At 36.0% G+C, this 72,089-nt stretch overlaps 6 protein-coding genes and 1 long non-coding RNA gene across 7 annotated transcripts in view; 4 read left to right on the plus strand and 3 right to left on the minus strand.

Moving 5' to 3' along the window:
• Positions 1 to 279, plus strand: part of LOC146915312 (heavy metal-associated isoprenylated plant protein 39-like) — a 1,320-nt gene extending 1,041 nt beyond the window's left edge. Inside the window, exon 3 of the mRNA XM_085717744.1 lies at positions 1 to 279. This exon is cut by the window's left edge and continues 52 nt beyond it. Coding sequence (XP_085573870.1) covers positions 1 to 184 — 184 coding nt within the window. The 3' untranslated portion in view covers positions 185 to 279.
• Positions 280 to 6,582: 6,303 nt separating this feature from the next.
• On the minus strand, positions 6,583 to 7,672 carry LOC146915313 (heavy metal-associated isoprenylated plant protein 39-like). Its single transcript, XM_085717746.1, has 3 exons — positions 7,527 to 7,672; positions 7,362 to 7,437; positions 6,583 to 7,000 (listed from the first exon to the last, which is right to left on the minus strand). The coding sequence occupies exons 1-3, from the start codon at positions 7,527 to 7,529 to the stop codon at positions 6,708 to 6,710; spliced, it is 372 nt and encodes a 123-aa protein (XP_085573872.1). The 5' UTR covers positions 7,530 to 7,672; the 3' UTR covers positions 6,583 to 6,707.
• Positions 7,673 to 16,939: 9,267 nt separating this feature from the next.
• Positions 16,940 to 21,983, plus strand: LOC146915314 (uncharacterized). The gene is made up of 7 exons (XM_085717741.1): positions 16,940 to 17,124; positions 17,252 to 17,265; positions 19,643 to 20,007; positions 20,090 to 20,240; positions 20,357 to 20,632; positions 20,720 to 20,827; positions 21,372 to 21,983. Exons 3-7 carry the CDS (start codon positions 19,643 to 19,645, stop codon positions 21,747 to 21,749), a joined length of 1,278 nt encoding a protein of 425 aa, XP_085573867.1. The 5' UTR covers positions 16,940 to 17,124; positions 17,252 to 17,265; the 3' UTR covers positions 21,750 to 21,983.
• A 501-nt stretch (positions 21,984 to 22,484) lies between these two features.
• Positions 22,485 to 25,103, minus strand: LOC146915315 (uncharacterized). The gene is made up of 2 exons (XM_085721315.1): positions 23,640 to 25,103; positions 22,485 to 23,531 (listed from the first exon to the last, which is right to left on the minus strand). Exons 1-2 carry the CDS (start codon positions 25,101 to 25,103, stop codon positions 22,485 to 22,487), a joined length of 2,511 nt encoding a protein of 836 aa, XP_085577441.1.
• Positions 25,104 to 30,337: 5,234 nt separating this feature from the next.
• On the plus strand, positions 30,338 to 31,723 carry LOC146915316 (heavy metal-associated isoprenylated plant protein 39-like). Its single transcript, XM_085717747.1, has 3 exons — positions 30,338 to 30,385; positions 30,558 to 30,633; positions 31,267 to 31,723. The coding sequence occupies exons 1-3, from the start codon at positions 30,380 to 30,382 to the stop codon at positions 31,515 to 31,517; spliced, it is 333 nt and encodes a 110-aa protein (XP_085573873.1). The 5' UTR covers positions 30,338 to 30,379; the 3' UTR covers positions 31,518 to 31,723.
• Positions 31,724 to 34,833: 3,110 nt separating this feature from the next.
• LOC146915317 (heavy metal-associated isoprenylated plant protein 39-like) lies at positions 34,834 to 35,990 on the minus strand. The gene is made up of 3 exons (XM_085717745.1): positions 35,842 to 35,990; positions 35,676 to 35,751; positions 34,834 to 35,322 (listed from the first exon to the last, which is right to left on the minus strand). Exons 1-3 carry the CDS (start codon positions 35,845 to 35,847, stop codon positions 35,030 to 35,032), a joined length of 375 nt encoding a protein of 124 aa, XP_085573871.1. The 5' UTR covers positions 35,848 to 35,990; the 3' UTR covers positions 34,834 to 35,029.
• Positions 35,991 to 59,526: 23,536 nt separating this feature from the next.
• The window catches only part of LOC146915318 (uncharacterized), a 14,766-nt gene continuing 2,203 nt past the window's right edge, over positions 59,527 to 72,089 (plus strand). Inside the window, exon 1 of the long non-coding RNA XR_015014558.1 lies at positions 59,527 to 60,409. This is a non-coding gene — a long non-coding RNA (uncharacterized LOC146915318). The remainder of the gene's footprint in view (positions 60,410 to 72,089) is intronic.

Below are 72,089 nucleotides of genomic sequence, written 5' to 3' on the forward strand. Positions count from 1 at the left end.
GGATGTTGATCCTGTAAAAGTAGTGTCTAAGCTACGAAAGTTGTGTCAAACAGAAGTAGTTTCAGTTGGACCTCTAAATGAGGAGAAGAAAGAGACCACAAATGCAAATGTACCTTATATTCGGTCATTTGAATCCTATCGAATGACACCATCACCTTATATTCGTGATTACTACTATGTTTGATGTGAATAGGAAGAAAATAATCCTACAAGATAGTATTTCTGATAAACTTTTTCTACTCTAGTACTCCCTCAGTCTCATATTAGGTGTTCTATTTGAGTTTTACACGTGTATTAAAGAAATGATTAATAATGCTGATTTCAATGGTAAAATATGTAACATTTAATAAAACACCCTTATTAATTATAGTTAGTGGAGTAGTTATAGATGATTGAGGTGCACTAAATAAGGATATGTTAGTGGAAACGAATAATAAATGTTGTATTGGTTTGTAATTTTACCTTTTTTATAATCTAGAATTATAATTTTTTTTATTACTAAACCAAAGGATGCATTGATATCACACAAGAAATTGATTGTCCCATATCCCATCTATATTACCACCATCAACCCTTACCTATATAAGTGGGGAACATGAATCAAACCCATACAAAAATTATAAAAACTCAAGCATATTTTACTACCATTTTAAACCATAAATGTTTAGACAATAGAAAGATAATTTATCAACACGACAATTACCTTATTTATAAATATGAGATAGATGGAAACTAACGTGTGTGAAATGATCAAATGAGTCCTTCATTGTTAAACAGAGGGAGTATTAGTAATGGTTGTGGCTAACATATCGTAACACCCCTTACACGCACATTTATTACTTAGATGTGTTTATGAACAAGTGTGCACAAAATTGACTATGTTTTGGGCCTTTAGGACTTGGGAATTAGTGACAAGATGATTAGATTAATGATGGACAAAATTGACATGTGCATCAAATCGTAACAAGTAATTAAGCAGTAAGTTTATCGTTCTTCATAGGGATTGTCTTTCAACTTATCAATTAGTAAAACTTATTCAAAAGAGTGAAATTAAAAAGAGATGAATTGAATTGCTGGGTTTAATTGCTCTGCCCAATGCAAGATTAGGTTTGTGTGATTCAGATGTGTAACGGTGATTAGGGAATGCTTGAATCCCATATTCCTTGTTTGTTGGATTAATTCAAAGTAACTATGAATTAATACCTGAGGATTACATAAACAATGGTTTACTGTAGAAAGAATATTCCGACAGATGTCAGATTACTCCATAACCTCCATAACTCAATTATGAAAGCCATGAACATGTCCTTTGACGGCAACATCTCGTGTGCTCCTAAATTGTCATCTAAAGGAATTACACTTCATGAGATGTCTAACCCTAATACCCAAAGGGTTTCTAATGAATTAAAGACACTTGAGCAAAAGTCATATGTAATGATTTAGTTAAAGCACAAGAATTTCCTAACCTTGTTTGCAAAAGATTGAAACGACAAAACATATGAAAAGTCAATATAATTCAAAGATTGAAATGATAAAACAATGAAAAGCCAATATAACTCGGTGAAACAACAGTTATGTGGTGTGTCTGCTTTTGATTTAAGAAATTAGTTTCTAAACTCCATTGGATCATACGGCAACATGTGCTACAAGTTAACCTAGTTAAATGCGGTGTTCCCAAAAAAAGAGACTAGAAAACCCTAGGTTTCATACTTAAAATTTCAATAACATTAATGAAGGAATAAGCAATTAGTATTGTCATGAACGAGGAAATAACTTTAGGTTATCAATCCTACTAATCTTTTATGGATCAATTTTCAAGATTATCTGTTATACCCTAATTTTGGACCTAAAAATACTTGTTCAAAATTTTCTTTCATCTTTGATATATGTCTATTATTCTTGAAGAATTGCCAATTTGCTATTGTTTGCACTGACATTTTACTCTGCTTTATCTCTCAACTTAGCTTTACAAATCTTTTCAACTGTGTATTTGTCCATGTTTTCTTGCATTTCAAGCCATCCAAAACTTTTTCTTGCATTTCAAGTCATTTGAATTTGTCTCTAATCAATTGCATCTTTCTCTGCATTTTATTTCAATATTGTTTGCAAAATTCATGGAAAAGGGTATTTTAGTCATTTCCCGCATTCGAACTCATTTTAGTCCTTGAAAATTGTTGGGTCTTTTCAATTGATTTGTATAAGTCCATGTTTCAATCTCATATCAAAATCCATTTCAAAAATTGCATTAGAAGTCATTTTAAGTCAGTTTAGCCCCTAGGGGCATTTTAGTCATTTCCTGTGTTAAGATTTCTTTTAATCTTTAAAAATTGTCTCTGAGTCTTTTAGTTTGCTTGTATAAACTCTTGCTTTAGTTCCCTGACAAAAAGCCATTTTAAAATTGCATTTGAGTCATTTTGAGTCGTTTTAGTCCCTAGGGGCATTTTGGTCATTTCACATGAAATTTTGGCAGAGAGGTTACTTTAAAGTACCTCATTTATGTAGTTGGTTCATTTTAGTCCGTTTTGTTATTTTTAATCGTTTCACTTTACGTTATTTTCCATTTACCAATTTTAATTCAATTTTATTTTTAATTTTCATTTTATTCCTAAAATTTCTAAAATTGCAGTTTAGTCCTTTGTTCTTAGTTAATTGCAGATCAGTCCAAAGAGTTAGTTACAAGTCCAGGGACACTTGTCAGCTCAGCATTGGTCCAATCATCACATGTGTCAGCTATAAATTCCAGTCATCACAGTCAAAGGGTCAACACCATTCATTTTTTGCCAAATCATCAAAACACATTCCGTTTCTCTCTCTCCACCAGAAGTGGATCAAAGCTTCAAAATACCAAGAACGTTCAAGAACACTCTTGAGTGTTCAAACCCTAACAAACTTCCACCACTGTAACCACCACCCTAACAAACTTCCTCCGCCACTAAAACCACCGTAACTACCCTCTCAGCTACCACAATCCACCACAGAACCTCATCAATCATCATCACTGATTTACCTGCACAATCAGTCAAAATCCAGATTCACTCGAACTCAAAGGAAACTCAACAATCAATCCTCGATTCAGAGTAACACACGCAGCGCAATTCGCAGCAAGATTCAGCAATAATAGAGAGAAAAAGACGAACAACAACAAATTCACAGAGAAGGAGAAGAGTGAGAAGACCGATTTATTTTCGGTCTTTGAAGCTGCGAATCCACCGGAAGCAAGAAACGAAGTTCTATTGCTAGCTTTTCTGTTCGAATCTCCGTTTTCAACGAGGTAAATCGTTACTTCTTCCTTTTCTTTCATTTTTTCTTTGCAAATCTGAATCTCTAGGCTTCATACGTGTTCGTAACGCGTAGATCGGCGTAGATCGAAGGTTTCAAGAACATTTTCTTGCAAAATTTGTTTTAAAAGTTAAAAGATCGAAGAAACCGTAAGGTTTTTCCTCGATCTATGATGATCTACGTGTTTCTGGTGTTTGTAAGGCTCGGATTCATGTTTAATCGTGAAATCCGAGCATTTTGTTGTGAGTTTGGGTTAAATCGGAGTGGCTTAGGGTTTAGGACCGTTGGAGTTCGTCGGAGACGATGAAGTTTCCGGAGGAACTTTGCAGTTTCCGACCAGGCTTCATCATTTCCGGTGTGAGTTCTTGCAGAGACGGTGAGCTAGAGAGAGAGCGAGTGAGATGAAGAGAGAGAATGGAAAGAGAAGAATGATCTGGACCGGTGTGTTTAGGTTTATGTAGGCAACTGAACCGGACCGGTCCAAAACCGGTCCATTCCCCTGCGTTCTCCACCGTAGGATCTAGGTTTGATCCGCGTGGATCAATCCTACGGTCCCTGAGTGTTCTGAGTTGAGTTTCGGATCTTAGGTTTGGGCCTGGGCTTTGTTTCATTATTTCTTTCGTTTTTCCTGTTTTTTTCTTGCTTTTCACATACTGTATTTTGATTTTGGAACCCCTGATCGTGCTCAATATGCTTTGAAAAATTCTATAAAAAATTTACACATGTTCTTGATATTTTGTGATGTTTTTTGTGCTTTTTGTTTACTGGAAAATTTGATAAAAAAATGTGGATGTATTTTCTTGTTTTATTCCTTAGATTTTATGTGAAAAGCTTGTGAAAATTGCTTGATTCTAATTCCAATTTCTTGATAAATGTTTGTGATCTATACCATATGATTTTGTGAAGTTTTAGCTACTGTCTGTATGTGCTTTTGCTGCATGTGTGTGAATTTTGCTTGATTGCTTGGTTTGCAAGTTATGTTTGTGAATAAATAATGCAAATATGTCTAAATTCACTTTAAAATGTCAAGTTCATCATGTTGCCTTAATCTTCATCCTAAAACCAGAGTTTAGGCCTTTGAAAAATAGGTTGAATTGTGAAGATTATAGGCCATATGATTCTTGCATTTTTTGTGGTTGAATTTTAGCTATACCTTGCATTATTTTGGCTATGTCTTGTGTCAATTCCTATGCCCTTGCTATAATATTGTACTTGCTTTATCTTTACCATATTACACCTCGTACTACTAACCATTTCACTTCATGTTTCATACACTCCATAAGCATTTCATCCTCCATCTTATATTCCTAGTCCTTATTAGCACACACTTTAAAATTCATGCAAAAATTAGAATGTAATACTTAGGAATTCTTGTATTTTACTTTATGCTTTTAAATTCTTGCAAGACCATAGCACGTATCTAGGCCAAAGATGTAAAGGACAATGGACTCTAATGATGTACACCGACACAAGCACCGACACATGCACACACATCACATGGATACTTTAGATGTATGCTTAGGGTATGCATGCCTTAGATGTATGTTTAGGAACCTTGAAACTTAGAAAAATTCTTTTTTCAAAAAAAATATGAACAATGTCACTCAAATCATTTTCTAAATAAACTTTGGGATCAAAATCCCATTGATTTTCCTTTTATTTTCTTAAACAAAATTTTAATGAATTTTAATCATACTTAGACTTTCATTTTGCAAAGTAACTAATTCAACCTCACAATTTCACAATCTTATGCCCTTGAGGCCTCTCTCTCTCATTCTTCAAATTCCAATTTTCAAACTTAAAATCAACCAACAAAAACAAAAACATTTTTGGAAGAGAACTACGGTGGATTTGATCCCTTAAAAGGGTACGTAGGCAAGGAACCAATATTCCTTCAATTCAAATAAAACAAAAAAATCAAACATTCTTCTCCCTCCAATTCTTCACTCAGCAAACTTTAGGTGTAAATATCATTTTTCAAATAGCATTTAAAAATAAAGCGCGCGCGTAGAAAGTAAAGACGGTTCCTATAGGATACTATAGTCGTTATGGGTGCCTAACATCTTCCCGTAGCGAAATACACTCCCGGACCTCGATTCTCAAGGGTTTTTCTTATTTTTCCCTTCCCAAGAAAAAATGAGATATCAAAGGTTAAAAAGGTTCAAACGTAATCAATGTTTGACACCCGAAAACCAAGATAAAACATTATCCATGTTGATTCTCAATTGAAAAAGCATTCAAAACAAACAAGTACAAATTAAATCGGACACAAGAAAAGCAAAACTGAATTAAAACTTTATTAAGAACCTTCTGAGAACCATTGTCCTTGAATTTCTTATACTTTATCCTTCACGTGATGTCTTGATTTGTTGAATTACATGATTTATCACTACAAAACACTCAAAACACGTATGGAGTTGCATAATTTAGGATAAAAGTGAATTACAACAACTCGAGTGAAAATATTACAAAATGTTCCTCAAACCATTGACAAATTCTCTAACTCTTATATTATTTGTCTTCAAATACAAAGATACTAAAAGCATAGCCAAAAATGTCATAGGATGCCCTGTTCTTAAGTAAGACAATAGCAAGAAGTTAGAATTTACATGAATTTAAAGAATGAAACAGACCTTTCCAAAATTTTGCTCATATTTTTATTCCTCCCATCATTAGACTTAACTAGCTTACCTCTTCCACGCAAGCGGAATATGGTTAGAGAACATACTCTTACTTTCAACCACATACAATTCTAATATACACGTATGTACCTCCTAATGTCAGTGGGGCTAGTCAAGAATATACACGTATGAGATTGAAGCAATTCTAAACAGACATTCAAGGCATATGTCATCACACACACACACACACACACACACACACACACACATAAAGGTCTTTTCAAGGTTATAACGTGGCTGAGGTTAAGGTGGGATATATTTGAGAAAGTAGGCTAACAAACACACTGGGGTTTGTTCCTAAGGATTCCCTATTTGAAATACTTTGACACACTTAATCATCCAAACCAGTAACTTCATTCACAAACTTTGTCACAATCATTGTTATGAGGTACTAGTTTTCATTTGTGAACAATTTCAAAGAACATTTGGGAACTAGTAGAACTACTTATTTCCTTCTTTTTTTTTAAAAGACTAAATTTTTGTCTTTTGTCACTTGATTTTCTATTTTTTTGTGTAGACCAGTTCATATAATCATTTACTCTTGTTAAAAATTATGAACTTGCAATTGTTTGTATTTCTTATACTTTCAATGGAATTTGTAGATAAAGAAAACTGCCCTCAGTTTGCACAATTGAACACTATACATTAACTCTCATTGTAAACCACTCAAAAAACTATATAAAAATCATGAGCTAAAAATCCAATAAATAATATGAAAATACAAATCTTTTCATAGTATTAAGAAATTCAGCATATGACACATCCAACAGGATCTTGTTCCACTCCTGAAACAGAAGAATATTGAATATATTGCGGTTGTTGCATGTAATAATAATGGGGATAGGCTTCAAGTAATTGAATTTGGTCCTTCTTCACATCAGGCTTAGATTCTTCTTTCTTCTTTTCATCTTTTGCAGGCCCAACAGAAACTATTTCAGCATGACACCATTTCCTTAGTTTACTTACTACATGTACTGGATCTGTGTCTCCAGTTAAGGTTAATTTCTTGTCTTTCATGTCTACAGAAACTGACTCTACCCCTGCAAATATTATACCAATACAATTTTACCAAAAAACTTAAAGGTATTACAATGTTATATTATGATTTTAATTATTTTTTATTTCAATTTTGAGAACACAAACTTTTATTTTTTATTTTTAAATTTAAAAATGGAGAATTATTTAAAGTGATGCTAAATGATGTTCAAATTATCAGGTTAAAAAGGGAAAATACTTCAAATAATGCATGATTAAAATAATGTGAAGCCAAATAATGCATGATTAAAATATATTTACATTATCTGTACATATCAAATAAATTATGTACATACTTCAAAAAAAATAAAAAATATGTACATAATATTTATTTTCTCAATTTTGAAACTAGACATGTGACATTACCTGAAAGGCCAGAGACTGTCTTCATAGCTTTTTGCTTGGTCCTGTCATCGTGTAAATCCACCTTCAACACTAGTTTCTGTAACAAAACAGAACAAAAAATCTTTAGATTCAAAGAAAAGGAAAGTTAATATTAAAAGAGGGAATTCACAAGGATCTAGTTCTTACCATTAATTTCAATAAAGCTTTTTGATGACCAATAAATCAGAATTGTTGGTTAAAATTTAAAAGAAGAGCTAGGGTATTGGAGCTATAGAATTTGAAGATGAAAAGAGTTATAGGAGATGAAGTTGTGAAGTGAAAATGAGAGGTTTGTATAATGCAATATCTATATATACTAACTAGTCAACTCAAGTCAAGGAAAGTAGTGTGGTCCACTCTACTAAACGCGGTAATAGTATGGTGTGGTGTGGTTCTTTGTATCTTCATCATGGCTCCACACCGTTCCTTCCAAGAAAGTGAGACAATTTATTTATTTTTAAATAAATTATACTATTCATTCAAATTGATAAAATACATTGATATAATACAAATTTGAAGAGGCACTAACTGATCTAGTATTTTTGCATCAAACAAGATAAGTAATTATAAATCGTCTCCTCATGGACTAATGCGATATCAAAGACCGTTCAACACCAAATATCATTCTAAGTATTAAGAGTACTTGTTTGTTTGTTTAACTATGTTATCTATTTTGCAAAAGTAGAAATTGAGAGTAATAAGGTTTTAAAACTTGTTAGGATTAGAGTTCCTTGACCAAGCGTTACATATAACCTAATGATCATATATGGATTCCAGCTTTCCTTTGATATTATCACGTATCCCTCAACAACATCATTCGTGTCCAAACAATATCGTGAGATCTCTTGTATCTTTCAATCATCGATGTCTCAAACTATTGAACGATGCAAGAGTCGTTCTTATCATTTAATCGACGATTTCTCAATCTATTGAATGATAAGTAAGCATTAAGTTTGGATACAAAAAGTGATTATCAAAACATCCATTCCATGTCTAGAATCTATGTTTTGATAGATGTTCATTCTAGATCTAGATTCAAAAGTATTTTTCAATCACTATTAAATCAAACATTAAGATTAAAGTACAAGAATAACATCAATATCAAATCAAATGCTAGAACCATATATTTATAGATCAAAAGATTACATGTTAACTTAGATCAAGTACCTCTAATCCCAACAATGGAGATTTAGCTACTTATTGTCATGGAAGCCTTGCAAGAATGGATTGAAGAGGAAAGATTCATTACAAAGTGTGATGTCTCAACAACAAAGGAAGAATCCACCTTCTAAACACTCCCACTCTATGAGTTCTCACCCTATTCCTCTCTCTCAAATGATAAAATTCTAAACTAAGAGTATAAACTAAGATAACTTCATGAAAGGGCAAGTGGTCTATTTATAGAAATTCTGTGCTGCAGCAACTCGCCTCGCGAGCAACTTCACTCGCCGCTGCGAGTTGATGTTTCTTCACCATTAAGTCTTTGACACGTCACCTCTGGGAGTTGAAAACGGCCTAGCTCGCCGTTGCGATTTGAATTGCTCGCCGTTGCGAGCAAAACCATGCTCCTGCCTCTGCCAGTCCCTTGCTACTCGCCACTGTGAGTTGATGTGCTCGTCGTTGCGAGCTCTTGTGTTCGCCACTGCGAGTAGGATGCGGGCAAATACTGCTTCCTGTTCCAGCTTACTCGCCACTGCGAGTAAATGCTTGCTTCTGCCTCTTGCACTTTTTCTTGGTTTTCTTCTTTTCTTAGTGTATTGAAGTCAATTCCTGCACAATTGGGTCAAGTAAGGCAATTAAAGCGTAATAGGGTAATTATCACTTATCTCTCGGCTTTTCTCTAAATAACTTGCAAAACAAGTAATAAAAGTGCCTTAAACATGAGATTGAAATACTACTTTCTGGCACTTATCAAACTCTCCCCAACTTAACTCTTTGTTTGTCCTCAAACAAAAGATTGAAAATCAAACAAGTTAATTATGACAAGACACAAGTACAAAAGGCTTTGAAAACTTCTTTTCAGATTAATGATTCAAAGTGAATGCATGGGCAAGTCTCAATTTCCAACTGATCTAGAATTCTACTACTAATATGAAATGAGTCCTATGCACAAAGTTCATGTCAACTAGTTCAAGCCAATAATACATTCATTCACGAACCACACCTAACACACTTCTTTGTAAGTAGATAAACAATTGAAATCATATGAGTGAGGGTTATGAACACATATCCGGCAATCAAGTTAACATTCCAATCAAGTTATGTGTCCATCCAACTATCATTTCAAAAGGCACAAAAACATAGATCAAAAGGTCTTTGAGGGTTATAACTCGGCTTAGCTACAAAAGAAAAGACATTTGTGGGAAAATTGAATTCAAAAGGTCAAGCATAAGGGAACATTCCTTCTATTTATATCTAAAAGACAAAATTACAAGAATTCCCTTAATTCTATACAAACCCTTGGTGTTCACACTGGTACACTTTGATCTTGACAACTTATTCTGTTTTTGGATTTTTCTTTCTTTTTCTCTTTTTCTCTTTATCTTATCATGTACACATTTTTTCTTTTTTTCTTTTCTTTTTCTTTTGTATTTACAACATGTTGTCTTGATCAAAAGAAATAAAATTACACCATTTCACTTGACACGTGAGTTACATCTACCTTTTCTCCCCAACTTGAATAAAAACATACCCTATTTGAATGTTCCCCTATTCTTTGGCAAAAGGGACAAATAAACAATAAAGGTTTAGGGTTCAACAAGTAAAAACATCTCAGAGTCCTAAAGTGCGTCAAAAATGAACTGGATTTTGAAAAATGTAAAGGCAAGTTCATCAAGCGTTGTGCTTATGACTTGACAGTTCATAATTGAGGACTCCGATTCATTTGGTTCAAGTGGGTTAGCGAATACTCGCTCTTCTCACTAGGTAGGCTATTTGTGGTCAAGTATGTTTTACTCATTAACAAAAATGTGCCTTAATCATTTCCATGCCTTCACACAATTCAAAACAATTATTGGATTTAACATAAAGCGACCGAGTTAAACAATGAATGCCGATCTCCTTGCATAAAATACAAACAAATTGAAGTTTCCTCACTTTTTGGCTAGAACTAAGTGGTTCACAAATGAATACATTATCGCGGAGAACTAAATGAAATGAAATTTGCACAAAGTACTCGTTTCATATTCAAGTAAAAACCTAGAAAAACTGGAAACTTGTACCTTGGCTTTGCGCTTTAATCACAACTATTTATCATTACCAATCATCTGAGATTTGCTCCATCTTTGGCTATCTTTCAAGCACTTTGAGTTTTGAAGCTTTGAGCAATTACTTTGAAAATCAAGCAAGAGTAGCAATACAAAATGAAATCTCCACATTTTCAAAATAACTTCCAAATGAAGTACTTGACATTAAACTAAAAGTGCTAAACACATTAATTAACTAACACAATACAACATTTAACGATACGAACACAAAGTACTTTACTTAAAAATGATTGTTCAAATCACAACAAAATACAACGAAACACAATACGATTGTACCAACACTTAAAACAAACTGAGTCATTAGTGCCAAATCAAAACACAAAAGAAGTAACATTATTCAAAAGTAGCATAAAAGATAAGGAAGACAGTAAGAATTGACTGAAAGCTTGATAAAATATCACTCAATAAGGATGATCTTTCAAGTATTTTCTTCTTCCTCAAGTCTGCATGTCATCATCCGATCCCTGTTGAGTTGATGTTGCACTCGGCACATTTGCTGGATCGTCAAAATTGTTTCCTCCTTCATTGCCATCACCATCATCTTCAGCCATACCTTCATTTCCTGCATAAAATTCACCCCCTCCATATGGACCTGGCATGTCCTTAGGCCAATTCACATAGGACTGAAACGCCTGCAGTGTCATGAACTGCGCCATCACCTCCGGTGGATACCCTGACTGCTGCTGCATCACGTACTGTGATTGTTGGAAGTATGTGTTTGCACGGTTGGTGGCTGTCAGCATGTTCCATGTGTGCATGTTGCTCTGATGTTGCAACTGAGCATAGCTTGCAAAGTTAAAGGTAGCTGTGGGTTGGAATGACATGCGTTCCTCTTGTGGAGGAGGTGCCCAAGAAGATGAAGCTTGCTTCCCCTTACCCTTGTCTTTCTTAGTTTCACCCATAATGAAGCGGGCGATGAAAGCATCATTGATGGGGTTTTTGATTTTCTCATGGACGGAGGTGGGCATACGCATGCCGGTTCCCTTGATGAGGCCCATGATTAGGCCAGGGAAAAAGAGGCGGCTCTCTCGCTCAGTCTTTCCTTGAAGTACCACCTTCTTCATTTCCCATGAAATAGTGCGAGCAATATCGACCTTGATGCCCTTAAGGATGTAATAAATGAGAGGGTAGACTTCGGTAACACAGTCAGACATGTGGCTGTTGGGCATGACATTATAGAGGATGAATTTTTGGATTAGCTTGGCCGGGTTGGTCATAAACTTATACTGGGCTCGGCGTTCTCTCCCGGCATCACTTATGTCATAGTTAAAGCTCTCTAGTAAGACAAACTGTTTGATTTCCTCATGGACTTTATCCAAAAGAAAGTAACCACTGTTTTGCTTTTTGTGGAAATCATCATACTCATCTGGAGGTGGGGAAATTTGGAAAGGGTTGCCCAAAAAAGCATTAATCGCATCGCGGTCAAAGCAGATTGTTCGACCACGCACAAAGGTTTCATATGTGAAGAAGTTGGTGTGAGGTTGTTCGGGAAGGGCATTGGCGTAAAATTCACGCACTAGTTCAGCATTAAGGTTAGTGATTGGGTTGCAGAAGATGTCCCACCCTTGGTTCCTAAAAAGTTTGGCAAATTCCTTGTACGGTCCCTCGGGGCTAATGTTAAACACCCTCTCACTCCACATGGAATTGTCAAGCAATTCTACATATCTCTCTTGATGGTACCGGGATTTAAATCTATCTCTTTCAAAGTTTTGGTTTCGGGGAGGTTGAGGTACGGGTATAGAGGTTTCACCCTTCTTTCGTTTGCCGGTGTTGGTGGGTTTCTTAGGAGCCATACCTGCAAAACAGCCAGGAAATACCATACAAAAGACAATATGATCATTAAACAACAGTATGGAATCAATTCAAATCAATTAGAACAAATTTGGCCAAATTATGTTGCAGGTGCTGATCAATTCTGGACTTTGGGTGTCTACTCGCAGTGGCGAGTAATGTTGCTCGCCGCTGCGAACAAAGCATTGCTTCTGCCCATAATTGGGTAAAATCAACCCATTTAAAAAAAATTCATTTTCATGCATTCTAACCCTAAAACAGAAATTTGCAACCGTCGTTAGACACAGAGATGATTCTAAATCACAACTTGTTCTCTTTTTCTACATAAACCCTATTTAATTGAAAATTTACAAAAGGGTATTTTTCAAAAAGTTTGTGTTCTGTAAATTGAAACAGGTTTGAAGTGATTCAATCTCATCTCTGTTCTTGGGTGTGAAATTCAAACTAAAAACTCACAAAAATATTCAATCCTCTAACCTAGGGTTTGCATGCATTCAAAATTATATCATAAAGCTTAAGAATAGTGAATAAAATGAGTTACAGACCTGAATTAAGTGAAATGCAAGTGCAGAGAAAATGGAAAGAATGATTTGACTTGCTTTGATTTTGATTGAGACTTTGAAGCTTTGAAGAATTTAGGGTTAGTGTTTGTAGTTGAGAGAAGAGAGAAAATGTTTTGAGATGAGAGAGAATAAAAACCGAAAATGATAAAGGAGGGTTGATAATGAGTGGTTAAGAGAAGTTAATGCTGGAGTTAGTGGCCTTGGGATGCGTAACTGCCCAACCTGTAGTTACTCGCCTCGCGAGCAGAGTTACTCGCAGTGGCGAGTGTTTTGGTAGTCAACATAGTCAATGACAAATTCGCTCGCTATGGCGAGCTGTTTTACTCGCTTCGCGAGTTGCAGCAGTCCAGAATTCTGCTTTCTTTGTGACTTCTGTTTTTGAAGGTTTTTGGGGTATGCACATGACTCTTACACCTATTATGCACTAAAACAGTAAATGTACTTACAAAATTAGGGTGCCTCCCAACAAGCGCTTGTTTATCGTCATTAGCTCGACGCCTGTTTCTTTAGATTCATGGATTGTCAAGTGAAATTGTCGACGTAAGCCGATCAATTTCACCACCAAAATAGGGCTTAAGCCTCTGCCCATTGACTGTCCAGCTAGCTTTTGTAACTGGATCCTCAAGCTCCACTGCACCATATGGTTTAACTTCTTTAACCATGAAAGGTCCAGACCATTTAGACTTCAATTTGCCTGGAAAAAGCCTTAGCCTTGAATTGAATAATAGCACCATTTGTCCAGGCTTGAATTGTCTCTGGATGATCTTCTTATCATGGTATTTCTTGACCCTTTCTTTGTAAAGCTTTGAAGATTCATAAGCTTGGTTTCTCATTTCTTCAAGCTCATGCATTTGAACTTTTCTCTTTTCACCGGCCTTCTCTTGATCAAAGTTTAGAAACTTTAGTGCCCAAAATGCTTTGTGTTCGAGCTCAACCGGTAAATGACATGACTTGCCATAGACCATTTGGAATGGAGTGAGACCTATAGGAGATTTATAAGTTGTCCTATAAGCCCACAAAGCTTCATCAAGCTTCGCCGACCAATCCTTCCGAGATGTAGAGACTGTCTTCTCAAGAATTCTTTTCACCTCACGGTTGGAAACTTCCGCTTGGCCATTCGTTTGAGGGTGATAAGGTGATGCCACCTTATGCTTGACTCCATAATGATCTAAAGCTTTGACAAGTGATGTGTTGCAGAAGTGTGATCCTCCATCACTGATTAGAACTCTTGGTGTACCAAACCGGGTGAATATATTCTTCTTTAAAAACTTCACTACCGTCTTGCTATCGGCTTTAGGCGATGCAACAGCTTCCACCCATTTTGAAACATAATCAACAGATACCAAGATGTATTCATTGGAGTAAGATGAAGGAAAGGGGCCAATAAAGTCTATCCCCCAACAATCAAACACTTCTACCTCTAGAATGCTTTGTAGAGGCATCTCATTTCTCTTTGACATTGATCCGGTTCTTTGACATTCATCACAATACTTGCAATGTGTATTGGCATCTTTGAAAAGTGTTGACCAATAGAACCCAGATTGAAGCACCTTTACGGCGGTTCTTTCCCCATTGAAGTGACCTCCACAGGGTGAATTATGACATTGCCAGAGGATCTTCTGTGCCTCTTCATCGTCAACACATCTTCGCAAGAGGTTATCCGCTCCAATCTTGAATAAGTATGGCTCATCCCATACAAAATGGTTGGCTTCATGAAGGAACTTCTTGCGTTGTTGCCAAGTAAGGTATTCGGGAATGAATTCAGTTGCTTTGTAGTTTGCCATATCGGCAAACCATGGTCTTCCATTGATTGCAAACAACTTCTCATCGGGAAATTCCTCACGAACTTCCAGTTCATTCTTTGTCACTTCTTTGTTCATTAACCTTGATAGGTGATCAGCCACAAGATTTTCTGTACCTTTCTTGTCCTTTATCTCTAAGTCAAACTCTTGTAATAACAACATCCACCGGATGAGCCTTGGTTTTGAATCAGACTTGGTAAAGAGGTACTTAATGGCTGCATGGTCAGTATAAATAACAATCTTGATACCTACAAGGTATGAACGAAACTTTTCCAATGCATACACTATTGCAAGTAGCTCTTTTTCAGTGGTAGCATAGTTGATTTAAGCTTCATTTAAAACTTTGCTCGCATAGTGTATAGCATGGAAGATTTTGTTCTTGCGTTGACCTAATACTGCACCAACAACATAATCACTAGCATCGCACATTAATTCAAAATTTAAATCCCAATTGGGAGCTATGATTATTGGTGCGGAGGTCAACCGCTCCTTCAAAGTTTCAAATGCAATTAGACAATCATTATCAAAATTAAAAGACTTATCTTTGTTGAGCAAGTTGCTCAATGGCTTTGCTATCTTTGAAAAGTCTTTGATGAATCTCCGGTAGAAACCGGCATGGCCAAGAAAGCTTCGTACACCTTTGACATTCACTGGTGGTGGGAGCTTCCTTATCACATCAATCTTTTCCTTGTGAACTTCTATGCCTCTTGATGATATCTAGTGACCAAGTACTATGCCTTCAGTCACCATGAAATGGTATTTTTCCCAGTTAAGCACAAGATTGGTCTCTTTGTAGCGCTTCAGTACGGTGTCCAAGTTATTCAAACACACATCATAGAATGATCCAAAAACAGAGAAATCATCCATGAATACCTCAATACTTTTCTCAATCAAATCGGAGAATATAGCTTGCATGCATCTTTGAAATGTTGCAGGTGCATTGCATAGACCGAACGACATCCTTCTATGTGCAAAGATTCCAAAGGGACAAGTGAATGTTGTCTTCTCATGATCCTCCTGGTTGACTGTGATTTGGTTATAACCCTAATAACCATCAAGGAAACAATAGTATGCTTGCCCGGCTAAACGTTCAACCATTTGATCCATGAAAGGTAATGGAAAATGGTCCTTCCTTGTGGCTTGGTTAAGTCTCCGATAGTCAATACACATCCGACACCCTGTGACGGTTCTTGTTGGTATGAGCCCGTTCTTCTCATTCTTGACTACTGTCATACCACCTTTCTTGGGTACCACTTGTACGGGCTTACCCAAGAACTATCCGAGATTGGATAGATCATGCCGGCCTCAAGTAACTTAACCACTTCCTTGCGGACTACTTCCTTCATTGTAGGATTTAAACGGCGTTGAGGTTGAGCCACCGGTTTGAAGTTCTCTTCCATATTGATCTTATGCATACAATAGGAAGGGCTAATACCTTTGAGGTCAGACAACTTCCAACCTATTGCTTCTTTGTTGCTCTTAAGAACTTCAATCAATCTCTTTTCTTCATTCTTTGACAAAGAGCTACTAACACTACTAGAAAAACGCAAATTAGAGAGGGATTTTAGTGAGGGACAAAATTCCGTAACTAATTGTGACGGATTTAGGGACGGATTTCGATAAAAAACACAAAAGTCGAATTGCCATTTATTAGTGAGGGAATGGTTTAAACATCCCTCACAAAATATCCATCACAAAATATCCGTCACTAAATCCCTCACAAAATTGATGAGTTAAAGGTTAGTCACGGATTTCGACATGGAAATAATCCTTCTCTAATGATTCCCTCACTAAAACCATCACTAATATCAATTATATGGTTGGTGAGGAAATTAATCCCTCACAAACAAAACTGAATCATTCCCCCAAATTATTTCACGTTTTGGCTTTCCCTCCTCTATACTAAAAATTCCCCCTTTTTTTTCACAAACCCTAAAACCAAATTTTCCCCCAAAATTTTCCTCTAAACTCATAACTCCCTTCCTCAAGAGCTTATGAACTCCAAAATGCACTCCAAACAGCTTCCAATCCAGCTTATGAACACATCAAACCAAACAACTTCCAGATCTACACTGATACTTCACCAAATCTAACAAAATCAAAAGTCAATCCGAAACTCTACACTGATTCTTCCTCAAATCCTCAAATCAACCCAAAATCTACACTGATACTTCACCAAATCGAACCTCAAATCGAATTTTAGTCCCAAAATCAAACCTCAAATCGATTCTCAGTCCCAAAATCGAACCTTACTCTGAAAATCGAATCTCCTACCTTCTTCCAAAATCGTTCCCTCAAATCTTTCCTTCTCTCAAAACTCACGGTAATCTCTTTGTAAATATCAAAGTTTATTTATTTATTTATTTTATTTAATATTTTATCCTAATCTGATTTGGGTTTTGTGGGGGTTTACGGTGAACTCACTCACATTTCTGAATCCAAAAGTGAAGTTGCTCTGAAACAGGTAAGGTAAATCGAAGCCCTTCCTTCATTTGCCATTAATTTTTAATTTTTAATTTTGTATTTTGAATGATTGTTGTTGAAGACTGAGATTATTTATCTTTTGATTTTGTTCAATATTGGTTGTACAAGACACTACCAGGTTCATAAATTTTTATTTTTAATGCTTTACAAAAGATAAAGTTAAATTCAACTCTGTCTATAGCTTTAGAAAGTTGATGTAGCAGTTCAGTTTTCCAACTTATTGACTGTGAGGGTACATTAACTTATTTTTCAATTTTATAAGAAACTTGTGGAGTTAAATCCACATTATGGATCTGTTTTGATATGTTTTGTTTTGTCCACTATTGAATAAGAAGCTTATTTTCCATTCCTTAATTTGATCTGTTTTGTCCACTATTGAATAAGAAACTTTTGTCTCATGAAAGGGGTTTGCAAAGTTTGAAACTTTATTCTTCTATTATTCTGCAGAGTTTTAGAAATAAGTGGATTTTGTCCTTGAGAATTATGGGACTTTGTTGCATATATAGTCATGATGCCTTATAAATGTGTATCATTTTTCACTCATAATTAGATAGAATGTCTTTTACAAACGATAACACAATGGTTACTTTCATAGTTCATGTGATGATAGCCTGTTGTCACAAAGTATAAGAAAAAAGAGAGTATTTTTAGCATCATGGTTTTTAGCACTTACTAATTTTTCATATTGATTGATTAAAAGATAATGAACACATATTGGTCATTTTACATTGATTGAATTTGATGTAGAACACGTTGTATGTTTGTGCGTTTATATATGCTAAATGTGTCGCAACTGCAAAATGTGCTGCTGTTATTGTTAGTTTTTGCTGCTATAGGGGCTGCTGTTTATGCTGTTGGTATAGGGGATTGTTCTAGGACATTTTGGGATTATTCAGCTATAATTTGGTACTCAAACATATTTTATCCTGTACAATCTTTTTTTCTTTCTTCTTTTCTGCTGCTTTGGGACTGTTCTGTACATAATTTGGGATTGTTCTGCTGCTTTTGAATGTTTTTAGTGTTTTTTTTCCCTATTTTCTAAATGGAGTCAGTTTTAGCCTTTATGGCTAGGACTCTTATATGCTTAAAGCAAATGTGAAGCAAAATTTATTTACAAAAAGAATTTGATAAAATGGTAGAGTTAACACATGAAGAACATGCCTAAGCCATTGTTTATACATAGATTCTTTTCTGCTGCTTTGGGACTGTTCTCGGATATTTTATTCTGTACATAATTTGGGATTGTTCTGCTGCTTTTGAATGTTGTTAGTGTTTTTTTCCCTATTTTCTAAATGGAGTCAATTTTAGCCTTTATGGCTAGGACTCTTATATGTTTAAAGCCAATGTGAAGCGAAATTTATTTACAAAAAGAATTTGATAAAATGGTAGAGTTAACACATGAAGAACATGCGTAAGCCATTGTTTATACATAGATTCTTATGAAATATATTCATGCACAACCCTTGGAATGACATGTGCAATAAAGATTAAAAGTGGATTTTATTTAACAAGAGTGTGACAAGGTAAATAGAATGTTATGTTTTTTTTTTTTGTTTATATATGAAGGGTGTGTTAGTTTGACAATGCTGTCTAAAATAGAAAGAAAAAAAATGTATTTGGGTAAATCTAGCTACTGGTTTGAGAGAAGATCTTCAAACAGTCCTCAATCTCCTTCTCTATTTCATTTTTCTGATACTTATTTGTTTGTTTTGCATGCTTCCTAGCTCCAAAGTCTTCCAACATTTTGGTAGAGCATATGTTGCCTTTATAATTTCATGTGCTGCACAATTTGACATAAAAGACATTACATTACAAACTTCATAGAAACATATTCATATTTTTCCAGATTGGTATCTCAGATTAATTTGTTTTTCCAGATTGGTATAACACATCTTGGTGATTCACTAATCCGGATTTGTTGTGTTCGGCTTATTGTCATGGAAAATGAGTGATGGCTCCTCCTTGAAGGATGAAAGTTAATTGTTTTCTTCCTTTTTATTATTATTAATTTTATTTTATTTTTACTAAAAGTGAATAAAAATTCACATTTAGACCATTGTTTAGAAAGTCTATCCTAGATAAACCTTTTAATTTAAACACACCTATTTGTTTGATTCATTTTGACATACAATTAATATTATCTTAACATGTTGAAATATATCTTCCAAAGTATGTGTTTCTCTACGATCAATCATACGTTGCAATTTTAAGAGTTAATTCAATAGATATCTTCCAAAGTATGTGTTTGATTCATTGTGCTTCTATTATTTTGATCTGCCATCTGCGTTATATGTTTTTTAGATGTGTCCAAATTTTTTTGTGTTAATCAAATATATGTTTTTTATATGTATATATAGATGGCAGGAAATGATACTCTGACGGGTGGAGGAAGAGGTACTGGTAGAGGTATCAGTAGAGGTAGAGGGGTTAGGGGTACCACACTTTCATCTGGGAGAGGTATGGCTGCCACTACTCCATCACACTCTATTGTTGGGCAAGCAACAAATCCTTCCACATCTCATACAACAACAAATACACAAGTTCCCCACTCTACTCCTAGCCCTCCCATTTCTCAATCAACAAGCTTGCCACAAATTCCATCATCTAATGCATCTGCTGCTGATCCACATGTATCATCAAATGATATAGATTCATCTCCAAACATTGGGAGTGAGGCCCCTCTTGATGAGCGTATTTGGATTCGTCCAGGACCTGAGAGCACGTATGCTTTTATTACTTTTTGTCCTTTAATTTTAAATATATCATACTTGTATCTTACAATTTCTTCAATATTATATTAATAGGTTTGACCCTCCTATTGCGCCTACACGTGCGATAACAAAAATTATGAAGCAAAAGTTTGATGGATGTTGGACAACTTATGGAGAACTAAAGGCTGAAGAAAAAAAAAACGGGAAACATAGTGTGATTGCAATGTGGTTTAGAGAGTTTAATGTATGAAAGTATTCATGAATATTTACATATCTTACTAGTTATATTTTTTTTTTCATGTAGATTATTCTCAATATATTGCTTTATTCTATTATTAACCTATATTTTTTATATTGTAGAGGAAGTTTAAGTGGCTACCTGAACTTGATGGAGAGATTAAGAAGTCATTTGACCATAAAGCCTCTCAGTTATACTCAAGTGCAATGTATAGGGTCAGAAAAGGGGAAGATGATGGTGATTGGATTCCAGTTGAAATGCGTAAGAAATTGGATGCAAAATGGAGTGAGGATGAATGGAAAAGCAAGGCAGAAACTAATAGCAAAAACAGAAAATCTTCTGATGCTCCACTCCACACCGGAGGATCGATTCCAACATTTGAGATTTCTAAGAGAATAGTAAGTAATTGAATATGAGTTTAATTGTATTTGTTAGGTTAAGCATTTTAATTTCAATTAACATTGATTAATCCGTTTTGTTTTTAGAAAACATCTCCAGAAGTTACTCCAACATCTTGGGAAATATTTGAATACACACACAAATTGAAAGGTGATCCAAGCAAGTGGGTTTCAGCAAAAGCAAAGGATATTGCTGTAAGTGTATGCTATTTTTTATTGTTTTAATAGTTCTGCACTCAAATAATTGTTCACTGATGCTAGTTGTTGGGAACTAGTTATATACTAATGCTATTTTTATGGAGGTTCTGCACTGATGCTAATTGTTAAGCATGTATATAGCAGTCTGTAAGTGTATGTTTTAGAAGCAGATTGAGAAAAATAATTAATTGTCTTGACAAACAGATATATCATAATGTTAGTTTGTTTGATGCTTCTGGGAAACTGATATAGGCAAGCAGTGAACACAATATAAGTTTTTAGCACGCTTTCCTCTTCCTGCATGTTACATAATGCACAAAATGTAGTGCAATCAATTCCTACAAATACGCCATAACAAATTGTTGACTCTAGGTGGAACCTTGAGTTTCCAAATCAAATCCCACGTGCCTTCTACTTACTTGGAATTATTCATGTATTCAATTTTTTTTTTTAAAAAAAAAGTTGTTTATGTTGACTTAATGAAGTATGAAATTATTACTTGTTAGTAAAATATTATTATTTTGATATTATTGTTTTGCAGGATGAGTTTGAAAAAAGGATTATTGAGAGGGATTCACAGGAGGAGGCACTAGGAGATGATGTTTCTACGCATGAAAGTGACAACATTATCTTCTTAGATGTTGTTGGAGGAGTAAATAAGAAGGGTCGTATATATGGTTTGGGCCCGGAAGCAGGGAAATATAAGCCGTCTAGATCTTCCAGATCTGACGGCATCTTACAATCTGAATTTGAACAAATGAGGGCTGAAAATGCATCCCTTAAAGAGAAATTGAAGGCTCATGAGGAGTTGATTCGTGCATCGCTGGAAGATTCACGTTCTCTTAGGGAGCAAATGACTAAATTCATGGAAATGGTTTCTCAAGGTCATCTACATCCACCTTCACCTCCATCTACTTGATATATTAATAAATAATATGTATAATATATGGTTTGATAGCTTGGTTGCAAACTTAGCTAATGTGCTACTTCTAGTACCATTAAAAATGTTTTATGTGTTTCTTATGAAACTTATTTTGAGAGTTTCCTTGTGACTCTTCATGTATTTTGAGAGTTGGAACAATGGTTGTAAACTTATTGACATTTTCCTTACGACTTTTATGGTGATGAATGTCTGTGATGGGTTTGAAGACAATTTATCAAGTGTTTTTATTGTATATTTATAATTTCCAACATGTTCAATATAGTAAATCCAGTTAAAATATGAATATAATTAATTAATGAAATCTGGTAGGAAATTGAACATTATATTAGTGATTCAAATTTCTGTTTCAATTAGTGAGGGAATTCAGGTTCATCACAAGTAGTGTTATATGCCTTCACAATTTGAGAGGGAAAACCAATCCGTCATTAATTACTGATGGAAATATTGGTAAAAATTGATGGAATGGTCCCTCACTATTAGAGAGGGAACAAGAATCCCTCACTAATTACTGACGGATTTGTCCATAATTTAGCACATTTCTGGTTCATATTTAGTGACGGATTTAAATGGTTAGGGACGGATTGTATCCGTGTCAATTAGGGACGGAAACCGAAATCCCTCACAAAAATTTAGCAAGGCCAATATTCTTAAGGGATTACCGGTCGTCACTAAATCCCTCACTAAATTCGTTAGTGAGGGAATTATGGTAGTTTAGTGACGGATTTCTACCCTCTCTAAAATTGATTTTTCTAGTAGTGTAATGATCACTGGTTTTGTGCCATCGTCTTCAAGGAACTCATACTTAAGATGTGATGGCAAGACTTTCATTTCAATCTTTGGTTCTTCCACCTTGTCTTTGTCTTTCAATTCCTCCATCTTTGCTTTCTTTGGAGGAATCGCCTTCAAAGTCTCTAACTCTTTTAAACATTCTTCAATCTCCTTTTCTTCCTCTTCACTAAGAACATTAAGTGCATCAGTGAGCACTCTTTCAAGAGTTGTAGGCTTATGAAATTGCTTCCTTGTATCCATGATCACCTCATCCATTGCATCAACCTTGAAACAAGCTCCTTTGTCTTTGGAATGTTTCATTGCATCATGGAGATTGAAGTTGATCTCTTCATTGTCAAGCTGTACTTTCATCAAACCATCATCATAATCAATCATCATTCTTGCGGCTAACATGAATGCTTGTCCAAGAATTAAGGGCACATCATCATCTTCCTCAATGTCCATCACCACGAAGTCCACGGGGAACACAAATTTATCAACTCTGACCAAGACATCCTCTGTTATCCCCATTGGTCGGGTTATGGATTTGTCAGCTAGTTGTAAGGTCATTTTGGTTAACTTAAGATCCAAGCCACCAACCCTTTTGACAACTGAATATGGAATAAGGTTGATACTTGAGCCTAGATCAATAAGTGCCTTACCAACATTGATTCTACCAATGGCCACCGGTAATGTAACTCTTCTGGGATCCCTTTCTTTCCTTGGTAGCCTTCTTTGGATGATTGCACTACAATTTGCGTCAAGTTGGATTATTTCATCGTCATTGTATCGACGCTTCTTGGACAAGATTTCCTTCATAAACTTGGCATAAGTTGGTATTTGATCAAGAGCTTCCGTAAAAGGAATGTTGATCTCTAATTTCTTGAAAATATCAAGGAATCTCTTGAAATGCTTCTCCAAGTGTTTCTTTGATAGAGCTTTAGGATATGGAAGCTTGTGAGCCGGCACATCCTTCCCGGCTTCTTTCTTCTTGTTCCTCCCCACATCCTTTTCAACTACTTCTTCATTTTTTTGATTTTTGTCTTCTTTTTCATTTTTCTGTTCTTTTTCTTTTTCAACTAAACTTCTATTATATACATCTTCATCACTATGTACATCTACCTCTTCCTTCTCACTCTCTTCTCTATCCACCTCTTCTTCATACTCAACAACTTGCCTCTCCACCTCCAAGTTATCACCAATACCTTGCCCAATCACCTTGCCACTTCTTGTAGAAATGGCTTTGCATTGCTCATTCTTTCCATTGTTGCCATTGTTGGGATTGTTTTGAGTATTTGTTGTGAAGGCACCTCCTTGTTGATTGGCCAAGATTTGGGAGATTTGGCTCAAGTGTTGAGCTTGTTGTCCCATCTGCATCTCGAGATTCTTGATGGACGCGGTATTGTTTTGTTGATTGGCCATTGTTAGCTGCATGAATTGATTGAGGGTGTCTTCCATATTTTGTGTACGATCTTGCCATGGTGGATATTGTTGGAAGTTGTTGTTGTATGGCTGTTGATTTGAAGGTCCGGCAGTAGACCTCCATGGTTGTCCAAAGTTGTTGCCTCTTTGGAAGTTGTTGTTGGTTGGATACCGTTGTTGGTTTGAATTGCCTGGATATTGACCTTGAAACTGTCCTGGTCTTTGTTGATTGCCCACATAATTGACTTCTTCTCCAAGTTGCGATGGACAATAACCTGTTGGGTGATCACCAGAACACATTTCACAGATATGAACTTGTTGATGCCTTTGTTCTTTTTGCATTTGTTCTTTAATGAGCTTTGGTATCTCCTTCATTTGAGCTTTCATTTCTTCAAGTTGTTGAGTTAAGATTTTGGTTTGTGCTAGATTTGCATCACTTGACCCTAACTCAAGGATTCCGGACTTCCTATGTGCACCACTTCGATTGTGTTTGGATGCTCGGTCATTGAGTGACATCATATTGATGATATCTACTGCTTCTTTACGGCTTAATCCCATCAAAGAACCTTGTGCAGCCGCATCTAAAATAAGTTTTGGCTCCGGTTGTAGTCCTCCACGGAACATATGGATTTGAGTTGCATCGTCAAACCCATGCTTTGGACACTTTCTTAGCAATGACTTGTATCGCTCCCATGCATCACATAAAGACTCATATGAACCTTGAGCGAACATTGCAATTGCGGTTTTAGTATCCATGTGTTTATGATCCGGAAAGAATCTCTCTTGGAAAGCTTTTTCCAGTGCATTCCAATTATTCAAAACAGACGGTGGTTGATCAAGATACCACTCCCGAGCTTTGCCGATGAGTGAATGTTGAAACAACCTAACAAACCCAGCTTCTTCATCAGCTTCAGATTGACCAAGACTGTTGGCTAGGGCATAAAACACTGACAGATGTTGATAAGGATCTTCATGATCTAGCCCGAAAAAAGGATGATTTGAGACAAGTTGTATAGTTCCAGACTTCAACTCCACTTGTTTCTCCTTGTCCTTTCCAAGATGAGCCAAGCGTCTTGGACTTGTCCAACAAGGAAACACACTTTGATTGTTTTGATCAACATTTTGATTGTTATCAGCCATGTCTTCTTCTTCAAATAATGTGGTTAATGAAGGAATGAAAGTTGAGGTTCCTTCTTGTTGCTTTTGTTTGGCTAGTTCTCATTCTTTCTTCTTCATACTGTTATTCCCGCGAGCCGTCTTCTCAATCTCAGGATCAAACTTTAGTTTCTTTGGTGGAACTGTACCTCGCATAAACAAATTTCAAGAATCTAACCACAAGATTAGCAACACCAAGGATACTGAATGAATGAATATAAATATCTATACAAAGTAATTAAGTGCAAAATTACTTAAAATGATATAATAGTCGTACTATCTATGATATCTAAACGTCAGTCCCCGGCAACGGCGCCATTTTGATGTAGTATTTTTGCATCAAACAAGATAAGTAATTATAAATCGTCTCCTCAGGGACTAGTGTGATATCAAAGACCGTTCAACACCAAATATCATTCTAATTATTAAGAGTACTTGTTTGTTTGTTTAACTATGTTATCTATTTTGAAAAAGTAGAAATTGAGAGTAATAAGGTTTTAAAACTTGTTAGGATTAGAGTTCCTTGACCAAGCGTTACATATAACCTAATGATCATATATGGATTCTAGCTTTCCTTTGATATTATCACGTATCCCTCAACAACATCATTCGTGTCCAAACAATATCGTGAGATCTCTTATATCTTTCAATCGTCGATGTCTCAAACTATTGAACGATGCAAGAGTCGTTCTTATCATTTAATCGACGATTTCTCAATCTATTGAATGATAAGTAAGCATTAAGTTTGGATACAAAAAGTGATTATCAAAACATCCATTCCATGTCTAGAATCTATGTTTTGATAGATGTTCATTCTAGATCTAGACTCAAAAGTATTTTTCAATCACTATTAAATCAAACATGAAGATTAAAGTACAAGAATAACATCAATATCAAATCAAATGCTAGAACCATATATTTATAGATCAAAAGATTACATGTTAACTTAGATCAAGTACCTTTAATCCCAACAATGGAGATTTAGCTACTTATTGTCATTGAAGCCTTGCAAGAATGGATTGAAGAGGAATGATTCATTACAAAGTGTGATGTCTCAACAACAAAGGAAGAATCCACCTTCTAAACATTCCCACTCTATGAGTTCTCACCCTATACCTCTCTCTCAAATGATAAAATTATAAACTAAGAGTAAAAACTAAGATAACTTCATAAAAGGGCAAGTGGTCTATTTATAGAAATTCTGTGCTGCAGCAACTCGCCTCGCGAGCAACTTCACTCGCCGTTGCGAGTTGATGTTTCTTCACCATTAAGTCTTTGTCACGTCACCTCTGGGAGTTGAAAACGACCTAGCTCGCCGTTGCGAGTTGAATTGCTCGCCGTTGCGAGCAAAACCATGCTCCTGCCTCTGCCAGTCCCTTGCTACTCGCCACTGTGAGTTGATGTGCTCGTCGTTGCGAGCTCTTGTGTTCGCCACTGCGAGTAGGATGCAGGCAAATACTGCTTCCTGTTCCAGCTTACTCGCCACTGCGAGCTAATAGCTCGCCACTGCGAGTAAATGCTTGCTTCTGCCTTTTGCACTTTTTCTTGGTTTTCTTCTTTTCTTAGTGTCTTGAAGTCAATTCCTGCACAATTGGGTCAAGTAAGGCAATTAAAGCGTAATAGGGTAATTATCACTTATCTCTCGGCTTTTCCCTAAATAACTTGCAAAACAAGTAATAAAAGTGCCTTAAACATGAGATTGAAATACTACTTTCTGGCACTTATCACTAACAAATTTTACTACTTCATTAACCATTTTATTCAACATGATTCTCACTAACTAACAAATATTACTTTTTTTGAAGAGGCACTAACAAATATTACTACTTCATTAACCTTAAAAATGCAAGATATTTGTATTACCCACTTATTTTCTAAATATTTATATACTTTTGTTACTTTTTGAAAACTATGTAAAATATGTGATTAATGTCTTGCTTGTTGGTGGTTAATGTAATAGTAAAACTGATGTCATACCCCATTTTTTAACCATTTTAATATTTTTCCACATTTTAAATCAGTCAATTTGCTTTATTCGTGTTTTAGTCAGTTAAACGTTTCTATTCGTATTTTAGCTCGCCAAAATGTTTTTATTCGTATTTTAATTAGTTAATATTTTTATGCTTATTTTAGTGGTTTAAAATATTTTTCATTCGCTTGTTCAAGGAGTTAAATACTCTCATCATTTTATTTGTAATTTTTTTTAGTTAATTAAAACTTTTTCTAGTCGCATTTTAAGTAGTTAAAATTTTTTTATTCGTATTTTGAGTAGTTAAGAGTTTTGTTCGTATTTTATACAGTTAAAGTCACTTTGTTTGTATTTTTAGGCATTTAAAGTTTTTTTCGTACCTTTATTTAATTAAAATCTTTTTGCACGTATTTGTAGATAAATAAAATTTCCTTATTCCTTTTAGTTAAAATTTCTTTTCCGTTTGTATGTTAAACAATTAAAAAGTTTGTCCGCGTTTTAAAAACACTGTTTTTTTAGTCGTCTCAGTCGAAATTTTGGCAGAGAGGTATTTTAAAATACTTCATTTGATTACCGAAAGGGACAATTTTAATTTTTTTTATTGTTTTATTATCTTATTTTATTCTATTTCTATTTTATTATTTTTTTTTTCATTTATTTTATTTATATTTAGTTTTAGTTTTTTTTATGTATATGCATATATAATGTCACGTGAGTGACATTTGTTTTCCCTTATAACTTCTTTTTTATTTATTTATTTTTTAAATCTTAAGTCTTGTGTCCACTTGGAAGTCATTTATTGGTTCTTATTGTCCCCTTGCCCAAGTCTCAGCTGCAGGGACAATTTTGTCATTTGTATGTATCAGAGGAAACCCTATTATTTTACTATTTAAAGACTGTCACAGAGTCAGAGTCAGTCAGATTTTGCACTATAGACGCGTCAGAAAAATGTGTCAGATTGGTCCCTATCCCATCACAAACACCTTTTACTTTCTCTCTTTACTTTTTGGATCAAACACAACAAAAATCACAAAAAATTATGAACACCAAGAACTTCAACAATTTTTTCCAGCAAGCTTAATCCTTTTTCTTTTTTCTGTCTCAACTCAAATCAAACTACAACCAAAATATGAGGGATCCCGATGTCGTGAAGGTATGAGACTACATGGTTGAAGGAATGCTTATAAAAATTATTTGGTACTACCTATATCAACAAGATGCATCTTCTTTTTGGTCGCACATTCCATAAGAACTCTACAGTTAAGCATGCTTGACTTGGAGTAGTCTTTGGATGTGTGACCTACTGGAAAGTTTCCCGATAAGCATGCGAGTGAGGACAAAATACGCTGAAAAGACTCGTGTTGATTTGTAGGGTGAATCGACAATGCTTAAAATCGTCTGGGATGTTACAAGTATGGTCATCATGCCTCTGCTGCGCTAGAGGTTTTGTTAGTGGGTCAATAAAGACTGTTAAGTGTTGGTACTCTGCATATCTTCACATCTACTCTATCTATTATCCTCTATCAGATGATATTGCATAATTATGTGTTTGAATCGGTGGTGAGTTATAGGCTCCTTAACTACAATGGTCCCATTGTTGTTATTATAGAGATCAATGGGATCCACAATAATATGGATTATGCCAAGTTCCGTAATGAACTTCTTGATTTGAATGTCTTCCTTGGATGTATTTTAGGCTGCAATATACTCGGCCTTAGTTGTATTATAATTGATTGCATCCTGCTTTGAACTCTTTTAGCTCATAGTGTTACCTTTTAAGCAAAACACTTAACATATTGCAATCTAAAATCATCTTTATCTGTCTGAAAGCTAGCGTCGTTGTAACATATTACAACGAGCTCCTCCTGATCTCCATATATGAAAATTGAATTTTTAGTCCTTCACAAGTACGTAGGGATATTTTTTACAGCAACCCAAAGAGCATCGTCGGGATCAAACTGGTACCTACTTGTTTAGCTTAAACCGTACAAGACATCTGATCGAGTGCATAACCTACTATACATGATAGATCTTATTGCAGATGCCTATGAGATTTTATTCATGCGATCCCTTCCTTCTTTAGTTGAAGGGGATTGTGTTTTTGATAGACACAAGCCTTGTTCATAGTTATAAATCCTTTCTTGATATTATGCATACCAAAGCGTCTCAATGATCATCATGTCCAACTTTTATTGATATATGAAATTTTTTTATATATAAACTCCAATTGACAGACGAAACTTATCAATTGATTAATGAAAACTTTAGAAAATGAACTCTTAATTAATGAGATTTGTTGAAAAACCAATTTCACAAACTTAGTTGTGAGCTCTTAGTCAAATTTATTGAAAAAACAATTTCAAAAACTTTAGATAATAAAGCCTCATTTGGTTTGAGCTTATTTTGAGTATATGAAAAATAGTTTATGTAAATAAATAAACTTTTATTTTAATTTATAAGCTCTCACTAACGAAAACCGTATTTTCATAAATTATTTTTCATAAACTACCTCAAAAAATTATAAATAATACATAAAAATTTATTTATTTGTATAAACTGTTTTATATTAGCTCTAAAATGAGCTAATTCAAACGACCCTAAGTTAACAACAAACATACTTAAAAATTATAAATAATACATAAAAATTTATTTATATGTATAAACTGTTTTATATAAGCTCTAAAATAAGGTAATTCAAATAAGCCTAAGTTAACAACAAACATACATTTGACCATTCTTAAGCTAATTCAAATAAGCTAATTCAATAGAAGACATTTTTTCAATCAAATCTATAAACAATTTAGTCATCTATATATTCGTATTCTTAAGCTGTCAAGGCACAATGGACCGATTTGACTTAAAAGCTCCCAACTAAACTTTCTCTATATTTTTCTATTTTCTATCTAACCAATTAATTGTATTTTACTATTCCTACGTTATCAAACAAGAACTAAACGACTATTAACTAACACCTACTTTTATAGCACTATACTAGCTTAAAATAGGATTAAAATCCTTCAATGATTGCAACTTTTATCATTTGACGGATTCCCTCTTTGGTCGTGAGCGTGATGATTCAAGCATTAATGTTCACACGGTTATTAAATTAATAGGCTTCTAAAGTAATAATTTATTTGAAAAAATAATATTATTTCAATTGACCAGTTGACTTGACTATGTCTTTCATATCCTCCTATCTACCTTATAAAATAGCTTACAATTCTCTCATCCTTACTTCATCAGTGTCACCAATCCATTGCTCCTCTCAATACTTCAACAAGCTTCAACAATAATGAAGGTAAAAATTAGAATCATAAAATCCATTTATTCACTTTTCTCATTTTAGTTTACTCTGTATTCATCCATGAATAATGTTCTCATTGTTGTCTCATTGTTATATCCTTTCATATTTAATAATAGAAATAATGGTGGAATTTTAATTAATAGTTCTTTGATTTATTTTTTAACAGAAAGTAGTGTTGAAGGTTGACTTTTATAATGATAAAACCAAGCAAAAGTTTATGAAGACAGTGTCCAGCCTTTCAGGTAACATATATTAAATTTCATAGCATGTACAAGTACTACCACAATGTAATGTGGTTAAATTACATGACTTATAAAGTTGTATTTTTTTTGAATAAACTTATAAAGTTGTATTTAATATGAAAATAATTTTAATAAATTGAAATCACCATTACATAGTATATTTAGTGTTAAAGAGTTTAGTGACAAAATTCACACAAAAAATATAGAGTAAGAGAGAAACCTAGTTATGAAACCTACTTTTTGATCACGTGATTTAACATATCAAATGTTCTCGTAATCTTTTATCATCTACACTTATTAGCTAGACAAAAAAACTTTTTTTTTTATTTACAAAAGCTAGACAAACAGACATGATTGTTTGCAAAAAAATTACAAGACTTTTTTTTAAGACATCAAATGAATTTAACTACTTTAGTTTTATAATCTATTTTTAATGCAACCAATTTAAAAAAAAAATATCAAAAAAAGAGAAATTAGTATTAATAACGATGCCGCTAATGAACATTTAAGAATTATTTCAAATAGGATTTGAATCAGGTTATTTGTGAATGCAAATTAATTTAAGTTTTGTGTAAAAAAGATACAAATCATATAACATTAAGGATTCATAGCTTTTCTTTATCAATATTGCAGGGGTTGAATCAGTATCAATAGACACTAATGAGAAGAAACTGACGTTAACAGGGGATGTTGATCCAGTAAAAGTAGTCTCTAAGCTACGAAAATTGTGTCAAACAGAAGTAGTTTCAATTGGAGCTCTAAATGAGGAGAAGAAAGAGACCACCGATGCAAATGTACCCATTCCACTTCCGTCATTTGAATCCTATCCAGTCTATTATCAAATGACACCACAACCTTATATTCGAGATTACTACTATGTTTGATGTGGACAAGAAGAAAATAATTCTGCAAGATAGTATTTCTGATAAACTTTTTTTACTCTAGTACTCCCTCTGTCTCATATTAGGAGTTTTATTGGAGTTTTTCACGTGTATTAAAAAATGATCAATAATGTTGATTTCAATGGTAACATATGTATCATTTACTAAACACACTTATTAATTATAGTTAGTGGAGTAGTTATAGATGATTGAAGTGCAATAAATAAGGATATGTAGGTGGAAACGAATAATTGTATTGGTATTGTAAACGGGACCAATAATTTGAAACAACGAAAATTAAACAATAGTACGCCTAATTTGAGATGGAAGGAGTGTCTTCTAAATTTAAGAGCAACTTCGAGTTTGATAAATACATCTTGTGTTTTCCATGGTTTGTAATTTTAACTTTATTTATTATCTAGAATTATAAATTTTTTTTTATTGCTAAACTAAAGGATGCAAAGACATCACACAAGAAGTTGAAATTGATTGTCCCATATCCCATCTATAATACCACCACCAACCCTTACCTATGTAAGTGGGGAACATGAATCAAACCCATAAAAAAATTATAGAAAACTCAAGCATATTTTACTATCATCTTAGACCATAAATGTTTAGACAATAGAAAGATAATTTATCAACACGACAATTATCTTATTTATAAATATGAGATAGATGGAAACTAACTTGTGTGAAATGATCAAATGAGTCCTTCATTATTAAACGGAGGGAGTATTAGTAATAGTTGCGGCTAACATATCGTAACACCCCTTACACGCACATTTATAATTACTTAGATGTGTATATGAACAAGTGTGCACAAAATTGACTATGTTTTGGGCCTTTAGGACTTGGGAATTAGTGACAAGATGATTAGATTAATGATGGACGAAATTGACATATGCATCAAATCGAAACAAGTAATTAAGTAGTAAGTTTATCGTTCTTCATAGGGATTGTCTTTCAACTTATCAATTAGTAAAACTTATTCAAAAGAGTGAAAATAAAATGAGATGAATTGAATTGCAGGGTTTAATTGCTCTGCCCAATGCAAGATTAGGTTTGTGTGATTCAGATGTGTAACTTTGATTAGGGAATCCTTGAATCCCATATTCCTTCTTTGTTGGATTAATTCAAAGTACCTATGAATTAAGACTTGAGGATTACATAAACAATGGTTTACTGTAGAAGGAATATTCCGAAGCTGTCGGATTAGTCCATAACCTCCATAACTCAATTATGAAAGCCATGAACATGTCCTTTGACGGCAACATCTCGTGTGACTCCTAAGTTGTCATCTAAAGGAATTACACTTCATGAGATGTCTAACCCTAATACCCAAAGGGTTGCAAATGAATTAAAGAAACTTGAGCAAGTGTCATATGTAATGATTCAGTTAAAGTGCAAGAATTAGTTCATGAATCCTAACCTTGTTTGCAAAAGATTGAAACGACAGAACATATGAAAAGTCAATATAATTCAAAGATTGAAATGACAGAACAATGAAAAGCCATTGAAACTAGTTTTATGGAAACAATGGTTATGTGGTGTGTCTACTTTTGATTTAAGAAACTAGTTTCTAAACTCCATTGAATCATACGGCAACACGTGCTACAAGTTAACCTAGTTAAATGTGGTGTTCCTAAAAGAAGAGACTAGAAAACCCTGGGTTTCATACTTAAAATTTCATTAACATTAGTGAAGGAATAAGCAATTAGTATTGTCATGAACAAAGAAAGAACTTCAGGTTGTCAATCCAACTAATCTTTTATGGATCAATCTTCAAGATTACCGATGCAGATTCTCAATTGAAAATGTATTCAAAACAAACAAGTACAAATTAAATCGAACACTAGAAAAGCAAAACTGAATTAAAACTTGATTAATTGAATCCAACAAATAAGAAGATGTTCATCTTGGAACTTTAATCAAAGAGTTTTAGTTGCACATGACAACAAACATCATTACGAAACAATAGCAAAACATACCATAGAGAGGCAAAAAGAAGGAAGAAATCATGCCTTGAAGCTATGATGCTTGACCCTTGCATTGAACCGTTAATGTTTCTGAATGAATAATAATGTGTGCAAGGGTCTCTATTTATAGCAAATGATTACTTAGGATTTAAGAGAAGAAAAACTGAGCTTTTGTACCGATCCAGCTTGAAAAACAAGAAAACTACCCATTCTCGCCGTAGCTGGGTGCCTACGCGCATGGGATTGGATGCGGGGGAGTCTGGGGCCCTAGCCGTTGCTGCCTCAGGCGCAGGGGCATCTGAGGCAGTCCCTCCTGCTCAATTTCTTGTGTTTTCATCCTGTTTTCGATCGTTCTTTCGTCTGGAAACTCCTAGGAACTTGAAATGATTTTCTTCACTTTCTATTGTCTACAAAAACCTTATAAGAACTATTGTCCTTCAATTTCTTATACTTTATCTTTCACATGATGTGTTGATTTGTTGAATTACATCATTTCTCACTACAAAACACTCAAAACACGTATGAAGTTGCATGATTTAGGATAAAAGTGAATTACAACGACCCGAGTAAAAATAATACAAATTGTTCCTCAAACCATTGACAAATTCTCTAACTCTTATATTATTTGTCTTCAAATACAAAGATACTAAAAACATAACAAAATATGTCATATGATGCCCTATTCTCAAGTAAGACAATAGCAAGAAGTTAGAATTTACATGAATTTAAAGAATGAAACATACCTTTCCAAAAAATTTGGTCATATTTTTATTCCTCCCATCATCAGACTTAACTAGCTTATCTCTTCCATGCAAGCGAAACATGCTTAGAGAACATACTCTTACTTTGAACCACATACAATTCTAATATACACGTACGTACCTCCTAATGTCAGCGGGGCTAGTCAAGAATATACACGTATGAGATTGAAGCAATTCTAAACAGACATTCAAGACATATGTCATCCATCACACACACACACACACACACACACACACACACATATAAAGGTCTTTTCAAGGTTATAACGTGACTGAGGTTAAGGTGGGATATATTTGAGAAAGTAGGCTAACAAACACTTTGGAGTTAGTTCCTAACGATTCCCTATTTGAAATACTTTGACACACTTAATCATCCAAACCAGTAACTTCATTCACAAACTTTGTCACAATCATTGCTATGAGGTACTAGTTTTCATTTGTGAACAAGTTCAAAGAACATTTGGGCACCAGTAGAACTGCTTATTTCCTTTTTTTTTTTAAAAGACTAAATTTTTGTCTTTTGTGTCTTGATTTTTTTTTTTTAGACCAGTTCATATAATCATTTACTCATGTTAAAAATTATGAACTTGCAATTGTTTGTATTTCTTATACTTTCAATGGAATTTGTAGATAAAGAAAACTGCCCTCTGTTTGCACAATTGAACACTATACATTAACTCTCATTGTAAACCACTCAAAAAACAATATAAAAATCATGAGCTAAAAATTCAATAAATAATATGAAAATACAAATTTTTTCATAGTATTAAGAAATTCAGCATATGACACATCCAACAGGATCTTGTTCCATTCTTGAAACAGAGGAATATTGAATATATTGTGGTTGTTGCATATGATAATAATGAGGATAGACTTCAAGTAATTGAATTTGGTCCTTCTTCACATCAGGCTTAGATTCTTCTTTCTTCTTTTCATCTTTTGCAGGCCCAACAGAAACTATTTCAGCATGACACCATTTCCTTAGTTTGCTTACTACATGTACTGGATCTGTGTCTCCAGTTAAGGTTAATTTCTTGTCTTTCATGTCTATAGAAACCGACTCTACCCCTGCAAATAATATACCAATACAATTTTAGCAAAATAATTAAATGTATTACAATGTTAGATTATGAGTTTAATTATTTTTTATTTCAATTTTGAGAACACAAACTTCTATTTTTTATTTTTAAATTGAAAAATGGAGAATTATTATTAATTTAAGTGATGCTAAATGATGTTCAAATTATGAGGTTAAAAAGGGAAAGACACAAATTTGTCCCTCAAGATTAAATAATGTGAAGGCAAATAATGCATGATTAAAATATATTTACATTATCTGTTCATATCAAATAAATTATGTACATAATATTTATTTTCTCAATTTTGAAACCAAAAATTGAAACTAGACATGTCGACATTACCTGAAAGGCCAGAGACTGTCTTCATAGCTTTTTGCTTGGTTCTATCATCATGTAAATCCACCTTCAATACTAGTTTCTGTAACAAAACAGAACAAAAGATCTTTAGATTCAATTCTAAGAAAAAATTAATAGTAAAAGAGGGAATTCACAAGGATCTAGTTCTTACCATCATTAATTTCAATAAAGCTTTTTGATGACCAATAAATCAGAATTGTTGGTTACAATTTAAAAGAAGAGCTAGGGTATTGGAGCTATAGAATTTGAAGATGAAAAGAGTTAGAGGAGATGAAGTTGTGAAGTGAAGATGAGAGGTTGTATAATGCAATATCTATATATACTAACTAGTCAACTCAAGTCAAAGTGTGGTCCACTCTACTAAACGCGGTAATAGTATGGTGTGGTGTGGTTCTTTCCTTTGTATCTTCATCATGGCTCCACACCGTTCCTTCCAAGAACAAGAAAGTGAGACAATTTATTTATTTTTAAATAAATTATTCTATTCATTCAAATTGATAAAATACATTGATATAATACAAATTTGAAGAGGCACTAACAAATATTACTACTTCATTGACCATTTTATTCAACATAATTCTCACTAACTAACAAATATTACTTTTTTTGAAGAGGCACTAACAAATATTACTACTTCATTAACCATAAAAATGCAAGATATTAGTATTACCCACTTATTTTCTAAATATTTATATACTTTTGTTACTTTTTGAAAACTATGTAAAATATGTGATTAATGTCTTGCTTGTTCGTGATTTTTCATTTCTTTACAACTCATCAAAAACACTATTTCCTTTTCTCTTTCCACCTTTCACAGATCAAAAACGAAAATCTGCAAAAAACTCCAAGAACATTCATCAAGAACTCAAACCCTAACCGTCTCAAAATTGCCAATTCCAGACCAAAACTTCACAGATTCGTATCAATCGTTACCAATTCCACAGAATACAAGTTCCATTCACGCAACAAGATTCAACAATTGCAACGTGTTTGTAGTGGTTCTCAGAGATTCACTGGAGAATCATCATCATCGAACCCTAGGTCTCTGCAATTCTAGCACAAATTCGCCACCGAAGTGACGAATCGTACGATCACAGAGGAAAGGTGAGAAGAAGAGGGATCGAATCTGAGTTTAATCGGAGAAGGAGCGGAACAAGTTCACCGATTTATTTTCGGTCTACGACAACAGCGAAGCACTCACCAAAGATTCGGATAGGTTTCGTGAAGTTTTCCACAATCTTCTCCTCCGAATCTTCGATCTAGCCTCAGGTGAACACATAAACTCTCTCAGTTTTCGTTTCAAAACATCATCGAGTCCAGATCGAAGTAGATCGGTGTGATTGCAGGAAAGTGTTTCCAAAAAAGATTCAAAACCAGTAAGTTCTTGAAAAGTCGAAAGGAATCAAACCCCGATCTACTTCGTTTCTGTCATAATTTCACGAAAATAACCTCAAAACCACGAAGAGGAGAAGAAGACGAGAAAAATAGTGTAAAAAGTTTTGGAAAAAAGGTTCCGGTACGGTGGCGCCACCGGCGAACCACCGCACCGGAACTTCCTCCGGTCATCTTCTCCGATTCACCTCCGACGGACTGGTTTTAGAGAGAAGTGAGAGCTTCTCTCACTAGGTCTAGTACAGAGAGAGAAAGATTAAGGGGAAATGGTGCTTCAAACCGGTTCAGGCATATATATATTGCCATGAACCGGGTTAACCCGCTCCATACCCGTTCCCCAACCGCTCCAGTGGCCTCTTAAGGCCCAGGAACCAATTGCCATGCCTGTTTGCTATACACACTCCCCTGTCCTGCATATTTCTTGCTGTAATGTTGCTATTTGCACCCTTATCTGTCCAATTTCCTTCACCAAAATTCCTAAATCTTTTCCTATGTGTTCTTGACATTTTTTCTAACATTTCTGTGACATTTTTCGTGCTAAGGCTTGAAAAGAATATTAGAAGCATTTTTTTTTCCTTATTTTTGTTAGAATTAATAGTTTTCTTGCAATTTTTAGCTTAAAGATCCTTTAAAATTCCCTAAAAAGTTTTCTAGGTGTTCTTGATTGTTTTTTTGACATTTTTGTGATGTTGATTATGTTTTAAAATCCTGATTGAAAAGTATGTAGTATTTTCTTGTGAAATGTTTACTTTTTTGTTAAAAAATTGTGAAGTTTATATGTAGTTTGAGCCCAAAAATCTTGTGGAAAATTCTAAAAATTTTCATACACATTTCTTGATAATTTTGTGGTGTTCTTGTGATAATTTTGCATATTAAAAAATTAATGAACATGATGTGGCTAATTTTCTTACTATTTTGAGGTATTTTTGTACTAAAAATAAATGAAAATTTGCTTGATTTTAATCCAAATTGCTTGATGAATTTTGGTGACCTATACCACTTGATTTCATAAGGTTTTAGCTACTGTTTGTGTTTAACATTGTTGCATAATTGTGAATCTTGATTAATTACTTAGCTTACAAGTTAATTGTGTAGTTAAATAATGTAAATATGCTTAAAATTTGTTCTAAAATGCCAAGTAACTCATGTTGCCTTAATTCCCATTCCAAGACTTGTTTCTAAACCTTTAAAAATACATTGGAATGTGAGAATTATAGGTCATATGGTTCTTGCATTCTATGAACAAATTTTAGACATATTTGCATTCATTTTGCCTTTATTTTCTATCCTTTATGTTCTAGTGCTTCTCTTGCTTTATTTCCTTTGATATTGTCATGTGCTACTAACTCTTTTCATTTCATGTTTCATCATTTCATAAACATCTCCATTTCATCCCATATTCATCTCTATTTCTTTCTTGCAATTGAATTTGTATCAAAATTAGAATGTAAACACTTAGGAGTTTTGTAATATTTTTCCTTTGTGCACTTTTAATTTTCTTGGCAAAGAGGCCATAGAATGTATCTAGGGTATGATGTAAAAGGACAATGGACTCTAATGATGTACACCGACACAAGCACCGACACATGCACACACATCACTATATAGTTAGAATATGCATGTTTAGATGTATGTTTAGGATTGTATGTTTAGATGTATGTTTAGGCTTTATACTTAGAAAAATCATTTTTCCCAAAAAACTTGAACAAACTTCACTCAAACATTTTCATAATAAACCTTGGGGTCAAAACCCCATTGAATTTTCCTTTTATTTTCTTAATCAAATCTTAATGAACCTTAATCATACTTTGACCATATTTTGCAATTCACTAATCGAACCTCACTCTTTCCTAATCCCATGCCCTTGAGGCCTCTTTCTATTCTTCAAATTCCAATTTTCAAACTTAAAATCAACCAACGAAAACAAAAACATTTTTGATAGAGAACTACGGTGGATTTGATCCCTTAAACGGGTACGTAGGCAAGGAACAAAATTCCTTCAATTCAACTAAAATAAAAATCCAAAAAACATTCTTCTCCCTCCAATTCTTCACTTAGCAATTTTTAGGTGTAAATAACATTTCAAAATAGCATTTAAAAAATAAAGCGCGCGCGTAGAAATTAAAGACGGTTCCTATAGGTTACTATAGTCGTTATGGGTGCCTAACACCTTCCCGTAGCGAAAACAACTCCCGGACCTCGATTCTCAAGGGTTTTGCTTACTTTTTTTCCCTTCCCAAGAAAAAATAAGATATCACCGGTTTAAAAGGTTCAAACGTAATCAATGTTTGACACCCGAAAACCAAGATAAAACAACAAGTACCTCAGGGAACCTACGATCTGCTTGAATAGAGTTGGATCAACCTCTTTCTCATCACTAATCAGAGATAGCTCTACTCCTGTGTCAACTGGTGTAGAGATTGACTTGCAGTTTAACATCTTGAACCTCGTCAATATGTGCAAAGCATACTTCTTTTGATGAATCACAATACCTTGTAAATTCATTTCAAATTCAAATCCCAGGAATTATGTAAGCTTGCCTAAGTCATACATTTCAAACTGATTTTTCATATTTCTTTTGATACACTCCATCTCAATCTCATTATTTCCAGTTACTATCATATCATCCACTTATAAGCAAACAATCATCTTATGTTCATTATACCTATAGTAAATGCCATGTGTAACACCCTATTTCCCATTGTTAAATATTGAATAATAAATAATATATTTAATAGTAAGGATGTTACACAACTCGACGTTATGTCACCTAAATATCATAATAATAATCTCTTCAAAAATATATTCACTCTAGTGGAATAAAACATTCAAAGGTCACAATAATAATTTCATGTCTGTTTCTCAATGGTCAAAAATAGAAAATAACAAGATTGTCAAAATTCAACTCAAAATGAAAATAAAGATCAATCGTCATTCCCCAACCCTAGTGTTACAGGAATCAGAGCTCGTAGCGACTACATTTTATTCAACAATTTAATAAATAAAAACTAAGCAGAGGATATCCCCCATCTCCACCTTCTAATTGTCCCACAGCTACTCTTCGTTAACCTGAGTGTCTGTACTTAAAGTACAGTCACCAAAGAGGAACAACACAGCAAAATAAAGAGGGTAAGAAATCCTGTCATAACATATTAATAGGGAAAAACATGTATAACATCAAAGTGTCATAAGAAATAGCATTTCCATCTCTATAAGATTATCAACATTTATCATATTTGTCACCAAAAATCACACATCACAACGTTTCGTCATTTTCATAATTTAACATACCAAGTACAAACATCGTCATTTAAATGTATATGGACTCTCCCTAAGACCTATATGAAACGTGGTACCACACCTATCATCACCAAGTTGCCAGAGATATGTTACTGGACTTTTCATCACCAATTCATCACCATTTTCCTAAACTCAATTCTAGTATGCATGCATGGGGACCGACTCATCAAGTAAACACACATCATCAAATCATCAATGCATCACCTAGTAATGCAAGACTCTCCCTAGTATGCACAACATCACGACAAAAACAAGAACATCACCATAATTAACCGTCACCGTTTTCATCACCAAATATTATTAAACATCACCAATATCGTCACCGTTCACATCACAGGATATTATTAAAATTCACTAATAGCATAACCACAAATAATTTTTGACTCACCAATACCATCATACCGTATAATAATAATTACATCACCAATCATCAGCACACCATGTAATAATAATTATCTCATCAAACACCACCTCAATAAGGTTTATAAATCTTTCTTAAACATCAAGGGACCCTACTATCGGCACTCACAAGCTACTGCTACCTATACACTTCACTCTTAACAGAGACAAAATTTCATTCAATTCCTAATTACCACACAGCTACTATCATGTTTTCAATTAGCCTTATGTTGTCACTCTCAATTCTATTCTTGCTTCACCAATTTAATTCTAATTATTGTCTCTTCAACAATATCATCACCATTAAATTAACATTCATACTCATAAATCTCTACAGCCCCACAGTAAAATTATAAACCTTAGAGATTAAAAGATTCTCCCCCTTACCTCGAATCCTTCGAAATCTTCGGTTTGGCTTGATGTTGTCGAAACTAGGGCTCCTCTTTTCTCTCTGCTTCACTTCTCTCTTTTCTCCGTTTGACAATTCTGATTTCTAAACTTTCAATACTTCTATTTATATTTATTTGGGCTAACCATCCATTAAGATATTTTCCTCTTCTATGCACCACTCTTTTACTTCTCCCCTCCCCCACTTATTTAAAGCTTATTTTCTGCACCTCCAACTCTTTATTTATCATGTTTGGATTCCTCTCTTTGTTTTATCTAATTTCTCAAACTACTTTCCACTCAACAACTGCTTATTATTTAAAAAATATCACCAATAATAATATTTATTAACTTCACCTACTAACTTCATTTAATAAATTAAAATATAAAAATAGGGGTGTTACACCATGCTCATTCACACATTTCTCGGAACCTTGCTGAATAAGAAATCCATCAATCTTCTTATTCAAAGATCTCAGAGCTTGCTTCAAACCGTACAATGCCTTCTTCAGTCTATACACGAGCTCTTCATTACCATTTAACTCAAAATCTGGTGGTTGACTAACATACACTTATTCTTCACACTCACCATTGAGAAATGCAGATTTCACATCTAATTGATACATTGATCTGTTATTGCTTACTTCTATTTCCATAATAAATCTAATTGTTTCCATCATGGTAACTGGAGCCTAGACTTTATAGTATTCTTGACCATACTTCTGCAGAAAACCTCTTTCAATTAGCTTGGCCTTGTAATTTGCTACTTGACCATTTGGCTTCAGTTTGGTCTTGAAAACCCAGTTCAACTCATCAAGTATTACTTCTTTCAAGTGCTTTTTCTTGAATTCTTGTTCAACTGTGACTGGTTCAGCTTCAACAACCACAACAAATTGAGTAATATCTCCCTCTACATTCACTGCAGTGTTAGAGAATCTCACATAATCATTCAATCTAGCAGGTGGTTGATGAGTCATTAATTAGTTTTTTAAGTGTTGATTTTAGTTTATTTTATTTAGATTTTGTGTTTTTATTTACTTTTTATAACTATTTTACTTTAATTGCAAGTTATTTAATTTCAGGAACAAATATGATGAAAGATTGAGTCTTGGAGCAAAATAAAGGGTTTTGGAGCATGATGAAAGGATAAAAGGATCTAAGATATGGTTTAGGGCTGATTGAAGGCAAAAATATGAAGATCCTGGGAAAAATTATCAGGCATGGCTGCGCCAAACAGCAGCGTGGCCACACAATCAAAGTTTGAAGCTCAATGGCCAAGTTAGAGAGTTGGCACGGCCCGTGCTGCCAGTGGCACAACCATGCTCGATGGTGCAACCCCTTTTGCTGCTTTTGTTCTAGAGTGCTGGCACGGCCCGTGCCTGTGGTGGCACGGCCGTGCCAAGGTTCCAGGCTGCTATTTGCTATGTTTTTGACCTAAAGTCCATGGATTTTCTTGTGTAATACTCTAGTGATTTATTTCTTAGGGCTTAAGTCAGTATTAGGCTATAAATAGAGCAGCCATCAGACATATCTAATCATCTTTTGTTCTTGGAAATTATAAGTGACAATAGTTTCTTTTAATAAAAGTTCTCTTTATTTTCTTATTATTTACTTTCACGTTCTTCTTCTTCTTCTTCTTCTTCTCTATGTCTACAATGAACATGAGTGAGTAGACTTCTATGTTTTGTGATTGTTGGATGAGTCTAATGACCTAATCCTATTCAAACCAAGCCTAGAACCCTAATTTTATGTAACCCTATTTTCTAATCTAATTTCACCGTTCTTATAATTAATAACAAGTATTAAACGAAGGATCGAAAGATGAAGTTTTGATATTGGAACAAGTGAAATTAGACAAGGATTGAGAAACATGATAATAGACTTGAAAACCTTGAGACAATAAAGTTTTGTGCTTCAAGGATTTCAATAGCAATCAACCATGAGAATAGGTGTGGTTGCTAACGAAACACACTCACTGAGACCGAATGGAGATGTGGTAGGCCAAAGACAAACTTGTCTTTATAAAATAGAGCCAACATAAGATTTAGGTTTAGGGTTTGGATTGTGAAGATTTGTCATTATGATAAACCAATAATCCAAAAGAATTTTTTTATTATTATTTTCAACCGTTAAAAATCCCAAATTTCAACCTTTCATCTAATCATTGTTAAAAGTAAATCGAACAACTCCCTGTTGGAACGATACTCTAATTTTACTACCTCGGTAAACCGTGAACTTGCGGATTTACCCCATCAGTGGTTGAGTGTTTCTAGTTGGTCTCTGTGCACCTCTTTCATTTGTAACTGTAGTATTGTCTTCTTGATTTTCAAGTTCATGTTCAACTATTTCTAAATCAGACATATAAAATTGGTTATCAGTTTTATCTAGTGCCTTACCCTTCAGATGTCAACTTTTAGACTCATCAAACTTCACATCTTTGCTGAAAACAACCTTTTTACTCTTTGGATCATATATTTTATAGGCACCAGTTGAATGATATCCAACTAGAATCATTGCTTGTGACTTACTCCCTCCGGTCTCAAATATAAGAAAATATTCCTTTTTTAGATTCATTGAATAATTAATGTATTTGCCTTACAATGTAGTCCAGATACATTAACTACTCAATGAACCTTAAAAAGGAATATTTTCTTATATTTGAGACCGGAGGGAGTATCATCTAACTTTCTTCTCATCTGATCAGGAATATGTCTGAAACATAATGAAACAAACACTCTAAGATGCTGCACACTAGGCTTCACTCCAAACCATGCTTCTTCTAGTGTTTTGTTATGCATCTTCATTGTGGGACTTCTATTAATGAGGTATGTTGCACTTGCAGCTGCTTCTCCTCATAAATAATGAGGCTTTTGTTTTTGCTTGAGCATTCTTCTCATCATATTAACCAAAGTTCAATTCATCATTTCTAAAATACCATTATGCTTTGGTGTATAAGGTGCAGTCATTTCATGATTTATGCCATTTGAAGAGCAAAAATTGTTGAACTCAATGGAAGTATATTCACCTCCTCCACAGGTTCTTAATCCGCTAATTACAACCCCACCTTCATTCTGAACTAGCTTTCTAAACATCAAACACTTCACTTTTCTTAGCTAGCAAGTAAACCCATAACTTTCTAGTAAATTAATCAATGAGTGTCTAAAAATGATTATTTCCTCCTAATGATTTTTCCTCAAATGGTCCACACACATCAGAATGGATTGCTTCAAGTTTCCTAGTTGCTTTGAAAGGTAGCTGATAGACTTTTAGCAAGTGTACTAATTATATCGAAGTAATAAAAATTAATTTCGTATCCACGAGGACTGTGTTAATCTCAAATTAGCAATAAGGCTATTATCTAGGATGTGTAAAATTATTTTAGTGTCCGAGGCAGTAGGTTTGTATGCATAAAAGGTAAATAAACAGAACATAAAGTTTTGTTTGGAAAATATATGGAGTGATGAGACTAGGTCTTTCGAATCCCCTAAGTTCCCCTAATTGGTACACTGCACTTATTTTCAATGAATATTCCGCTAGTTTCATGATGGATAACTAAAATAGTCCTAATCAATCCCTTGACTTAGGACCCTCTTCTCAGATTACAATCCCTAATTCCCTAGGTGATCTAATATTCTTTGAAGGTTTGAAGAATGTTAACCTAATATCACAAATATATGATTATTCATTCCTAGGCTAACCCTGTTTATTTGAAGAATTCAATTAGGTCTAAGTTGAAAGCTATGGTTAATAGTCATTCATTTTCACGTAATCAAGTTATATGTGATCAGTATATAAAAAAAAATAGTAAGAACAATTGAATTCAATAAAACTAGATTGATATTCACATAAAATAGAGTTTCACCGCAACATAGTTCAATTAGGGTAACATCAAATTCATCTCAAACCTACTCTCTAAGAGATTTAGCTACTCATAGATAGAAGAATTAAACAGCGTAAATAAAAGAAATTACAACCCGAGTTGTGTTCATGAATTTTCTTCTTCAGGTTGTACCTTTCTTTCCACCGCCGTTCTCCTTCATATGTGCTTCCGTAGCTCCTGCATGATATTTGCAAAAACATGAATAATGCTTTTGCGATGTGCTGCTTTCTTTTTAGATTCCTTCACCAAGTTGATAAGTGTGGCCTCGGGTCAACTTTGGGTCAAAGCCCAATTTTCTTTGTTTCCAATCTCACAATGTGCTTCCATTTTTGTTACAACTTTGTTATCCTTTTCCTTGGTCCACATTAATTCACAAACCATGTTTTTGTTTAGGCTTAATAGCAGTTTTGACCCCCTATGTTTACAGAAGTTGCAAGTTTGGCCTCTTACCTAAAATAATTCGATTTTTTCCCCCTATGTTTTGCCCCCTTTGCACTTTTGGCCCCCTAGGCCAATTTTGACCAAGTCAATGCTGACGTGGCGCCACGTGTGTAATTGTTTTACTTTTTTATTTATATTTTTAATTAATTTTTTTAATTAAAAATTTTAAATTTTTTTTAATTTAAAAAATTTTAAAAAATAATTTTTTTAATTAAAAAATTTCAAAGAGTTTTTTTAATAATAAATGTTATTTGAAATGCTATTTGAAAAATGTTATTTCAAAAATGTTATTTACAACTTTGTTACCCTATAGGAACCGTCTTTACTTTCTACACACGCGCTTTATTTTTAAATGCTATTTGAAAAATGTTATTTACACCTAAGGGTTTGCTAGGTTAAGAATTGGAGGGAGAAGAATATGTTTGGATTTTTGTTTTATTGGACTTGGAGAAGTTTTGACTTCTTGCCTACATACCCTTTTAAGGGATCAAACTCCATGTAGTTCTCTTCCAAAAAAGGTGTTTTTGTTTTTGTTGGTTGATTTTAAGTTTGAAAATGGAAGTTGAAGAATGAGATAGGAGGCCTCAAGGGCATAAGATTGGAAAAAAGTGAGGTTTATTTAGTCATTTATGAAAAAGAGTCAAAGTTGAATTAATTTCCATTTAAAATTTTGATTAAGAAAATAAAAGGGAAAATCACTTGGAGTTTTGACTCCAAGGGTTTATTGGAAAGAACATTTGAGTGATGATGTTGCTAGCATTTTTTGAAAAAAGATTGACTTTTTGCCTAAGTCTCGCATTTCCTAAACATACATCTAAAACGGTAAAAGTAAACATACACCGTGTGTGCATAGTGTCGGTGCTTGTGTCGGTGTACATATTTATCGTCCATTGTCCGTTACATCACCCTAGTTTACACACTACTTCCCTTGCGAGAACTTAATCTCACAAAAATGAATTAAAGCAAAAATAAAGTGCAAGAAAATAAAGTGAAGAAAGAGAGGTTCAGGATGACGCTTATGATGTATGAAACACGAAACAAAAGGGTTAGTAGCACAATATAGAGAAATATCGTAAAAATTATAAGCAATTAAAGGCTCTAAACAAGTAACAAGAATTAACAAAAAAAAGATGCTAAATATACCTAAAAATTTACCACAAGATAATGGCAAGTGTAGGACCTATAATTCCTACATTATGACAATTTTATAGAGCATTTTTCTTTCAGCCATAACATGGAAATTAAATGGAAACAACAAGCCAAGAAATCATAGCAAGATTTTAGGTACATTTATCACTTTATTTCTACAAAAAAAAAAATTCAAGTTACTTAAAGCACAAGATACCAAAAATTCACCACACAAATCAAGGTAATTGCATACATCTCAGAGGTAGAAAATTCAGCATATTTAATATCAAGAATCATTATCAAAATACAAAAACACATGATCAATTTTGGAGGTTTTTTCACAAAATTTTAACAAAAGAAAAGCATTAAACTAACAAGAATATCAAAACTCATCTCCCTATGTTTTTCAGGTCAAAATTAACATGTAAAAATATTCAAGAACAACTAAAACTAACAAGAAAAAGCATTGATAATTTTTTAGGGATTTTATAGCACAAAAACAAGCATGCAGGGGTTCAATCAGCAAGAAAACAAGTATACATAGCAAGAAAAACAAAGGAAAACGAAAAAGAAAGCCCAGGCCCAAAGGAGGAAGATCCAAAAAGATCAGGGAACAACAGGGATTGTAGGATTGATCCATATTGATCAAACCTAGATCCAACGGCCAGGATGCAAGGGGAAACGGACCGGTGCTAGACCGGTCCGGTTTAACTGTCTACAAAAGCCTAAGAGTACCAGTTTACTTCATTTGTCAAGACTCTTTCTCTCTCTAAACTCATACGCTCTGCCTTCTCTCTAGGGTTAGCAATCTCACCGGAAACTGGGAACGGAGGCGGAGGGCGGTGGCAGACGACGGAGGAAGATGAAGATTCATCGGAATCTTCATCTTCTCCGGCGAATTGACGCCGTTTTCAAAACAAATTACATAGAAAGAATCGCCTTCCTCTCCTATTCCTGTTTCTGGTGTTCAAATACTCAAGAACTTCCTAGGTTTTACTCGATCTAAAGATATATGGATTCGGTTCTTCGAAATACGAATGAGGCAAAAGTCACATCAATGAATCCAGAATTACATAAATATGCACAAATCAAGTTGAGGGAGCAAAGAATAATACCGAATTGGTTTACGACGATGAGTTCTTGACGAGAATCGAACGATTTCCCCTTCGTCTTTTGATTTTCTGGAAAATGTTCAAACCCTACCCGTTTCAATCTTTTGCAGGTTCGAGATTCTTTCGCTGTTGATCTTTGATTCGATGCTTAATTCGAAACTCTAGGGTTTTGTATTAGCTCGAATTGGACTTTGATTTGTTTTTGTTGAATGTTTCGATTCGGTTTTGGCGAAGTTGATCCAATCTTGATGCATTCGCTTCTCTTGCGTTTGATTTGATTTTGTGCTGGTTTTCTTGATTGAATTTGATTCGGTTTCGAAGAATTGTGTTGTTACTGTATTTTCTGGAGATGAATTTGATGATGAACTCGATGAAGATTCATCACATTCTTCATCATTTTTCTGGATTTTGATCGGTTTTGGAAGAGAGAGAAATGTTAATTTCTGTTTCTGACTGTGGTTGTGATGTGGCACTGGATTAATGGCTTCTTTTCTGTTCTGGGCTTAGGTGTCCTTTTATAGGCTGCCAAGTGGCCTCTGGACCTATCATGAAATGACATGTGGCGCAGGCCATAGACTTGGACAAAAGGACCTCTCTGCAATTGTTAGAAATAACAGGACTGGACTGCAAAAGGACTAAAATGTAAAATTATAATAAAATTTGAATTAAAAAAAAGGGTAATTTGGAAATAAACGTAAAGTGAAACAAAAATTTAAAATCAATCAAAAGGACTAAAATGAACCAATTACAAAAAATGAGGTACTTCAAAGTAACCTCTCTCTGTCAAAATTTTATGTGAAAAGACCAAAATGCCCCTAGGGACTAAATTGACTCAAAATGACTCCAATGCAATTTTTGAAATGTTTTTAACAGATGATTAAAGCAGGGATTCGTACAAACAAATTGGAAAGACTCAGAGACAATTTACAGGGACTAAAATGAGTTTGAATGCAGGAAATGACTAAAATGCCCTTTTCAATGATTTTTGCACATAACATTGAAATAAAATGCAGAAAAATATGCAGTTGATCAGAGATATTTCCAAATGACTTGGAATGCAAGAAAAACCTTTGTGTGGTTTCAAATGCAAGAAAACATAGACAAAATCACAATTGAAAAGATTTTCAAACACAGACAGTAGAAATATGCAAATACAGCAGAGTAAAAGATCAGAGTAAAACAATAACAAATAGGCAATATCTCAAAGGTCAAAGACACATATCAGAGATAGAAAACATTTTGAGAAAATATTTTTAGGTCCAAAATTAGGGTATAACAGCTGCCCCTATTTAAGTTTCTTTGTCCGGAGAGTCACAAGACGAAGTCTTTGTTTGACGAGACGAAGATACTTAAATATCAGACATGACGTTATTTTTGGACATAAAAATATGCTTTCACATTTTTAAACACTATGAATGCCATGCAACATTTTGATTATGAATGCAAGACAATCAAACCGGAATCTACAGGCTGTGTCACACCACCAAGGGATTTATAGACATCAAGGTAGAAAGAACGGGCAACAAACAGGAAGGTACAAGCTGTTCTTTGGATCGAACTAGCCACTTGACCGGGAATACAAACAAAAGACAGGTAGATACAAGCTGTTCTTTGGATCGAACTAGCCACTTGATCAAAAACACAAACAGATAGACAAGTACAAGCTGTTCTTTGGATCGAACTTGCTACTTGACCAGAAACATAGGCAAAAAGCAGATACAAGCTGTTCTTCGGATCGAACATGCTACTTGATCAATATCACAACATGCAGGCAGGTACAAACTGTTCTTTGGATCGAACTTGCTGTTTGACCGATAACAAAACATAAGCCGGGTACAAACTGTTCTTTGGATCGAACTTGTCGTTTGACCGGAAACATAGACATATAAGCAGGTACAAGCTATTCTTTGGATCGAACTAGCCACTTGACCAATAACAAAACATATAGCAAGATACATGGGAAGCTTGATTTAGCAAGATACAAATTGAGAGTAGATTGACATTGACTTGACTTGAAGATAGACACGACCATTATCGTTGGCCCAGAAGAAACTTTCACAGAGATTTTAACATAGACGTCAAATTTGCAGGTAGAAATATGGCCAAGTAACGTTCGCTCACAGAAATTTCACAGGAGTTTTCACATAGACATAGATAGAGACTTTAACAGAGACATTAACAGAGGCATTAAAAGAGACATTGAATTGAAAATTGAGATTGAAAGAGACATAGGCATTGAATTGAATTGAAAGTTGAGATAGAAAATGCAACATGTATGTATGGTATAACAATTTTACAAATGCATGAGCACATAGAATGCATGATTATGCATGTATGAATGCTTGGAAATGCACGATTGGTTTACAATTTGGCAAAGAAGTTTCACAGAGACAGACAAAACATTGGAAGATTGGGGACGTAGTGGCTCGTGCTACAACATATACATATGGAAATCCTCTTTGGAGAGACCGTCGTTGAGACGTATCAAAACCATGGTTGAGGGCAATATATCACATCACATATACAAAACTTGCAGATGAGGGAACCTTGGAAGGTTCTTTGATACAGGTCGCCATTGCTAGGCGTGTTAGTGCTGGGTAAACATTGGATGTTCGCATCTGTGGTCAATGCTTTTCATATCATTTTTCATTCTTTCATTTTTCAATCCCATTTTTGCCTGAACCGCCCTTTCGGGTTTTCGATCCACCGGGAATAAATTCTTTTCATTGCCCCATTTTTGCCTGAATTGCCTTCATAGGTTGTCAATCAGCGGGGTGCTCATTTTTGCCTAAGCCGCCCTTTCGGGTTTTCGACTTAGCGAGCTTTTCATTTGCATTTTTCCATTTTTCATTTTTCATTCTTGCCATTGACCACAGATCATCCTGGGGAACAACCTGCTCGTAACATGTATTGAAATAGACATTGACACACATTTATTCATGCATGTTTCACTGGAATGTACCCTATTGCTCAGGTTTGCTTTCAAAATAGACAGAAAAAGGTTTTTCAATTTTCAAAGATGTTTGTTTCAGACATTGACATCATCAAATAGAAAGAAAATATTTTGTATATAGCATTGAAAATAGAAAGAAAATAGAATTTCAAACAAAAGCACAGGCTCAAATTGATGTAGAAGAGTGAAAGTCAGCAAAAGGCATAACTCCACGGATTTACAAAGCTTGGAAAATGGTAATTTTATTGGTTGGTGGTACATTGAACACGATGACCACTACATTTCATAGAAATTTTGAATTTGCAAGTACAGAAGCTTCTGATGAAGACAGTCGTTGACAGTTGTAGATGCCCCAAGGGGTGATGGTGATTTGCCAGATATAGTTACTTGTCTTTCATTATCAATCTCATTTTTGCATGAACCGCCCTTTCGGGTTTTCGGCTCATCGAGACGCTCATTTTTTCCTGAGTTGCGTACAATCTCAGCGAGCTTTTTCATATTCATTTTTTTGTCCCTAACTTTTGCCTGGATCGCCCTTTCGGGTTTTCGACCCACCGGGAAGCGCATTTTTGCCTAGGCCGCCCTTTCGGGTTTTCGACCTACCACGCTGTTTTTTTCATTTTTTAGACAAAGTATTTCTTGACCATATCGGCATTTACAGGGTTCGGAAGCTCAGCACCATCCATGTGTGTAAGGATCAAAGCACCACCAGAGAAAGCCTTCTTGACAACATAAGGACCTTCATAGTTAGGTGTCCACTTGCCCCTTGGGTCAGGTTGCTGGCTTATCCTCCTTTTCAATACAAGTTCGCCTTCCTTGAATTCCCGAGGTCGGACTTTCTTGTCAAAAGCATTCTTCACACGCACTTGATACAACTGTCCATGAGCCATAGCACCCATGCGTTTCTCTTCAATCAAATTCAACTGATCATACCGACTTTGACACCATTCAGCCTCAGTCAACTTTGCTTCCATGATCACTCGAAGAGACGGAATCTCCACTTCCAGAGGGAGAGTTGCTTCCAAACCATATACCAGAGAAAAGGGAGTTGCCCCTGTTGAACTGCGCACTGTAGTATGGTAACCATGCAAGGCAAAAGGCAGCATCTCATGCCAGTCTTTGTAAGTAGTGACCATCTTCTGAACAATCTTCTTGATGTTCTTGTTAGCGGCCTCAACTGCACCATTCATCTGAGGTCTATAAGGAGAAGAGTTGTGATGTTCAATCTTGAATTCTTCACATAAAGCTTGCATCATGCTATTGTTCAGATTGGAACCATTGTCAGTGATGATCTTGCTGGGAACGCCGTATCGGCAGATGATGTTATTCTTGATAAACTTCACTACCACTTGCTTGGTCACATTTGCATAGGAAGAAGCTTCAACCCACTTGGTGAAGTAGTCAATTGCTACTAGAATGAAATGATGTCCATTAGAAGCTTTTGGCTCGATTCTTCCGATCATGTCAATGCCCCACATAGAGAAAGGTCATGGGGAAGAGATAACATTGAGGGCATGTGGAGGCACATGAATCTTGTCAGCATAGATTTGACACTTGTGGCATCTCTTGGCATATGTGTAGCAGTCGTGCTCCATTGTCATCCAGTAATAGCCGGCTCTTAATAGTTTTCTTGACATAGTGTGACCGGTAGCATGGGTCCCGAAGGTACCATCATATACGTCACGCATCAATCTCTCAGCTTCTTGTTTATCAATGCATCTCAGCAGAACTATGTCATAATTCCTCTTGTATAGGGTTTCTCCATCCAGAAGGAATCTACTAGCCAATCTCCTCAGGGTCTTTTTATCTTTGTTGGAAACACCAGGTGGATATTCATGATTCTGCAAGAACTGTTTGATGTTATAATACCAAGGCTTTCCATCATTCACATCTTCATCAGCCTGACTACGCACTTTTTCAATAGTAAACACATGAGCAGGTCTATCAAGACGCTGCACTTTGATTATGGGCACATCATTCCAGTGGTTCACCCGAAACATGGAAGACAAAGTAGCAAGGGCATCGGCCATCTGATTTTCATCCCGAGGGATGTGGTGTAGCTCAACCTTCGTAAAGTATGTCAACAGCCGTCTTGCATAGTCACTGTAAGGAATCAGCTTCTCATGATGAGTCTCCCATTCACCTTTTATCTGATTAATAACAAGTGCAGAATCTCCATAGATGTCAAGGTGCTTGATTCTCATGTCAATTGCTTCTTCAATGCCCAAGATGCATGCTTCATACTCAGCCACGTTGTTTGTACATTGAAAAGTTATTCGAGCGGTGAAAGGAATGTGGTGCCCCTGTGGAGCTACAATGACTGCTCCAATTCCTTTACCATAAGCATTGACAGCACCGTCAAATACCAATCCCCACTTGCTACTGGGATCTGGCCCTTCACTGATCAGTGGCTCTTCACAGTCTTTAGCTTTCAGATACATAATCTCTTCATCCGGGAATTCAAACTTGATTGACTGGTAATCATCCAGAGGTTGACAAGCAAGATGCTCAGCAAGGATACTTCCTTTGATGGCTTTTTGAGCTTTATACACAATATCATATTCAGACAACAACATTTGCCAACGCGCAATCTTTCCAGTAACATCAGGCTTTTCAAAGATGTACTTAATTGGATCCGTTTGGGATATCAACCAAGTTGTATGATTCACCATATAATAGATAGCATGTTCTTTCTTTCCAGCCTCGTCTTGTTGACCGAGAACACATCCCATGGATTCATCTAATACTGACATAATCAAGGGCCTTCCTTCTACTGGCGGGACAAGGATGGGAGGTTTTAACAGGTATTCTTTAATGCTATCAAAAGCTTCCTGGCATTCATCATTCCATACAACAGGCTGATTCTTTCTTAGCAATTTGAAAATTGGTCCACAAGTAGCAGTCATGTGAGATATGAATCTGGATATGTAATTCAGGCGCCCGAGGAAGCCTCTGACCTGCTTTTCAGTTTGAGGAGCCGGCATCCCTCTGATGGCCCGGACTTTGTCAGGATCAACTTCGATGCCTCTTTGACTGACAATGAAGCCTAGCAGCCTTCCAGATCTTACACCGAATGTACATTTGTTGGGATTCAACCGCAGTTTGTACTTTCTCAATCTTTCAAACATCTTTTTCAAGTATACAACATGCTTCTCTTCGTCACTTGATTTCACAATCATATCATCTACATATACCTCAATCTCTTTGTGAATCATATCATGAAACAAAGTAGTCATACCTCTTTGATAGGTGGCGCCAGCATTTATCAAGCCGAAATGCATTACCTTATAACAGAATGTTCCCCATGGAGTGATGAAGGACGTCTTTTCCCTATCTTCAGGCGACATCCGTATCTGATTATAGCCCGAAAAACCATCCATAAAGGAGAACACTTTGGATTGAGTAGTACTGTCAACGAGTACATCAATATGAGGCAATGGGAAGTTATCTTTTGGAATGGCTTTATTCAAATCTCTGTAATCAACACACATCCGAACTTTCCCATCTTTCTTTGGCACTGGTACAATGTTGGCGATCCACTCTGGATGAGACCTTCTCAATTTCTGCTTGACGGGAGGGCATTCAGGTCTTGTTGGTATCCGATGCTCCACAATCTTGGGATCTAGACCTGGCATATCTTTATAGGACCATGCAAAGACATCTGGATAATCACAGAGAAGCTGAATAATCTTCTTTTTTACTTCTGGCTCAAGTGCAGCATCAATTTTGATCTCCCTCTTGTTTTCTTCGGTGCCCAGATTGACGAGCTCGATTTCTTCCTGGTGAGGCTGAATGGTTCTTCTTTCTTGCTCAAGCAGTCGAGTGATCTCATATGGTATCTCTTCGTCACCTTCCTCATCTTCGGCTTCATATACCAGGAATTCAATATTTGGAGGAAACGTAGGGTCACTGTGCTCAACGGGTTTATTATGGTTCAATCTGCATAATATGATTGGGATAATATTAGAAAAAGGTTTTTTCATGCAGATTTTTGAAATTAATAAGAAAATAAAGACGTTTTGGTTTTTTCAGGAATTACCATTATTTCCAAGGAAAAAAGCACTAAAAAGTAAAAAATCAAAGAGTCGTGGAAAAGACGACAACTTTTATTGATAATGGCAGTGCCGAAACAAACATGCCCTTACAAAGACATCACTTTCGCCTTGGGCAGAGCGAAAGGATTGTTATTTTGAAAACAAAGAAAAGCATGAGCAACAAGACACATTACATGGAGGTATGGATGACTAAAGGAATATCAACGGCCTCCCAATTTCTCACGGTGCCTCTTGGTACAACAAACACAGGCACATAACTACTCTCAGCAGTATCTTCGGCAATAACGTTGATAAACCCAGCACTGTAGAAAGTTCCTGTTGAAACGCCTGAGGTCGGGGAGAACCCAAGGCCCTCTTTGCGCTTATTCTCCAGAATCTGTATCACTTTGCCCCAGCCGGCAGCTTGCCCTTCTTGAACAGCTTTCTGGGCGTCTTTTAATGAGGCCATAGTAGCACTAGCTCTCCGAGGCTCCGCTCCTTCAACAGTCAAGCCCTGAAATGAAGTCCCTTTAGTGGATCCTGCTTCAACACAAGAGAAAGATGACACTTGGCTAACCAGATACGCTTCTTCACCATGTATAGTGACAAGCTTACGATTCCTCACAAACTTGACCTTTTGATGCAGAGTGGAAGTTACTGCCCCAGCATCGTGAATCCACGGTCTTCCGAGGAGGCAACTGTAAGAGGCGTTGATGTCCATGATTTGGAAAGTGACTTGGAACGTCTCCGGTCCAATGGTAATTGGCAGATCTACTTCTCCAAGAAGATCCTTACGAGATCTGTCAAAAGCCTTAACCAAATAGCTGCTTCCTCTTAGAGAAATTCCATGATGACTCAACTGCCTCAGTGTAGACTTAGGCATTACATTTAAGGATGATCCAGTGTCCACCAACACATTGGATATCATGTCAGACTTACAGTGCACTGAGATATGCAAGGCTAAGTTGTGGTATTTCCCTGCCTCGGGGAGCTCATCGTCACCAAACCACAAGTTATTACAAGCAGTAATGTTACCCACTATTCCATCGAACTGATCCACAGAGACTTCATGATCAACATAGGCCTGTTCCAGCACTTTCATCAACACTTTTCTGTGAGCTTCTGAGCTCAGGAGCAAAGACAAGATGGATATTTTTGACGGAGTTTGCAGCAGCTGGTCTACAATCTTATAATCGCTCTTTTTAATGAGCCTCAAAATCTCGTCCAGATTAGACTCTTCAATAGACTGGCCCGACGGGCTGGCATTCTTGTCAACAGGAGGAGCAACCGGTGGAGTTACTGTGGCGGCAGGTGTAACAACCTTCTTCTGGAACAAGGGTGGACGGACCCTTCCACTTCTCAGAGTTGTAGTTTCTTCAGCAATGTTACTAACCGCAGCTGGGGATACCAGAGGCACTTCTCCATTCTCAATCATAGTTGCATCATACTTGTAAGGGATCGCCTTAGTAGAGGCATAAGATACCGGGCTAGGTAGTCTGATCACCAAGGGTTCGACTTTCCTTGTCTGAGGTACACTTTTGGCAGGGAAATCATGAAACACTGGCACAATCACACAAACGTCACTGGCAACCAAGTGCTTGTTGTCCATTAGACTCTGTATATCACCCTGCACGGTATAACAACCCATGGGATTCTGAAGACACTCTGAACAGGAAGCATGATCGTGATTAAACAAGGAGGCTTGGCAAAGCTTGACATGTAGCGGCACCAAAGGAGTAGCAACATTACAGACATCTAAAGCGGGGACTTCTCGAAGAACCCAAGATGTTTCAATCTTACCCAAAGTACAGACTCCTTCGAAAGCCTCGATCATGTTAACAGCCGCATGGTTTGGAAGTGGGTTGTCAAGAACATGTAGGACACTATTTTCAAAATTCAACTGTCCCCTGTCTATTAGATCTTTTACAACGTACTTCAGAGCATAGCAACCTTCAACATCGTGGCCTTGAGCGCCCTGATGGAATTCACACTTGAGATCCTCTCGGAACCTGGGAGGCAATGGCGTAGGCGGAGGCTTGCCTGGTCTGGTGACGCAATGTCCTTTAGCAAGTAGAGTTGGGAGCAGATCAGCATACCGCATTCGTATTGGTGGAAAATAAGGCCTGGGCCGAGGGCCTTGTTGTGGCGGTTGTTGCTGTTGAGTAGGAGGCTGCTGTTGTCCCTGCTGAGCAATGGCATTAACGGGTACTGGTGGTTGACCCGGTGGCAGAGGATATTGCTGGTAGAATGGTGGGAAGAAAGGATGTTGAGAGTACTGCATATATTGGTAGGGTAGAGGTAACTGAGCAGCATTAATAGGAGCGACAACAGCTGTAGACTGGTTACCGGACACCATCCCTACTTCGGATTCCTTCTTCTTATGGTGGCCATTACCGTACTTCTTTGGCGCACTAGCTGAGGACTCACCTTTTTCAAGAACAATGATACCTTCCCTGACAGCATCCTCTAGACGAGTTCCCATAGTAACCATGTCGGAGAAGTTATTTGGCGCAGAGACTATCATCCTTTCAACATATTCCTTCTTCAAAGTTTTCAGGAATGTCTGTGTCAGTTCTTCCTCATCAAGCCGAGGAGAAATACGAGCAGCTGCCCCTCTCCATCTCTGCGCATATTCACGGAAAGTTTCATCTGTCTTCTGAGACAAAGACTTAAGAGAATCCCTATTCGGCTTCAAGCAGGTGTTAAACTCATAATGATTTTCAAAAGCAGCAGCGAGTTCCTCAAAAGTGTGGATATTGTCTTTACTCAAGCCAGTGTACCAGTTTGCCACATCTTCTGTCAGGCTGTCCTGGAAGCAGTGGATCATCAGTGCATCATTATCTGTGTAGTTGGCCATCTTCCAGACGTACCGAATGACATGGCTATGTGGACAAGAAGATCCATTGTATTTGTCAAAATCTGGCACTTTGAACTTCTTAGGAACCTCAAACTGGGATACCAGGCATAGATCACGAGCCTTAGCAGAAACACCATTCCCACGGCTAGCTTTGACCTCACGGAGCTCTCCAGCTAGCTCTCTCAACTGTTCTCTCATAGCCTCTACTATAGGGTCCTGATCACGCGGAGTGTCAACATCGATTACCTGTTGCACAGTTTGTACAATAGGATCGGTAACAACAGTAGTCACTTGAGGCATAGAGGTATTTGTAGGAGCAAAGGTTGTTGCGGGAATCTGTCCTTGATAGGCAATACCAGAAATACCGGCTGCAGTATTAGGAGCATAGAAAGCTGAGAGTCCATAAGGGCGTCCATTGGGCATAACAAATCGAGCATCAGAAGCCACTGTGGACAATGGGATGGATGGAATCATTTCAGTAGTAGCTGGGACAGACGTGGCCAGTTGTTCTTGTGCAACCATCAGAGTAGACATAGCGTCATGAGCCTTGGCCAAGTCTTCTTTCATAGCAGCCAATTCGGCACGGAGCTGAGCATTCTCTTCTTCGAAATTAGCCATGTGTCTCCTTCTATATAATCTGGTTTGATGAACTATGGTCGGTTGGTAAACCTTACGAGCACGAGCCACCTTTCAGACTGCGGCAGAAGAACCAGGAGGTAATGAGCACAAGGGAAGTTTTGTGTGACCAATGAATGCATATGATGCATGAGATGTGTAAATGCATATGCAAAAAAGACTCTTTTTGTGTTATCGAAGGGTTTTAGACAAATTAGAAATTTGTAAACATTACTACACAGCAATTAATACATAGTTTTACAGGACGATTCCCTTTGAAATGCCAAGCCAAGGGATAGACTTTTAAAATGTAAACAACATAAACAACAACTGAAACAACAATAGGAAACAGAAATCCTCAAGCATAGGGATTAGAAGGATCATCCTCAGACTCAGCCAACTCCCTCCTAGCCCTCTTGGAATCCCTCATGAGCAACTTATCTTTTTCTTCAATTTCTTTTCTAGCCTTAGCAAACTCCCTCTTCAACATCGAAACCTCATGAGTCTTTTGCTCATCCTTTCCATCCAAAGTCATGATCAGATTCTCAGCCTCATAATATCTAGTCTTCCACTGATGCTTCTCTCGGCTCTCCATAGCTAGATGCTCTTGATACACCTCCTGAGTAGGCAGAGGTAGAGGCAAAGGCATGCACTACTACAAAATTGGGAAAATATAGCGCCTCATAAATAGCGTTTTTAACACTAAAGCGCTATAAATTAAAACACGGAGGTCTTAGCTAGCGCTTTTTTGAGAAAGCGCTATCTATTCTTTTAAGTCTATATAGCGCTTTGTATTGAAAGCGTCAATATAGGTTAAATAAAAATAATAAATATTTTTTAAAAAAAACATGATTAATTGTATATGGCGCTTTTGATGGAAAGCGCTATAAATAAAGCAACCTTAAATAGCGCTTAATAAGCGCTACTGTATGCTTGAGAATGATAGCGCTTATAGGTTAAAAAAAGCGCTATCTAAGCGAACATAAGCATTAACACTATAACCTTCAAATCCCTTGTTCGATTCCCTGTGCTGATATTTTATTTTGTTTTTTTTTTACGCTTTGAACTAATGGTCCTCTGTTCGATCCCTGCATAACACATATTTCGGATTTTTTTTTCAATTTTTATGAAAATTAATTGCTGTATCAAAACACATATTTTTTTAATATTTTTTTTCATATATATCACTTAAAATATTATTTTCTCCAAACATTTCCAAAAAAGATATCTCTCCCTCCAAAAAATTGGTTTCCTACTCCCTAAATCCCTTATACCCTAAAAAAATTACTCCCTCCGTTCCTTTTTAAGTGTCTTTTCAGAAAATTGACACCAAAATAGTGATGTGTATTTTTTGCACATTTTCTTCCTATTATACCCTCATTTTAATCCACCAATAATTTCCTATATTTTTGCACACACTTTATCTTTCCAATAAATTTAATATGTTATTTTTCTCTCGTAACAAACAATTGTCAGTTATTATCTTTTTCTCCAACAAATTCCTTTTCTTTCTTGCGCACTCTCTCCCTCATAACAAACAATTGTCAATTTTCTAAATATCGTGCACATCTTTTTAATTATTTTAAGTCAATATAAAATTTATTCCAACTTCACATTAATCAAAAGTTAAGAAAAAATTAACTTCTTTCCAACTCCTTTAATTAAAGTTAAGGCTTCAACTATGGTTTCAACCAATGCTAGAGTCACACTTGAATTTTTTAACAATTGTTATTCATCTTATTTATAGAATTTTAACTTTTTTTGGAACCATTGTTTGGAACAAATTTTAATTTTTTTTGAAGATAATAAGAAACAAACTTTGTTTAAAAAACAAACAAACTTTTTAAAAAAAAAAACAAACTTTAGTTTTCCAAATAAATAACATTAATTAGTTTTATTAAAAAAGATAAAAGTAATTGACAAAGGGTATAATGGACAAATTGTATCCTTAAAATATCAAAAAGACAGTTAAATAGGAACGAAAAATTCACCCAAAAAAACACTTAAAAAAAGAACGAGGGAGTAGTTTTCAAAATCAATTGACTCTATCCCCAAATCTCACTCTCTCTGCGATTCACAAATCCACAGACCCAAGTTCACGAATCGAAGACTCCACCACACACACAAAACCTCCTCATGGAAGCCGACAGAATCGACATCATCGTCAGCTCTTGACCATTAGGTTATTCGTCCTCCGCCGGAAACCGTAACTTCCGTCCAGGTATCCCCTCTCTCTCTAGATTTTCCTTCCCTTCTTCTTTCGTCGTGAGCTCTAGATTTGTGTTGCAGCGGATTCTAGTTGTCATACCCCAATTTTTGACCTAAGGTCCCACTGACACGCGTCACGTGACCCTAATCGATCTAGTGTTTCAGTTAAAAATCCAGCAGAGAGGTATTTTAAAATACTTCATGTTTGGTTCCGAGTCGGGCCCTCGTCTCACTTTAGTGTTCATTTTTTTTTTATTTCCATCTTTTAGCTAATTTTAAAAATAATTTTAATTAACTTTAAATTTTGTTTTAAAAAAATGTATTTATTGTTTTAGTTAATTTTCTATTTCTAACTTTATCCTTTTTTTTATTATTATTTTTGTTAGTCTTTATCTTCTCTTTTCATTATTATTCCATTTTATTTCTTTGTCCGTCCAAATCCAAAACGTAGTCCCATTTGTTCCACAAACTCAGCATAAGGATGAACACAACCTGTCAAGCGTGTTTCACAGTCTCATCATCAATCCTGTAACGAACTTTGCTTCTTCTCCTCCCCAAGTTACCAAATTTTCTGCCAAACTCAAATCCCTTCATTATAAATAAAGAACCTGCGCACACAAAGAATGGGGGCCAAAAAATTCATCTGAGAACGCACAATTTTCCAGTATCCGAACCTGCAATCAAATCCTCAATTTCACAACAATTCCCCTTCAATATCACCAACACTTTTTCAGTATTCTCACAAGTGCCGAATTTGAAACCAGTAACAGTCGCAAGAAAACCGAAGCACAGACACACAACACCGTATCATAGCAAGCCGTTTTCTCTCAAAACCATTCACAAGGACGGAACCAACAACTCAGGCTCACTTTCACCACCGCAAATCAAACCAACACAGCCGAATCCTCATCAAAGCAATACGACAGAATCAATCACGTTCACGGACCACTACCAAACCAAATCGGCCTCCAACACTATCACTATAAACCAAAAACTAATCCAAATACCCAAATCCCAATTGGCCTCGACAACTCTCAAGCCAACCGACCTCAAACCAAAGTCATTCGTACCAACCGATCCACATCAACAAACGATTGTCCGCGTCAAATCACGACCGTCGAAGCCATCCACACCAATCAACCGTTTCAGCATCAACGAACAGCAGTCAACCGTTCCAGTACCAATAGCCGCAACTTCAAAACTCGAATTGGCAAAAGAACAAACACAAAAGGTATTGATATTGATTTTCTTTTTTTCTTTAAACTGTCGAATCCAGGGTTAGTATATTGGGTATGGAAGTTTTGAAATTAAGAAGAAGAAAGGATTTAGGAGAAGAAAGAAAATCGTAAAAAATAAAATAAAAAGAATGAAAGAAGAACATAACAGAGAGAGGCGTGAGAAGGATACGAGAGAAGGAGAGAGAAATTTGTGGAAAAATGAAAGGAAAAGGCTGTACAGCCTATTTATAAACCACAATATTCCCATGCCTGCGTGCCTACACTCTTAACGTGTACTTGCGCCCCCAGGACCCCTTTGATCAGGATCAAATGGTCCTGGTTAACCCCATAGGCCCACACGCCTGTCTCCTCTCTGAAGCCCAGTCTGTCCTTTTTAATTTTCACACTCCCTATTTACTGCTTGCACCCCCAGCATCTCGTTTCTTATCATTTTCATGCATCTTAAACTTCCGTTACATTTTATTTTTTCTTTAGCATTTTATTTTTTGTTCAGCATTCACATATTTACTTCCATGTCTCCTATTTTTTTACTCGCATTGATTTAGAATGTATTTAGGCTCTAATGTAACTTATTTATTTCCGTTTTTTCTCGCACACCATTTAGATTGTTAAAAAAAATAGGCTTTCATGTAATTTATTTATTTTTATGCAGACCTTAGAATGTATTAATAGGTTTCTTGTAATAGTTTAGGTGCATGTGTGCGTGTGTGTGTGTATGCCTTTTATTTTGTTTCTAGATTAGGTTAAAGGTTTTCGTGGTGATCCAACGTCACTACGAAATACCTACGCATTTATTCTTTTATGCTCCGTTAGCGTAAATTTTAGTATAGTTATCATTTCAAAAACAACAAAAAATGCATATACCAAAAATCACAAAAATATTTTTCTTAAATAAACCTTGATCTTAAATCAAGTGACGTCCTTTTTATTTTCTTTCCTTAATTAAACTTCAATCAATTTAATCATACTTCAAGTCATTTTTCTCTAATATAAAAACCACAAACAAATTCATTTTGCCATTTGGCTTTTCCATTTTAAAAACCTTTTTCAAACTAATAAAAAACACACAACCAATCAAACGTCAGTTTTTGTAACCCCGAACTACGAGGTTTTGATCCCTCACGGGTACGTAGGCAGAGGACACTCGTCCTTCCAAATCAATAAAATGTAGATAATTAGGTTCTCCTTTTTTTAATCACTTAAAATTCTTTTTTTCAAAATAAGCAAGTTATAGCACATTATTTAAATAAAACTAAAAGGTTCCCGTAGAGTACTACGGACATAAAGGGTGCTAACACCTTCCCTTTATGTAACCAACCCCCGGACCCCCCAATTTAAAATAAATTTTTTCAAAGTCGTGAAATAATTAGTGAGTCAATAAGCTAATCAAATAGCATTGATCTCCGAAAAATGACGCGACAGAAATGGCGACTCCGCTGGGGATGCCCCCTAAGAGGGTTGAGCCTAACTTGGTTTTACCTAAATTTTTGTGCTATAACTTGCTTAAAAAAAAAAATCAAAAAATAAAAGATGGAAATACGTGTATATATGTTCTCTCCTTCTTCTTTCTTCTTTCTTTAAACGTGAGTGGTGAGATAAGTCCTAACCCGGACTTGAGAGAAATATAAGATAGGACAGGGTATAATCATAGTGTCATACCAAGAGCATTCTTGGACCATGTGCACATGTGATAACCCTACTCGGTGGAGGCCTCGCGGAAGGTAGTACTCTTGTTGTCATGAGCATTCATGTCGACGTTATTACTTTCAATGTGAGTGTCCGTCGAAGCCGTGGACCTTAGTAACCCTTAACCCATCTTGGCCTTTTTAGGACGTAGTGCGGTGGCTAAACCAAGAGCATTCTTGACTTTAGTTGACACGCGATACTACACTCAAACTAGACTTCCTTGTGGATGATATTGGACTAGGAGCATTCCTATACACCGATATATTTATAAGGGTAGTTGTAATTTGGGAACTTGGTAGAACCCGTGATACAGGTACATTTGAAAACCATAGTCCTTACCAATGGCGTTTTTTCCCTTGACTCCATCATCATGGACCTTAAACCTCACCATGTTTTCATTGTTCTTTAGCATATTCATGCATACATGCATATCTTCATAAAAAAAAAAATTTCTCATCAAAATATCGAAGGACTTAGATAAGTCGTCTTGTAAGCATCAGAGGTATAGACCTTGAAAAGAGGAACACCAAGAAATGCATTTTCAAAAGTCTTAACTAGACTTTAGCTTTGTTAGGGACTTTTGCCTTGACTTTGCTTTTGCTTTTTTTTAAAAAAAGAAACTGTTTGTAATATTTTCAATTATCGAATGAAGCGATGTTCCTTATGATGTTTACAATTACTTTGACGAGTCCTTCGATAAAATAAAAAGTGTCCATTTTTGCATAATCCATCATCATGCATTCATAGTTTCAAGTCCGTGTCTCACACGTTTGTTTTTCCTATAAAAAGGGTCAACCTATCTCAAAAGTGTCATGGCGTCCTCGTCTGAAATCAACTCGCATGTACAACACTCGAGCAATCATAAAGAGAAGATGGATTTTCTCGAGCAAGAAAATCAATTGCTTCGGGAGGAAATTGCAGCCATGCAGACCAAGATGGACGAAATGACTGAATTGATGAAGACACTGACGGTTGCTCAAGCACGTCCTCCTGCTCCTCCTATCAGGACTCAAGCCGAAACTGTTTCTATTGGCCCTGAATGGATGTTTTGTGCCGATACTCCGGAGTACTCTGCTCCACAACGTTTTGTGCCCTGGTTCCCGTCTCTTACTGCTGGCGAAATACTCCGTCCCGTTGCTTGTGAAGCTCAGATGCCTACCCATCAATATGTAGCTCATGTTCCTCCACCTCTTATGAGAGCTCCTCCAGTCACTATGACCTATTCAGCACCTGTGATGCATACCATTCCACAAGAAGAAGAGCCCATCTACCATTCAGGGAATATGGAAGCCTATGATAGAGTGAATGACTTGCAGCAAAAATATGATGAAATTCAGCGAGATGTGAGAGCCCTCCACAGGAAGAAAGTATTTGGGAAGACTGCTTATGATCTTTGTTTGGTGCCAAATGTTCAAATACCCCACAAGTTCAAGGTACCGGACTTCGAGAAGTATAAGGGAAAATCCTGTCCTGAGGAACATCTAACAATGTATGTGAGAAGAATGTCTGCCTATTCCAAGGATGATTCAGTCCTTATCTATTTCTTCCATGAAAGTTTGGCTAGTCCTGCCTCAAAATGGTACATGAATCTAGATAAAACAAATATCCAAACTTTTCAAGATCTGTGTGATGCTTTTGTGGAGCAATACAGTTACAATGTGGATATGGCCCCAGATCGAAGTGATCTACAAGCTATGACTCAGGGAGACAAAGAAACGTTCAAAGAGTATGCCCAGCGGTGGAGGGATACTGCTGCCCAAGTCAGCCCGCGCATAGAAGAGAAGGAGATGACCAAGCTCTTTTTTAAAACTCTCAGTCAGTTCTATTACGTGAATATGGTCGGAAGTACCCCCAGGGACTTTGCTGAGATGGTTGCTACGGGTGTACGACTAGAAGAAGGAGTCCGAGAAGGACGATTGATCAATGAAAGTGTCCCCGCTAGTAGTTCGAAAAAGAAAGAGCAGGAGGTTAGTATGGTGAAAGGGCGGCCTCAGCAAAAATATTCGGCCTATCAACATGTGGCCGCTATTACACCCGTTCCCAATGCCGATCAACAACCGTATCAACATCAACAACCTCGACAACAGGCTCCAAGGACACGATTTGATCCGATTCCCATGAAGTATGCTGAGTTGCTCCCATCTTTGCTCGAAGGGAATTATGTCCAGACCAGGCCGCCTCCTCCGATGCCTAGAAAATTGCCAGCAGGTTTTAGAGCCGATCTCTCATGTGACTTCCATCAAGGGGCGCCGGGTCACGATGTTGAGCGTTGTTATGCCTTGAGGAATGCAGTTCAAGATTTAGTCGAAGCCAAGGTCCTATCCTTCACAGACTTGAATCAAAATGTGCAAAGCTAATATGATACCGAACCACGGGACCTCATTCTGAAGTGGTGGTGCATAGTTTTAGTGACGTATGGAGTGATTTGCCGCTTTCAGTGTCGTTGTGTTTGTTCCTTCAGCTATTTCCTTTGTTCAAATAATGTGGTGTTTATTGATTTTCGTTTTTCAAAAAATATCCTTTCGTTCTGCCCGAGACGACTGTGAACTTGTGTAGGGCTTTTGCTTTAAGTATTTTCATCATTAATAAAAAGGTCGTTTTGATCCCGACTTTGTTTTTATTTTGTGCTTTGTTCTGGAAAAATGGTAATACAAAAAAAAAAATCATTCTCAAATATCTGCATAATCATAACTTATACACTTGTCAAAATCGATAATCAAATCATGCATTAATAAACCCGTTGAACACGTTAACCATGTACTCTCTTCCAACTTTGAGTTCCCTGTGTCCGAAGCTGAAGAAGGAAAATAAGGAGACTCCCGACGAGATCTCACATACTGGGGCATCTTAGCCGTCAAAGCTGCAAACAAAAATCAAGAACATTGATCAGAAGATGGCAGTCACTCACAAAGACTGGCATGAGATGTTACTGTTGCCTCGCACGGATATCGTACTTCAGTACACATTTCAAACAGGGGCAACCCCCCCTCCTTCCCCAATATACAACATGGAGATAGTGCTTCCCGTGGAGGTTGAAGTCCCGTTAATGGGAGTTCTACTAAAGTCCAAGCTTGATCGAATCTAAACTCATGACGACCTTGTACAAATATATCAAAAGAGGTTTGAAACAAGTTTCTAACAAAAAGGTTCGTCCCCATGAATTTCAAGAAGGGAACTTTGTACTACTTTCCAACCAGACTCCAGGGGCAAGTGGACACCTAATTATGAAGGCCCATGTGCAATGACTCTTACAACTACGGATGGTGACAAACACACACGTCATATGAATGTCGGTGCAGTCAAGAAATACTCTGTCAAAAATAAAAGCTCGGTAAGTCGCAAATCTTAAAAAGCGGCTTAGGCAAAAATGAGCGTCTCGGTGGACTGAAAACCCGAAAGGGCGGTCCAGGCAAAAATTAGAGACATGAACAAAAATGATTATCCTGATAGATTGAAACCCAAAAGGGCAATCTATGCAAAAGTTAAGGATCATGACAGGTAACTGCATCAGTCAGCACAGTCCACTTGGGGCATCCAGTCGTCAAAAGAACCTCCGATTCGAAGCATCTGCAGATCAAAGACTCGGAACTGGGGCATTCAAAGTTGTCAGGGAGTATAACGGTTATTGTGTTCAATGTACCTTTCCCATATATTTACTATTTTCCAATTTTTTTCAAAGATCCGTGGAGCCATGCCATTGGTAGGCCACCACTCAATTCATCAAATTCGAGCCTGTGCCCATTTATTTGGAACTCTCATTTATTCTATTTGCAAATTTCTTCTATTTTTGATGGCAATACTTGAAGCAAATTTTTTTTTTCAAAATACAAAAACCTTTTTTTACATCTTTTGAAAAGTGTGAACAACAAACGCACTCTCTTTGAACTTGTGAGTAGTCGAAGCGTACATCAGCATCCGCCTCGAGAACGGTTACATTCCGGAAGAGAAACATGTCTAAACACAATGGAGGGGACCTCTGCTTCAAGCAAGATGCTTTCACAGTCAAAAAAAAAAAAAAAAACAAAAAGAAATACAAAAATAAATGCTCGCTAAGTTGAAAACCTGAAAAGGCGGCTTAGGCAATAGAGAGCGTCCCGGTGGACTGAAAACCCGAAAGAGCAGCCCAGGCAAAAATTAGGGGCACAAAAAAAGGAATATATTCCCGGTGGACTGAAAACCCGAAAGGGCGGTCCAAGCAAAAGTTAGGGATTTTCAAAACAAAAAAAAAAAAAAAAAAAAACATGACTGTTGAAGCATGCCAGAGGAAAGGCACTCCGCGCTGATTTACAAATGGTGACTTCTTCCAGACTTTTGGTTAAACAATGGGCTTTCTCCCCAAGATTCATCGGTTGCTATTCACCAGTTGCTACCTTGTGCCAGGTTTCACACCGTCAACGGCTCGATTGGTTCACAATAATATCATCTCCAAGGAAGTTTGTCGAGTGTTTGTACTGCGATGTCAATCCGCCTCCCGTCTTACCTGTCGTGTCATGTCTCATCGAGTTCACCGGTCATATACAATTCGTACAGTCATACAAATTACGTTCAGACATTTATACATTCATACATTAATACTTTCACATATTCATACACAACATATACACAATATCAATTCATACATGGTTGCATCAGTCACCTAGTGTTTGGTCATATCTTTTCGTTTCAGTCTTCAATTGTTTCAAGCTGCCAGTCCTAAACAACGGACCGCTTGAGTTTACTTTTTGTCTTGTTTCAAGCTGCCAGTTTCAAACAACGGACCGCTTGAGTTTACCTTTCATCATGTTTCAAACGATCAGTTCCAACTAATGAACAGTTCGAGGTCACATTTTATTTTCACAAAAGTGACGTCCCCTGCTTTGTCAGAAAACGAGATGTCACTCAATCTTTATCTTCTCAAGTATCTCATTCCCCGTTTTGTCGGATTACGGAATATCAAGTGTTTCATTCCCCGGTTTAACGGATTACGGAATATCAAATCACCATTCCCCGTTTTGTCGGATTACGGAATATCAATTATCATTCCCCGTTTTGTCGGATTACGGAATATCAAGTGTTTCATTCCCCGGTTTAACGGATTACGGAATATCAAATCATCATTCCCCGTTTTTTCGGATCACGGAATATCAAGTGTTTCATTCCCCGGTTTAACGGATTACGGAATATCAAATCACCATTCCCCGGTTTAACGGATTACGGAATATCAAATCATCATTCCCCGTTTTGTCGGATTACGGAATATCAAGTGTTTCATTCCCCGGTTTAACGGATTACGGAATATCAAATCACCATTCCCCGTTTTGTCGGATTACGGAATATCAATTATCATTCCCCGTTTTGTCGGATTACGGAATATCAAGTGTTTCATTCCCCGGTTTAACGGATTACGGAATATCAAATCATCATTCCCCGTTTTTTTCGGATCACGGAATATCAAGTGTTTCATTCCCCGGTTTAACGGATTACGGAATATCAAATCACCATTCCTCGTTTTGTCGGATTACGGAATATCAATTATCATTCTCCGTTTTGTCGGATTACGAAATATCAAGTGTTTCATTCCCCGGTTTAACGGATTACGGAATATCAAATCATCATTCCCCGTTTTTTTCGGATCACGGAATATCAAGTGTTTCATTCCCCGGTTTATCGGATTACGAAGGTCAAAGTCATCATTCCCCGTTTTATCGGATGACGGAATGACAACAGTGTCATCTCCTGGTATGTCGGATGACGAGACGCCACTCAATTTCTGTTCTCTCAAGTGTCGTCCCCCGTTTTGTCGGATGACGGAATGACAAAAGTATCATCCTTAGTGTGTCTGGTTCAGAGATGTCACCAATCAAATTTAACTTCAAGTGTCAGTTTCTACAAACCATCAGTTTACAAATACATTTCAAAATTCCCAGTGTCTGTTCAAGATTTTGTTTCCTTTCATTTGTCTTCATATCATCAACACGATAGTAGACAATTATTTTCCCCAGTGAAACTACATTCCCGCTAGCGGAGTCGGATCCCATTCTTCAACGAATTTGGGTATCCCGTTTTTGTTTCTCGTCTCAGTCAAGTCATATTTGCCGTCCTGCATTCATACAAGCATTTCACGAGCATTCATAGCATCTTAGGTCCAAAATTGGTGTACTTTGTATTTAAGTCTCTTCGCTCCGATCGAATTAAAGATTCCATCTTCAAATCTCCGGACGAAGAAACTTAAATAGGGGCATCTGTCATACCCCAATTTTTGACCTAAGGTCCCACTGACACGCGTCACGTGACCCTAATCGATCTAGTGTTTCAGTTAAAAATCCAGCAGAGAGGTATTTTAAAATACTTCATGTTTGGTTCCGAGTCGGGCCCTCGTCTCACTTTAGTGTTCATTTTTTTTTTATTTCCATCTTTTAGCTAATTTTAAAAATAATTTTAATTAACTTTAAATTTTGTTTTAAAAAAATGTATTTATTGTTTTAGTTAATTTTCTATTTCTAACTTTATCCTTTTTTTTATTATTATTTTTGTTAGTCTTTATCTTCTCTTTTCATTATTATTCCATTTTATTTCTTTGTCCGTCCAAATCCAAAACGTAGTCCCATTTGTTCCACAAACTCAGCATAAGGATGAACACAACCTGTCAAGCGTGTTTCACAGTCTCATCATCAATCCTGTAACGAACTTTGCTTCTTCTCCTCCCCAAGTTACCAAATTTTCTGCCAAACTCAAATCCCTTCATTATAAATAAAGAACCTGCGCACACAAAGAATGGGGGCCAAAAAATTCATCTGAGAACGCACAATTTTCCAGTATCCGAACCTGCAATCAAATCCTCAATTTCACAACAATTCCCCTTCAATATCACCAACACTTTTTCAGTATTCTCACAAGTGCCGAATTTGAAACCAGTAACAGTCGCAAGAAAACCGAAGCACAGACACACAACACCGTATCATAGCAAGCCGTTTTCTCTCAAAACCATTCACAAGGACGGAACCAACAACTCAGGCTCACTTTCACCACCGCAAATCAAACCAACACAGCCGAATCCTCATCAAAGCAATACGACAGAATCAATCACGTTCACGGACCACTACCAAACCAAATCGGCCTCCAACACTATCACTATAAACCAAAAACTAATCCAAATACCCAAATCCCAATTGGCCTCGACAACTCTCAAGCCAACCGACCTCAAACCAAAGTCATTCGTACCAACCGATCCACATCAACAAACGATTGTCCGCGTCAAATCACGACCGTCGAAGCCATCCACACCAATCAACCGTTTCAGCATCAACGAACAGCAGTCAACCGTTCCAGTACCAATAGCCGCAACTTCAAAACTCGAATTGGCAAAAGAACAAACACAAAAGGTATTGATATTGATTTTCTTTTTTTCTTTAAACTGTCGAATCCAGGGTTAGTATATTGGGTATGGAAGTTTTGAAATTAAGAAGAAGAAAGGATTTAGGAGAAGAAAGAAAATCGTAAAAAATAAAATAAAAAGAATGAAAGAAGAACATAACAGAGAGAGGCGTGAGAAGGATACGAGAGAAGGAGAGAGAAATTTGTGGAAAAATGAAAGGAAAAGGCTGTACAGCCTATTTATAAACCACAATATTCCCATGCCTGCGTGCCTACACTCTTAACGTGTACTTGCGCCCCCAGGACCCCTTTGATCAGGATCAAATGGTCCTGGTTAACCCCATAGGCCCACACGCCTGTCTCCTCTCTGAAGCCCAGTCTGTCCTTTTTAATTTTCACACTCCCTATTTACTGCTTGCACCCCCAGCATCTCGTTTCTTATCATTTTCATGCATCTTAAACTTCCGTTACATTTTATTTTTTCTTTAGCATTTTATTTTTTGTTCAGCATTCACATATTTACTTCCATGTCTCCTATTTTTTTACTCGCATTGATTTAGAATGTATTTAGGCTCTAATGTAACTTATTTATTTCCGTTTTTTCTCGCACACCATTTAGATTGTTAAAAAAAATAGGCTTTCATGTAATTTATTTATTTTTATGCAGACCTTAGAATGTATTAATAGGTTTCTTGTAATAGTTTAGGTGCATGTGTGCGTGTGTGTGTGTGTATGCCTTTTATTTTGTTTCTAGATTAGGTTAAAGGTTTTCGTGGTGATCCAACGTCACTACGAAATACCTACGCATTTATTCTTTTATGCTCCGTTAGCGTAAATTTTAGTATAGTTATCATTTCAAAAACAACAAAAAATGCATATACCAAAAATCACAAAAATATTTTTCTTAAATAAACCTTGATCTTAAATCAAGTGACGTCCTTTTTATTTTCTTTCCTTAATTAAACTTCAATCAATTTAATCATACTTCAAGTCATTTTTCTCTAATATAAAAACCACAAACAAATTCATTTTGCCATTTGGCTTTTCCATTTTAAAAACCTTTTTCAAACTAATAAAAAACACACAACCAATCAAACGTCAGTTTTTGTAACCCCGAACTACGAGGTTTTGATCCCTCACGGGTACGTAGGCAGAGGACACTCGTCCTTCCAAATCAATAAAATGTAGATAATTAGGTTCTCCTTTTTTTAATCACTTAAAATTCTTTTTTTCAAAATAAGCAAGTTATAGCACATTATTTAAATAAAACTAAAAGGTTCCCGTAGAGTACTACGGACATAAAGGGTGCTAACACCTTCCCTTTATGTAACCAACCCCCGGACCCCCCAATTTAAAATAAATTTTTTCAAAGTCGTGAAATAATTAGTGAGTCAATAAGCTAATCAAATAGCATTG

Source organism: Medicago sativa, chromosome 6 (genome assembly GCF_051527215.1).
Source record: "Medicago sativa cultivar Bolivia chromosome 6, Bolivia_mono, whole genome shotgun sequence".
Taxonomy (NCBI): Eukaryota; Viridiplantae; Streptophyta; class Magnoliopsida; order Fabales; family Fabaceae; genus Medicago; species Medicago sativa.

Bases quoted from the DNA above. Each gene is read 5' to 3' on its own strand.
- LOC146915313 (XM_085717746.1), bottom strand. The intron at 7,001-7,361 runs GTAATGTCACAT...TAATATTTGCAG, and splicing joins GACAGTCTCTGGCCTTTCAG to GGGTAGAGTCAGTTTCTGTA.
- LOC146915314 (XM_085717741.1), top strand. From the start codon at position 19,643: ATGGCAGGAAATGATACTCTGACGGGTGGAGGAAGAGGTACTGGTAGA. The intron at 20,241-20,356 runs GTATGAAAGTAT...TTTATATTGTAG, and splicing joins TGTGGTTTAGAGAGTTTAAT to AGGAAGTTTAAGTGGCTACC. The intron at 20,828-21,371 runs GTAAGTGTATGC...ATTGTTTTGCAG, and splicing joins CAAAAGCAAAGGATATTGCT to GATGAGTTTGAAAAAAGGAT.
- LOC146915315 (XM_085721315.1), bottom strand. From the start codon at position 25,103: ATGGCTGATAACAATCAAAATGTTGATCAAAACAATCAAAGTGTGTTT. The intron at 23,532-23,639 runs GTATATAATAGA...GGGAGGAACAAG, and splicing joins ATGTACATAGTGATGAAGAT to AAGAAAGAAGCCGGGAAGGA.
- LOC146915316 (XM_085717747.1), top strand. The intron at 30,634-31,266 runs GTAACATATATT...TCAATATTGCAG, and splicing joins GACAGTGTCCAGCCTTTCAG to GGGTTGAATCAGTATCAATA.
- LOC146915317 (XM_085717745.1), bottom strand. The intron at 35,323-35,675 runs GTAATGTCGACA...TATTATTTGCAG, and splicing joins GACAGTCTCTGGCCTTTCAG to GGGTAGAGTCGGTTTCTATA.